Source organism: Equus quagga, chromosome 4, assembly GCF_021613505.1.
Source record: "Equus quagga isolate Etosha38 chromosome 4, UCLA_HA_Equagga_1.0, whole genome shotgun sequence".
Classification (NCBI taxonomy): Eukaryota; Metazoa; Chordata; class Mammalia; order Perissodactyla; family Equidae; genus Equus; species Equus quagga.
The window spans coordinates 131305524-131377612 of NC_060270.1; the positions used below are offsets into that span (position 1 = coordinate 131305524).

Below are 72089 nucleotides of genomic sequence, written 5' to 3' on the forward strand. Positions count from 1 at the left end.
AATTTTTATTCAAAACTTTTCCTGAACTAGTGAGCAGAATTGAAAACCCTCTTCTTTGTGCTCCACCCTACCTGGGACACACTTCTCTCATATCACTGACAACATCCAATCCCATTTACATGTTTCCATGATTATCTTCCTTAATAAACTTTAAGCTCCTTGAAGGCAAACATGGGATCTAGCACATTGTAGAAACCCAATACTTAATTGTTGAATGAATGAAAGAGAAAGAGAGGGAGGAATCGAGAGTAATGATGGATGGGTTAACCTTGGCCAAAAATAAAAGAACATACCTTCATCTCCAAACGGTGGGAAGCAGAGGAAGATAGGTAATGATGTAATAGGAAACCAAGAAAATGAAAAAAGAATCAAATATCTACTCTATGGAAAACTAAAATTTGTACAGGAAAGGAATATTGTATACAGATAAGATGAACTGCGAGCTGATCTGAGCAACTGCAGCTCTGTGCTTATCTCCAGGGTGCCTGGAACCATAATACTGACCATTGGCCAGGATTGGAATCAAATGTACTGCCTACGGATTTACAATGTGCAGTTTTAATTCTGAAACTTCCCTCATGGCACCGAATAGCAAGCTGTCTACATTGTTTATTGAAAATGTAGAGCGATGGTTTGCATCTGGTTTAACCAATTACATAGCCTTATTTTAGCTACTGACTGCTAGTTTATAAAAGATTCCTCAGGAAACTTGTGCTTAGCTGGCCTGGGACGAAGGTCTCTCACACATATCTTGGCGAGTTATAGTCCAAAGACAAAGCACATTCTATAAAATTGAGGAGGGGATCATGGGGGTCGTGCCCAAAAATCTAAGACCTCTCTGATGTTTACTTGTGCTTCCTTTCTCCTGATGTTCAAAAGACTTTACCTTTATCAAAGCCACATATGATTATACCCTGTGGAGTCCTCTCAGTTCTCCAGCCTTCTGTGATTGATGTACTTTGCGCATTGAGTAGAGTATGGCTAAGACTCCGGGGAAAAGAAAGATGAAGAAAGGGAGATGTGGACCTTTGATGATAGGCTGACTCCCGGGCCACTTCTGGTTTGAGATCACGCAAGTGCCGCCACCACCGATGCGAGGGAAAGCATATCAATAGAACTTGGAGGTGGTAAATACTGAGCCAAGGAAAATAGTTACATGGGTCAAAAAAGAAATTCAGGTAGAGCAGAAGTCAGCCAAGAATTCTGTAATTTTGGCTACTTTGGAAAAATGAAAGTAGCAGAAAGAACTGAAGGTTCAAAGTCCGCCAAATTATAATTGGCGATCCTAAAGAGGAGAGATAGCATGTCAAAAAAGAATCGAGGAGATATTTCTTTTGATCAGAATGTGGCTCAGTCTAAATGAGAATCACTAAAAAAGACTTTACAGGTTTCAAGGGAAGGAAATCAAAGACAAAGAAAATAGAGCAAGTTGTTTGTGGAGTGACAAAAACAGCTTCCCAGGAAGCCTCTCCTAAAACGGATTTTACGCATTCAGATCTGAAGAGCTATTTCCCTTGTATTAGGTACTGCTGAATGGAAGAGTATGCTTGGTCTTGCTCAGGATCTTCAATTAGTTGCAACTTTTACAGAAATGTGGTTAGAAGGTCAAATTCCCAATCTGTAGAGGTGCATAAAGGCAAGGTACATAAAACATACCTGCAGAGGGGAAATTAGATAATAAATGAAATAATCCTTCGGAAGCTTCTGAAATGTTGAAAATACCAGCAACTTTGGATTGGCCTTGTGACGATACTAAAGTATCCCCTAATTTTATGCCTTTGCCTCAAGTAATTATTGATGTTATGACTGAAGAGTTTCCAAATACTTGGGTTCCTTATGTTATTCTACTGAGAGATGAGCAGGATTACATAAAAGAAGTGGCCATTGACCTCTTGGCTCATTTCCCATAAGAAGGGTTGAGTGATGGAAAAGATTAGGATTATTCAGAACAAAGGAAAAAATAGGGATAAAATGGATGAAAAACTCTGAAGACATTGAGTGAAAGTGTTCATATGGCTAATCTAAAAAGGTACGGAAAAGAAGGAGATAGATGGAGTAGCTACTAAAATTTTAATGGGTCACTGTAAGAGATTATGTGGTCCAGCTGCTTTACCAACTCCTCCATTTATCGTAGCCTTGAAGAATTTAAAAATCTAATGATGACATAAAAGCAGAATCTATAATCTCTTCCAAAGCAGTGCTGTTTAAAACAGTGTGAGTTTAAAAAGAAGATTATTCTGAATAACAAGACAGTCAGGGGCTTTTGTTCAACATCCCAGCGAGAAAATCAAGGCCATCTGCATTGGTAGACAATAAGACCATCCATGGTGGTAAAGAAATTTTGTTCAAATTTTTAGACACTGGTGCACAAGATATAAGTACACCTGAACCTGCTAATGGAAAGGTAAAGGGCAATGCAATTAAGCTGGTGGGATAAGGTAAAATATTCAAAAATAAATGTATAGTTCAAAGTAAGAATTTATGAATGAAAGTTATGTAAGGTTGTTGCATCACTCCTACCAGAATGTATTACCAGAGTGGATATGATATATGGGGAATGAGGAACTCTTGCCTTATCCAAGCCATCGGGAACAAATATGTTATGAAAATCTACTCTTCATTCTCTTTTAATTGGACATGTTAGATGGGGGCCTTTAGAACAACCTAAACCCACTGAAGTGCTTAATATAAAACAATATAAGATACCTGGGAATGGGTGACAGAGAGAAAAGAGTATCAAAGCCTTTCGGGTTGGATTAAAGATATGGTAGAGGTAGGTGAATTAGTACCCACAAATCCCTTGCTTAATAGTCCAGTACATCATGTGAGAAAAGGTGTTGGATCCTGGAGGATACCTCTAGAGGGCCCAACAAAGAGGATCCTTCAACAGCAATAATCATTCCTGATATGGTGTTAACAAGTCAAGTTTTGCAACAAGCTAAGTGAGATTGGTATTCTGTGATTTATTTGACTAATCCTTCCTTTTAGATTCCTGTTTTGAAAGAAAGTCAAAATCAAATTTGCATTCATGTGAAACAGACTCCAACACACATTTACTGTGCTCCTATGGGGATATTAAATTATCCTACTTATTACCACAACCTGGTGAGAAGAGACGGTGATTTAATTCAATCAGAAAGTATTGTTACTCTCACATCAATAACATAATGTTGATATCTAAATCTAAAATTCAAGCTAAGCATGAATTCCAAATGTTGGTTAATTATATAACCACCAGGGAGCAGCCAATTAACACAGCTAAAATATAGAGTCCAGCATAAATGACAAAATTCCCAGTAATTACTTGGGCCAGAACTACTAGCAGCTTTCCTCAACAAGCCACAATGAGTTATTGTCTCTCTAGCTCCAAAATTAAAAAAAGAGGTATGAAGATTGCTTTGTTTCTGAAGAAATCACATGTCACATCTGTAAATTTTATTGGTTCCTATTTGTATAATAACAAGGAAAAAGCTGAATTTGAATAATGCTTTGAACAGCACCAGGCTCTCTTGAAGCTTCAGACGGCCATTGACCCATACAACCCACTCTAAATGGGTGCTCAAATGACATTAGAAATAGAAGCAGCTAGAAAACTCAAGTTAGCTAAAGCCTTTGGCAAAAGCCCATACTGCATCCAGCAGTTATGGACTTTGGACTACAACATTACCTAAGGCTGCCTCATAAGCAGCATGGTTCACAGATTGTAGCTGAAGGGTAGAGAGCCAAAACTTAATCTGGAAGTCAGCTGCATTGCAACTAGTTGATCATTTCATTTTGACTGAAGAAGGAAAATACAACTTTGCTCAATGGACAGAATTAAGAGGGGTATTCCTCAGAGAGCTAAATAATAAAAAATAGTATGGATTTATACTAATTTTTAGGAAGTAGCCAATAAATTGGCAATATGGCCCAGGAAGTGGGACTTAGATAACTAAAAGATAAGAGAAATCCCAGTGTGGGAGACTACATTATGAAAAACTTTATGGACTTCTAGAGAAAACAAATGAAAGTGGAGTAAGGTGATACCCATTTAAAAAACAAACAAACAAAAAACCTTCTGCACTCAGAAGGGTACTGGAACTAACAAGTAAATACCCTGTTTGCTCTTTGAAAGTACTTTCTTGGATGATGATGGATGTTAAGTAAACTTTTTGTGGTGATTATTTCGCAATATATACAAATACCAAATCACTATGTTGTACACCAGACTAATTTAATATTACACCTCAATTTAAAAAAAAAGAAAGAGGAAGTAGTTCCTTGGGTACACAAAATGAGTTGTCATGGAGACATTCAATCAATCAAAAAAAAATAGATGTATCCCACTTTGTGCTCAGAAAATCAAAAAATGATTAACAATCGTTCTGTTTATTAAAGAGAACATCAGAAAATACTAGCAATTCTGAGCTGCCCATTGAGAGGATCCAGGACAGTCCACAGCTGGCAAATGGATTATATTAACTCATTACCCATGACTCCAGGTATATACTGATCGGTTTTGGCCAGGATAGATATTCATTCTAGATTTAGATATAAGTACCAGGGGCCAGCCAGGTGGCGCAGCGGTTAAGTGCTCACATTCCACTTCAGCAGCCTGGGGTTCACTGGTTTGGATCCCGGGTGTGGACATGGCACCGCGTAGCAAGCCATGCTGTGCTAGGTGTCCCACATATAAAGTAGAGGAAGAGGGGCATGGATGTTAGCTCAGGGCCAGTCTTCCTCAGAAAAAAGAGGAGGATTGGCAGATGTTAGCTCAGGGCTAATCTTCCTCGAAAAAAAAAAAGATATACATACCAGGTAACTGAAGCAAATGTCTCTAATACTACTAGAGGTCTAGAGAAAAAGATTTTTTAAATATGATTGACCCTCCACTTATATATCACTGATGAAGAAACAAATTTATTGCAGGTACAGTACAATAATGGGCTAAGATGCATCATATACAATGGACTTGCATAACTTACCATCCACAAATTAGTGAACTGAATGGAAATCAGAATGTGCAATTAAAACATGTGCTTACTAGAGGGATAACATCACCAAGACAGCAGAATAAGAAGCCTTAGACCCTCCTTCCCTTGAGGGACACATTGATTCAACAATATGTAGACCAATTCCCTTTGTTAGAAATTCAAAGACCAATTGAGAGATTCCTGCACCCTAGACAAGCAGAAAACCAACCACAATGAAGCCAGTAGGTAAATTTGTGGAACCCTCTTGCCTCGCATAGCACCACATGATGAGGAGGAAGCCCCCAGCTCTCAGCTTCTCCCTGGAGAGAGAAGGAGAGGACTAGACTGTACATCCAATTTTCTGAGTTTTCTGGTGGCAGCCCAGGAGACTGATTTCTGTCTTTCCTGAATGTGCATGCTAACAGGAAAGAGTCTGATGCTGGAACCACTGAGAAGAAAACTAAAAGTTTGGACTAGTGCACCTTCATTGGTAACAGCCCCTCCCACTGGCTCAATGCAGAACAAGCAGATAAAAATGCTTGAATCTCAACTTCTTCCTGGGAAGGGAAAGAGTTGGAGTGTCCATCCAACGTTCCAGCTATTCAGGGGGCTGCCCAAGTGACTAACTTCTTCATCAGCTGTCTTGTAACACTGACAGTACCCAGCATACTCTACATGCCTGGGGGCCACTGAGAACAAAAGTGACAATTTGGACTAGTATACACTTGCTGCCAGAGCCTGTCCCCCTGGCTCAGCAGGACACAGTTGGGAAAACTCACAACTCCTAGCTTCTCTTTGTGGACAAAAGAGAAGATTGAAACATACATACAACATTCAGACTTTTGGGGGGCTTCCCAAGGGTCTGATTTCAGTCCTACCTGTCTCAGAGTATTGACTGGACCCAGTATATTATAGATGTCTGGGTGCTGTTGAGAATAACAACAACAAAAAGAATTGAGTGGCATGCTGCTGCTCCCACAGACCCATGGTACCGTAGACAGACACCAGAGATAGCAAGAGATTACAAACTCCAGAAAAAAAAAAAAACTGTCAGTCTCTCTGACTAGGAATTTATACACACAAGTCCAGAAGAGAAAAATACACAGAAAAGGTTTAAGAAGCACCTCTGAGTCTCTAGCCAGTTTGATTGATGAAGGTCTTCCCCTATACTATGCCACTCCATAAAGTTGGGAAAGTCGGCATATATTTCAAATAAGCAGATACCAACACAAAGTGTCAAAAAGCATGAAAAAACAGGGAAACATGGCCCAAATAAAGAAACAAAGCTCCAAATACCAATCACAAAGAAGCAGAGGTTTATGAATTATCTGACAAAGAATTAAAAATAACCATCGGAAAAATGTCAACAAGCTCAGGAAAATTATGCATGAACAAAAAGGGTATTCCAACAACGAGATAGGAAACATAAAAAATAAAATAAAACCCAGAAATGTTGAAGCTGAAGAATATGATAATTGAACTGAAAATTCACTAGAGGGATTCAACAGCAGACTTGATCAAACATAAGAAAGAATCAGCAAAGTCAAGTACCGGTCATTTGAAATTATTCAGTCAGAGGAGCAGAAATAAAAAAGAATGAAGAAAACTTACATGTGTTATGGGCTACCAACAATGGATAAATATACACATTAAAGGAGTCCCAGAAGGAGAAGAGAGAAAGGAACAGAAAGCGTATTTAAAGGAAAAATGGCTGAAAACTTCCCAAATCTGGGGAGAAAAATGGATATCAAGATTCAAAAAATCCAAGAGTTTAATGAATCCAAAGAAGTCCACACCAAGACATATTATAATCAAAGTGCCAAAATTCAAAGACAAAGAGAGAATTTTTAAAGCTGCAAGAGAAAAGACACTTGTCACATACAAGGGAACCTCCATTAGACTATCAGCAGATTTCTTAGGAGAGTTGGAAGATATATTGAAAATGCTGAAAGAAAAAAACTGCCAACCAAGAATACCATATCCAGCAAAACTATCTTACAAAAATGAGAGAGAAATGATGATTTTCCCAGATAAACAAAAGCTGAGGGAAAACATCACCACTAGACCCACCTGACAAGAAATGCTAAAGTGATCTTCTAAGTTGAAATGAAAGGACAATAAATAGCAAATAAAAGCATACAAAGGTAAAAAGCTCATTAACAAAGGTAAACATAGACAAATACAGGATACCATAATAAAGTAATAGTAGTGCATAAATCACTTTTAATTCTGCTATAGAACTTAAATATCCATCAACAGATCAATGGATGTGACGGTTAACTGTATGTGTCAACATGACTGGGCTAAGGAATGCCCAGATATCTGGTTAAATATTATATCTGGATGTGTCTCTGAGGTTGTTTCCTAAAGAGATTAGCACTTGAATTGGTGATCTAAGTAAAGCATATTGCCCTTGCCACTGTGAATGAGCATCATCCACTCCATTGAGAGACTAAATAGAACAAAAAGGCAGAGGAGGGTTGAATTCTCTCTCTTTGCTTGACTGCTTGAGCTAAGACATCAGTCTTCTCCTGCCCTTGGACTGGGACTTACACTATCAGAACTCCTGGTTCTCAGACCTTTGAATTCATACTGGAATTATATCACTGGCTTTCCTGGGTCTCCAGCTTGCAGACAGCAGATTGTGGGACTTCTCAGCCTCCATAATTGCATGAGTCAATTCCTTGCAATAGGTTTCTTTATATATATCCTATTGGGTCTGTTTCTGTGGAGAACCCTGACTGACACACTGGACAAAGAAAATGCCATATATACATAAAATGGAATATGATTTAGCCATAAAAAAGGAAATCATATCATATGCAACAACATGGATGAACCTTAGGAACATGATGCTAAGTGAAATAAGCCAGTCACAGAAATGAATACTGCATGATTCTATTTATATGAGGTATCTAGAGTGGTCAAAGTCACAGAAACAGAAAGCAAAATGGTGGCTGCCAGGGGCTGGGGTGGGAGGGGGAATGAGAAGTTGCTGTTCAATTGGTATAAAGTTTCAGTTATGTAGGATGAAAAAGTTCTAAAGATCTGCTGTATAAAATTGTGATTACAGTTAACAATACTGTACTGTACACTTAAAAATTTGTTAAAAAGGTAGAGCTCCTGTTATGTATGGTTTGTTTTTTTTTTTTACCACAATAAAAGAAAAACATGTACTTACTAAATTAAGGGGGATAGGACACTGAAGAAATGACTTACAAGATCAAATGAATGTTTTTTATATTTAATACACATGAAAGTGGAATCACTATAAGACAGATTGTTGAAATAATATCATTAGTTGATCGACAAGAAAGAGGAAATAAGGAAGACATTGGAACTTCTTTAAACATCTCACCTATTTCTAAACATTTTTCTTTTTCTTTGCTTGATCTTGTCGCGCCAGGACCAAAATTACATTTATGAGTTCTGAAGTAAGGATTAATACTAATCATCACATAATTACAGTATCTCTAAATATTACTGTCTGAATTTCTAAAGAAATGATGGTATAAGTTGTTCTTTCTCCTCATATATTTAAGCTGGGATTAACAATTGCTGCTTCTTTCCTACCTAGTGGACAAGACAGACTCATAAGTTTTTACTTATTCGACACTACTCCATACAACTAGGGATGGGTAAAGGGGAAAATACTGGCCAGACTCATATTGCTGGTCAGCTATATAAGTCAGTCCTCTTGCTGAACCTGATAATCCTACCCCAGGAGGGAAATCTGGTTGAAAATTAGTGATAAATGGAAATAAGAGGAAATGATTGCTGAAGGAAAGTAAGCCTATGAAAGGATAATAGGAAAAGGAAAAGCTAAATTTACTTTGGTACTTTATGAGTGGGTGAAAATAAAAGAATGATATTAACTTTCAACTGTATTAACAGGCTCTCATAAGAGTGAAGCTATTTTCCTGTATAAACCTCCTCCTTTGTTTGAAGCTAAAGGTCTATGATAGGTCTCAGTGGATTTAAGAAGCAAGCAATTTGAAGCCATCTATAGGATGCATCTCCACAATGCTTCTGACACCTTTCAGATGACCACTTGAAATTATCATTTTACAGAACACGTCTATTAAAGAGAACAGACCCCTTTTGAGAGGTAACATGCTGGAACTTTTGTCTCCTGAATGTAACCACCCCAGACTTTCAAACAAAGGTAGTGACATGCAGAATTTATTCTGGTGATGGGAGCAATAGGGGCGGTAACTAGATCCAGTTTTGAGAGACAATATTGCTATCTTGAGGGACATGTCAGCAGCAGTGTCTTCATGAATTCAGCTCAGTGGAATATGGATCAAATGGTTCTGAGATTCCGTGAGCTACATGGAATTCTTTAATAAAGTCCTTATTTGCTTAAATTGGTAGAGTTGTTTTTACCACTTGCAATTAAAAACTTTGAGTATCACCAAATTGCATATTTAAAAGTAGGGGGCTATTAAGTAATAAGCCATAACATGTGGAATTGGATGAATACAGCATATGGAGCAGAATTAGGTAGCACCATACCATCCAGTCAAGAACGCTGGTAAATCTTACTACTCAACAATGAAACATTTGATTCAACTATTTCCTGTACCTCAAGATGTGGGACTAAGGTTCAAACAATCCCAAAGGAGACTATAAAATTGGGAAAGTAGTAGGAAAATTCAGGATGTTAGGGTGCATTTGTTATTTCATATAGTTTTCGGTGAAGGCAGTAGGGCACAAGGAAGGGAGAGTGTGAGGGTCACTATTCTAGAAGTAGAAGGACAAGGACATACAGGTTTTCTAAGAGAGAAAATGTCTGCCTGTGCTACAAACTGAATCGACTGAGAGACCCATCATTTAGAGAATGGCAGAGCTGAATAACTGGAACAGAAGTAAAGAAGGGGACACTTAGCAGAAGAAAAAACTTAGAGGACTCTTAGTGTCCGCTGCACAAGGAGACAGAGGAAGCCTACGTAAGATTCAGAGCGGGGCCTCTCCAACCAAAGAAAGTGGCTCAATATCATAGGAAATGACTATTGGATATGCACCAATGAAGGCAAGATCTAGGCCATTTGCTACTTAATATCCCATGAAGAAAATCCAAATGATGAAATTTCTTAACTCTAAAACACTTCCATTTTACCACTTGACTTCTTTAAGAATCAAACTTATTTGCTCTTTGCCCAGGCTTTCACAAAATCTAATGGATGAAGAAAGCTGGCTAACCACTAAAATTAAAAGCTGAAGGAGGTACCCAGCACAGTCATGAGGAGCTCAGACAAGGGGCCAGACCCAGATTTCAAGCAATGTCTGTCCCTCCCTGGGACAGTTACTTGTCTCTCTAAGCTTCAGTCTCCTATTCTTTACATTACAGTCTATTTCTTGGAGTTTACAGGAGAATTAAATAAAAAGAATATAAACTTCAAAGCATATTCCCAGGCATATAGCAAGTACCAGATAACTATTATTATGGTTTCTTATTACAAAACATTTATATGGAACATGAATCCTAAATTAAGCCTAATGGATATGATCAAAACAGTCATTTGGAATTTTTAAAGATAAGTTTCTTAATTAAAAGGTTATATGGTCATAACTTTTCAGCTATGGCCATTAACAGAAAGCTCACAGTGACACTATGATAATTTAATATTAAGGTCTTCATTATATAAATAACAAAGATATGGACTTTAGATATATAAGAAGCAACAAAGATAATCAGGAATTTGTCACATAATAGGAAACACGCATGGGAAAATATCCTACTAAAGATGGCAAAATAAAACTGTATTCAGAATCTCTGCTCAAAATTTAACAAAGTTTATTGCTCATTTTAAAAAGGAGAAACTTTGCAAACACAACGCATCAGCAGCAACAAAAAACAGAGGAAACCTTTTGACATAGACTTTGGCTCTTTTGTAATTCAGTCTACTCCTAGCCCTGTTCCCAACACATTGACCCAAAATTGGTACCAGGAAAAGAAAGAAGGTGAATGAACAAAATCCTAAGAATCCTCGTTAACATAATCCCCATGCCCTTTCCTTACCTCCATTGGAAAAAAGGCAGGTTAAAGAGGTTTCACTCTGGAGAAAAGCTAAGCAAAGCCACCAAATGTGGAAGTTCCTCTCTATCACCACGTGTGCTCTGCAGAGCAAGATAAACGGTTAGAGATTCTCACTTTGGTATCTCCAGGTCAGGAGAAAAGGAAATGAGGAGGAAAAATGGCCATAATTACACAAGCACCAATAAACTTTGACTCATGGGAACTGAACGGAACAGAGAAAACAAACTTGCTGAGGATACGAGAAGTGAATGGATAAATAGTGACCCAATGGAATTCTATAAAACAGTGAAAAGAAAGAAACTCCAGCTGCATCCAACAACATAGAGGAATCTCATAAATACAATACTGAGCTAAAGAAGAAATTTTATTAGGAATACATACAGTTTAATTCCATATTTTCCAGAAGTGCAGAAATAGTTCATCATATATGCACATTAAAAAATTTTACTCTAAAGAATAAAAATATACATTTACTTGCTTCTATTTTGATGTAGGGTCATGGCTTTTTTTTTCAGTACAGTCACATGCTGAATAATGAAGGACCACATGTACCACGTTGGTCCCATAAGATCATAATAGAGCTGAAAAATTCCTATCACCTGGTGATGTCGTAGCCTTCATAACATCATAGCACAATGCATGATGCTCGTGTTTGTGGTGATGCTGGTGTAAACAAACTTACTGTGCTGCCGGTCATATAAAAGTATAGCACATAGAATCATGTACAGTACATAATACTTTATAATAAATGACTGTTATTGCTTTACGTAGTGACTATACTATACTTTTTATCATTATTTTAGAGTATATTCTTTCTACTTATAAAAAAAGTTTACTGTCAAACAGCGTGTTGTGTTACACTGGCAGCAGCCTCGTACATCTCATGTTTACCAATCTCTTGATTGCATCATTTTCTCTTGTGCTTGATTCAATCTTGTGTTGTTTATCATGGCCCCTCAGCATACGAAAGTCCACTGCTAATGTTGGCAGTAAGAGGCTACACAGCGTGATTGACCTGGAAATGAAATTAAAAGTGATGAAGGCCTACGAAGATGGAAAATCAGTGATGCTTATTGCTCTCCAGTCAGGCGTGCCCCATTCCACCATAGCTACAGTCTTGAAGAACAAGAACAAAATGATGGAAGCTGTTAAAGGATCTGCTTCATTGAAGGCAACGAGACTAACAAAATTCAAGAAGGGCCTACACCAGACATGGAGAAACTTCTAATGACCTGGATTGAAGACCAGACACAGAAGCATATCCCTCCAGCACCACAAAGATCACGGCCAAAGCAAAATGTTTATTTGCAATGTTGAAAGGAAAGGCTGGGCCTGACTACCATGTTGAATTTACTGCTGGCTCTGAGTAGTTTAAACCCTTCAGGAATCTTTATTCATTATGTAACATGAAAGTGAGTGGTGAGTCTGCAAGTGCTGTTGTGAAGGCAGCTGAAGACTTTTTGGAAACTCTAGATAAGCTGATTGAGGAGGAAAGTTACTTGCCCGAGCAAATATTCAATATGGATGAAACCTCCCTATTATGGAAATGGATGCTTGAAAGGACTCTCATCTGTAAGGAGTCAAAATCAATGCCAGGTTCCAAGGCTTTTAAGGACAAGGTAAGTCTTGTTTGGGGGCAATGTTGCAGGCTACCAGTTGAAACCCTTTGTGACCTGGCACATGAGAGCCCCAGGCATTCCAGCAGGTCAGTAAGCCACACTAGAAGTGAGCTCAGTGAGGATGTGAACGGAGGTGGGGAACCAGACCCTGGGGAGGATGAGACTACCCTGGAGGAGAAGGGCAAAAGACGTGGAGAAGAGAGGGTTGTGGCTAGACTAGAGGGTTGGCCAAAAGCCAAAAGAAGGAGTCTCAGGGGGCTTTGGGGATTTACCCCAAGGCAAGCTCTTTCCGATCCCGGAGGGAGGAGGGGCAGTCTGACTCACCTCTGGGGTCAGGGTGGTGTGAGAACCTGACGCAAGAGCCGGTCAGGGTTGGCAGCAAGGCCTCGCAGAACCTACTAGAACTGGGGGTTATTCGGGAAGACGGTGTCACACTGCTGGGAGGTTGATGTCCGGAGCCTGCAGGGCCTGGTCCCTCCCTCCCTGCAACTGGCCCTGGCGCTGGGCCCCCGCCTGGCTCTGCTGCAGGCCTGGGCTGCTGGGGGTGGGGGCAGCTCCTGTCCCAGCCCCGAGGCCAGGCTGGCCCTCACAGCACTGTCAGGGCCCCAGCTGCAGAGGTGCCAGAGGGGGCACGCGGGAAAGAGAAGTGGCCCAGCAGGAAACTCCTAGGCTGACTCTCCAACAGGACTGAGGGTTTGCCAGACCGCTGGAGGTAAAGGAAGCCCCAGCCCAGGGAACTTCAGAAGCAGAAAAGTGGAGGATTCGAATCACAGGTCACTGGGATGTGAAATGCTGAGGGCGGAGAGGGGCTGGCATTAGGTAGTGCAATGGCTCTGTCAGAGAGTGGACCACAAGATCACGAAGACATGATCTCCTGATGACTGGGGAAAAAATGTGTACATTCTAGCAAGCTTGAGACATCCCATTTCCTGACTGCAGTGTGGGCTCTTCCCTTGATGGTTGATGCTAAGTCTCCTAGTAACTGCCCCCAAATACCCTCCCTTCACACAAAATTCCAGAAACCTGAGTATGTACTTACTGCAAGCAGTAAGGTATTGCTCAGACGTTGGAAGCAAGCTGGAGAATGCCCAGGGATAAGACGGGGGCCTGGTCGTGCAGGGGCTCACACAGGAAGGCCAAGGGTCAGGACTTTATTCTGTGGACAATTGAAAATCACCCCAAATATTTTCATTTTAGAAATCTCACATTGAATAGTGGGATGGATAAGAAACCAGCCAGGAGGCCCTTTTTTATGCGATGTGGAAGATAATGAGAGCTTGAACTACAGCAGTGGGGAAGAGAGCCGTAGAGCCAGAAGACAGTAGGTGTCCAGAAGCAGGGGTTAATAAAAGGTCGTCTTGAGGGCTGATCAATGAGAACTCCACAGGGGCTTATTGAGTCAGGGACCGCGTCTCCTCTGTTCGCCACTGGATCATCAGAACACGGTTGAATCCCTGACTGCAAAAGGAAATAAAAATAATTCTCTTGTGTGTCATTATTTGGCTAGTAGGTCATCTTTTTTTATCATATAATTGCATTTTAATATCAGTATTGTAATTGCCTGTCCATTTGTCTGTCTTCTCCACTAAGGAAAAAGCTCCTTAAGGACAGTTTCTGTGTTCACTGTGTTCATTCTGTGTTCATTCGTAGCCCCTGGCACAGTGTCTAGAACATAGCAGATGCTCAATAAAGGCTTGTTAAATGAAAAAATAAATAAGTATATAAGCACACACAATACAGGAGGAATAAGAAGTCATGGGTGACTCAGCTCCTCTTCCAAGATGCCCTCCTGAATTGCTATGCCAGCAAAATGGAGAAGTACTGTTTGGAGAATAACGTATCTTTCAAGATCTTCTTTATTGTTTGTAAGGCTCCCAGACATCCTCCTTTTATCAGTGATCTTCATCCCAATTTCAAAGTAGCATTTCTCCCTCCAAACACCACCTCTTTGATACAACCAATGGATCAAGGAGTTCTAGCAGCTTATAACGCCTACTACCTGAGGAGAACCTTTGCCCGGGCTATTGCTGCAACTGAGAAGACACTATGGAGAAGACACTATGCAATTCTGGAAGGATTACAGCATCTATGACTGCATCAAGAACTTTGCTTGTGCTCGGGGTGATGTCACCAAGGAGCGTATGAATGGCATCTGGATGAAGATGCTCAAGCGGGTCATCCGTGACTTCAAAGGATTTGTCAAGGATGAGGAGGTTGCAAAAATTAAGAAGGCTGTGGTTGAGATGGCAAACAACTTTGACCTGAGTGTGGATGAGGATGACATTGAGGAGCTCCTAGAGGTGGTTCCTGAGGAATTAGCTGAAGAAGAGTTGTTAAAACTGGAACAGGAATGCATAGCCTGAACAAGAGGCAAGAGGAAAGGAAAGTGCAAGAGAAGAAAAAGAAGAACCCCCAAGAATATTTACACTGTAGGGTTTAGCAGAAGCTTTTGAAAACCTCAGCAAACTCCTTAAAAAGTTTGAAAATATGAACCCCAACACCAAAATGTTTTCATTAATAGAGAGGAGTGTTCGTGGTGTATTATTTGCTTACAGGCACATCTATGATGAAAACAAGAAGCAAACAAAGCAAACCACCATGTACATATTTCTGAAGAGTGACACCTCCTCAAGAAGACCCTCAGCAGGTCCTTCAGGCGGTATTCCAGAAAAAGAGATTGTAACCATAGAAGGTCACAGCTCCATGCGTGTTATTGCCCCTGAAGACCTTCCAGTGGGACAAGATGTGGAGGCGGAAGACAGTGATATTGATGATTCTGACCCTGTGCAGGCCTAGGCTAATGTGTGTGTTCGTGGCTTAGTTTTTAACAAAAAAAAAGTTTAAAAGTAAAAAAAATACTTAAAAATTTTAAAAACAGAAAAAAGCTTAAGAAAAAAGATATAAAGAAGAAAATATTTTTGCATGGCTATAAATGTGTTTGTGTTTTAAGCTAAGTGTTATTATAAAAGAGTCAAAAAAGTTTAAAAAAATTTAAATGTTTATAGATTTTAAAAGTTACAGTAAGCTAAAGTTAATTTATTATTGAAGAAAAATCTCTTTTTATAAATTTAGTGTAGCCTGAGTGTACGTGGATAAAGTCCACAGCAGTGTACAGCAAGGTCCTAGGCCTTCACAATCACTCACCACTCACTCACTGACCCACCCAAGCGACGTCCAGTGCTGCAAGCTCCATTCATGGTAAGTGCCCTCTACAGGTGTACCATTTTTTATTTTATGTCATATCTTTACTGTACCTTTTCTATTTTTAGATATATTTAGATCCACAAATACTAACCATTGTGTCACGGTTGCCTACAATCTTCAGTACGCTAGCATGCTGTACAGGTTTGTGTCCTAGGAGCAATGGGTTATACCAAGAGCCTAGGTGTATAGTAGGTTGTACAGCTAGGTTTGTGTAAGTGCACTCTATGATGTTCGCACAATGACAAAATCACCTAACGATGCATTTCTCAGAATGTTTCCCATCGTTCAGCCACATATGACTGTATGGGTCTACAGATTAGTTCTTCTTCAATATTTTCATCCCTGATAATTTCCAATGATGAGCAAAAACCTCGAAACAACTGTGAAGCAGACTGAGTGCAGAATCCTTTGATACATTTATGAATTTGTTTTCTTTCTTCTACTACTGTCTCAGTAACACCAGATTTGATAGCATTTTTTTTTTCAGGAATTTTCCTCTATCAAATTTTGAAAAAGCATACAAATTACTTTTTTCAAATTACTTTAAAAACATCTCTTTTCCTTATCACATAATCCCAAATGAAGTTTTTAAACGTTTAATCAAGTAACGCAATTATAACTTCCACAACTGGCAAAAACATGTTTGGGAACGACCACAACTTAATCTTGACAAGCGCACAAGCCTGTTAGTGAAAGCAGAAATATATGGGCGGACGAGAGAGAACCAGACTAGCCACAGGTCGTGGGCATCAGTCATTACGTTCTATGGATGATATATGGAGGATCAGTTAATCAGGAAGGTTATACGAGTGGAAGTCTCCTAAGTAAGTGACATAGAGTAAAATTTAGATTATCGAATGACAGTAAAAGCAGAGGAAAATGACAGAAAGATAAATGCAATTAGAAGAAAGATCATCACCTGGGGTGGGGGCAGTTGGGGGGGGGGGCGGTGAGGAACAGACAGTGATGATTCGGTAAAAGACATTTAGCTTTCCTGAAGTAGAGAACTCAAGTGAAGCAGGAAAAGTATTTAAATACATAACAAAAGAAAATTTTCTTTAAATAAAAGAAAACTTGAATCTGTAAATTGAAAGGCACTGCATATTCCAGAAAAAAAAAATATAGAATAATCAGCAGTGATCTTTTAAAAAAAAAAAAATTCTAAATTATACTGACTTTCCAAGACAAAAAAATATTCCTTGAGACCTATTGAGGTAAGGAAGAAAAACGAGTCACTTGAACCAGCCCTGATTGCCTAGTGGTTAAGGCTCTGTGCACTCTCTTTCAGTGGCCCAGGTTCAGTTCCCAGGCGTGAAACCACATCACTTGTCTGTCCGTAGCCGTGCTGTGGCAGCAGCTCATGTAGAAAAACCAGAAGGACGTACACATACTTCCACAACTTGCACAAATACATGCTGGGGCTTTGAGGGGAGAGGGAGAAGAAAAAAGGAGGAAGACTGGCAACAGATGTTAGCTTAGGGCTAATCTTCCCCCTGGAAAAGAAAAAATGAGTCAATTAAAAGAGTAAAGATTAAGCTGGCCTCAGAAAATTCCAAACAATGTGAAATGCCAAAAAATAATACAGCACCAATGTTTACAAATTTCTGAGGTAAATAAAATGGAAACCAAGAATTTTAGACCTAGCTAAGTTGTCCTCCTAGAATACAGACATTTCCAAATGTGAAAGAATTCAAGAAATGTAGGACTGAAGGTATATGAAATATAGAACTGAAATTAAACAAGTGATTGAATTACATTTCAAAAATATATAAATGATATAAAACTTGACAATACAATAACATAATCTTAATGTTTCTCATAATTTTTTTTAATTTAAAAGAGATCTTTTAGGAACTAATAATCCTGTGATGAAGAAGAAGATTTCCTATTCCTTTAGTTTGCTAGTTTCATTTTCTTCTATTAAATTCAAGTAAAATTCAAACTAATGCATTTTATTGTTAAACAGTATGTATCCCATTATTCATTTTTATAAAACTATTATTTCTGTCTAGGCTTCTTTCATTACAATGAACAGAAAGAAATATGAAATTATAATTACTTAATGTTAACTTAATTGTTATTTCTGGGTGGTGAAATTGGGATTTGTCTTCTGTACGGTTTGAACTTTTTGTATTGCCTTTCTAATATATTTTATAAATACAATAACATCATTATTCTAAAACAAATAAAAGTTAGAATACACAAGAAACTGTAGGTGCAATAAAGATAAAATTTGCCTAACCATCTTGACCTTTACTCTAAAAAGCCCTTCATTTTCATTATTACTCAACTGATCAAAATCCTACATCTGACTGCATAGCCAACACACCATTAATTTTTTTAATTAATAAAAAAAGCAGAATGCCATGCTAGCAGCCAATCCTGCAGAAGAATTTTAGAAAGAAATTTCCCTCATTAATTCCTTGTCAAGCAAAAGTACTAATTGCCTCTAGAAGAAAAACTGGTGGGAGAAGAAAGGAAATGATTTAAAAGGACTCAAGGCTTTGCTCTCTCACAAATCGTATAAATACTTATTACTCTGTATGTTACAGACTGAATGACCACAATGTGCTCTGTTTAGGGTTCTACTGTATTTCTCAGGTGGGTGCAGGTTTTTCTAGCATATCCAAGGTTGTAAGACACACTGGGTTCCTTCTGATTTCAAAGCATTATGTAAATATAATATATTAACCAGTGATCCTGTATTTGGAATGTTAAAAATAAAATTTGTTCTAAAAAACTAAATGGTCCATTTTATAAGTAAAAAGTAAGACCATTTTAAGTTATAAAAAAACTTCAAGATATCAACACTGTCAAAACAAAAGTTGCAGTAGTTTCAAGTTTGACAAAAGAATAAAGTTTTTTTATGGAAGGCCAATTATTTCTTGCCTTCCCCAAATGAAGAAGGATTTCTTTCTAACGATCTGTTTATTCTAACATTCAGCTATATTTAAATTTAAATTGTTTTATTTGTGAATATAATTGAACAATGGTAAATCCTTGAAATTAGTTACCTAGTACAATTGGATGACTTCCAATCAAAAAAAAAAACCTTTCAAAGGAAAAACACCTGTCCAGATCTAAGGTCTTTATAGGCACTTGTAAATCCAGTTAACACTCTACTTAACATTCTAACTATGACTTTAAACCCAGTTAAACTTCCAAATCTATGATAATGCATGATACTGTTTTCCACAAAATCCACATGAAGTTATTTCAACGCATGGAAAACAAAGACTTTAAATAATGTGATTTAATAATTGTTTTCTTATTTTTAAATCCTTCTCTCTTTTTTAAAATGAAATATGCAGTATAATATGCCTCTATCTTCTTTCTTTTCAAGTGGAACCATCTCTTCTGTTTTCTGTTTCCATCAGTATATAAACTTGTTGTTCCTCCTGAAAAGGAGAGAGAAAATGAGAAGGGCAAATCATTGCTGTTGTGTCAATATTTCTCTAATTCAAAGGTGCCAGGACTGTATATCAAGAAACAGCACCACTGAAATCCACTAGTTAGATCCGTGAACAACTGAAAGTGAACTAACCTGAATACATTGGTATTGTGGATTCGTATCTCTTTATTGTCTTAATGTTTGTTATCCATTTGGATAGTTAAGTTTTAAAAACAACTTTGAGTTAGTTCTTTCACGTCAAAGAATCAGTTATTTGTATTCTTGAACATTTAGATTGTTTTCAATTTTACTAATATAAGCAACAATTATTTCCTTAAAATACATTCCTAAGATTTAAAATATTCATTGTGTGCATATTTTTCAGACTTATGATATAGATAACCAAACTGTCCCCTAAAAAATAATACAGAACTCTGATTTCACTTAACCCTAGATAACACTAGATAGTTTATCATTTTTCATCTTTTTGGCAATGTATACTTAACCTTGCCTCTTCATTTGTGGTTGTAGTTTCCACGCTCTAATTTCTATTAACAAGAACTAAAACATAGATAGCTGTGGATAACCATAGAGTCAGCTCCTGTGCCCTGCCGTGTCAGACTGGAGTTATGAGTAAGAGAAGAAGTGAGAGGACGAGATTAGTCGCTGGGAAGTGCTTTAGTAGATCCAGATTGTAGGAGAGACAGGCAAGAACTACAAGACTGAGCATGGGTTCGATTTAGGGAAGTTTTAGGAAATTTGGGAAGAGGAAGAAGATGCCTTCTTGGTACCATAGATGAGAGTGAGAAAGAAATAAAGTCATTTCTTAAGTTTTATTGTGCGTTTTAAATGATCTACTCCCCCATCATTTTCATTTTCAAGAGATTTCAGTAAATATCTATGTTGTTTTTCAATTATTTTGAGACTGTTTGAATGCTGTTTCTTTGAATGTGCCTCCCAGCTATGACTGAGCGACTGGGCGATTCGGCTTTAGGAGTGTTACATTGATTGCCATAATTCATAAGTCTAAGATACAGTAATGTCAATTAGAATATGTCAAAAACATTGGTAATATTCTTTTTGTTATAGTCTTTAATAGTATATTTTGTTGTATTTAATACTTTATTATTTTTAATACTACTTTTATAATATAAAAAACAATATATTTTGGGTTTTGTCAAAATATGAACATTCTGACCTATCATAAATAATGCTTTTGTAACTGCATGTTCTATTTTTTCTCTGTATGAAATTACTGTATGAGTTTTTGTTTTTGTATTTTTAATCATGACGTATTTTATATTAAATTACTCATCGAGATATCTAAAAAGAAACTCACATTAATAAAGGTAAATGTTTCTACTGTGTTTAGATGGGATTTAATAGTTCCAAAGAAATAAAAAGAAATTAAAAAGAAAAGTGTACCATTAATTTGTTGTATCAGGTGTCCATCAAAAATGTATCTTTAATTAATTACAGGTGCTTCTTTAACTTTCAAATATCTATTACACACTTACAAGGTGTCAGACACTGTGCTAGGAACTGGAGCTAGAGCAATAATAAAGGCAGGCACAGTGTCTTCCTGAACACACTTGTTAGAGGGAAGAAGATGTTAATTAATCAAACAAATGAAAGATAAACTTGAATTTTTGACAAGTGCTACAAGTTGTGATAAGTCCTATGAAGATTTATGATAATAGTATTTGACCTGAAAATTTTTTCTTTTTTGTTTGATAAGAAACTACTTATGTTGTGGCCGGCCCCATGGAGCAGCAGTTAAGTGCACATGTTCCGCATCGGCGGCCCGGGGTTTGCCGGTTTGGATCCTGGGTGCAGACATGGCACCGCTTGGCAAGCCATGCTGTGGTAGGCGCCCCACATATAAAGTAGAGGAAGATGGGCATGGATGTTAGTTCAGGGACAGTCTTCCTCAGCAAAAAGAGGAGGATTGGCAGCAGATGTTAGCTCAGGGCTAATCTTCCTCAAAAAAAAAGAATTACTTATGTTAACTTTTTTTATCTGACACTAAGATCTAGCCACATTTTAAACATCTTTGTTTCCCATAATAACCATCTTTGAAATGACGTGGTCCACATTTTTTACACTTGAGAAACTTAATCTAAGTGCAATTGTAGCCTGGGGGAAGAGAAATATCTCCCCATTCTCCTCTTGGTTCTTATGGCTGGTTGAATAATTAAAATGGCATAAGGCAGGTTAACAGGAGAAAACTAAATTTAATACATGTGCACAAGGAATTCACATAAGCATGAAAAATTCCAAAGACAGGCAGGCAAAATGAGGTATATATGTCTTTCTGGACTAAGGAGAAAGAGGAGGAGGTCTGGGACTTCAAAGGGAAAGAAGGCGATTTATAGGAAGATGAAAAGAGTTAATGTTTGGTAAACAAATGTTTGTTGGACCATTTAGAGACAATGGGACCCAAGGAGGACTTTGATCAAATGGGCCTTTCTAGGTTCCTCCTTGTCATCCACACCTAGTTCATAATATACTAGAGTTATCTATGGCAATAGCTTCTTGATGGGATGCGCCTTCTATGTTAATTTATTTTAGGCAGTTAGGGGGAAGATCAAAGTTTCTTCCTGAGCCTTCTAAACCTTGATTGTTTCCAGCTCAAAATAATCCCTATGCTGGAACGGCACATCTTGGGGTGGCCTACCCTGAACCCCATCAGTAGCATGGAAGAGAATTTAGAAGGAGAGGCCAAATTACCTTCCCCAAGTTTTCACCAAAAATATTTGCGGGTAGGCTGAGCATTGTCAAAAGAGAAAAATTTACATTGGAAGGAGAATTCAATGAACTTTCTAGAACAAAACAATAGAACTGATATGTTTGAAAGAGAAGACATTCAAACGTTAAAAAAATAGACAACGTAAGGGAAAAATCTCATGACATAAAAACTATTGTATTTAAACTGTTGGGGAATTTAAAATCTATCAAGTGTTTATAAATTCACTAGTGTAAATATAATGTCATTTTTAAAGATATCATTTTACATTTAATTCTAGTTAATCAAATCTCAAAGAGATATAAAGAAATAAAATCATAAACGTGTCCTTTTAAACATTTTTTTCTCCAAAATCACTTGCTAACTTGCTAAAATAAATTAGATCTCCTTACCAATCAAAAACATTATAATTTATGTTCTTTTATCTTTTCCTGCTTATACTAGAATAAAAAAATTAGTCATTGAAAACATGACACTCAAAAGAAGGTAGATCAAGGAGTAAAGCTTGTTTCTCTTTCAAAGACCATTCCAGGTTTGCAGCCAGATACTCCACTCTCTTCTGTCATTCATGATCCAGGTAACTTTCACCTTATTTCTCTGACATCCCCTGGAGAATTTGCCTCATCTGCATTGTCAAAGCTGAGCATTGAGTACATCCGTGTTCAGCTCACAAGAAGGCAGATGTGGTTGTGTATCTCCAATGCTTTAAGACCTAGACCCAGAAGTAACACAGGTTACTTCTGTTCCCGTTCCATCAGCAAGAACATGGTCACATAAGCACAATGGAGGAAGAGGGGCTGGGAAGTATAGTCCTCAGCTGGTGGGCACACCTATCTATAACTTTATTTCCTACCAAAGAAAGTAAAAGTGGATTTTTGTTGCACATTTAGCAGTTCCCCCCATAGGTGCCTTGTACTGAATTTAATTATGCCTAAAATATTTCGGTATCATCAGATTTTTTTACTCATCATCTTGTTTTTGTCACTTGAAATATTCATTCTTTCTACAAATATTTATTGAGCAACTACTATATATTGGTACAGTAGTAGGAGTGTAGGATATAGAGAATTATATGACAGCATCCTAGATTTCCAGAAGTTTCCCATCTAGTTGAGATTAATATATACCGACTCCTGTGGCAGATGATTTAAACAAGTTTGTCATTAATAGTAGCAAAAACTCTTATAAAAAGTCTGCTCCCTCTTTATAAATATCAGGAAAACTTGAGGTTAAGCAACACAAATCTAAATGCCAGAATCCACACACTTACCTTTTCCAAAGCCAGTACTATTTGCTATATATAATGGAGGTGAGCTAACACAAAAAATCAAATTGTGAAACCAAACAGACACAAATTAGAACGCTTCTGCAGTATCAAACCTTACTGAATTTCAAAAATCCAAGCAGTAAAGAGACTCATACACAGCAGATTATGACAAATAGTTACACAGTTTACATGACAATTTTCAGGGGGCCATACATAAATCAGTAAGTGTGTTTACTACAAACAATCTTAGACAATTAGGTACATCCCAGTAAAACTTTCCACAGATAAGGACTTCCTGCTTGCTAGCAAATACCATGAATTCTTTTGCTGGAAGGTCTGTCATTAGCATATTTATAAGAAGATTAGTCCAGATCACCTCCCTTCTTTCTTTCTAAGAGTGACACAGACACACATCTCAACCCAACCCACCAAGAGAGTAGATTACAAGTTTACTGTGTTAGCCATTTAATTCCCACCTAGAGTTCTAGTTTCTTCCCTCCAAATTTCATATCTCTCTAGTTGTATTCACGGTTAAGTAAACTTAGCCGTAGAACTATAAACTTCTACACAGATATGAGTGTTTCCACAAACTGTTTTATTAAACAAAAATTATAAGCTTGCACAAGTATTTTATAAGCTAATTATCCATCTCACCATTTTTTAAATTATTTCTCAATGTAGGGACATATTGAAAGGGGGAGAGAAAGCCATTACATGATATTCTTCTCAGAGCAGAGCCAAAAGCTTGCAAACAAAACTCAAGTTCTCTCAAAATTCTACTACAGCAATGAGTCCAAGCAAAGCTACTCACAGCTGGGATTTGAAGAGACCCATGATAAGGAGGTGAAGAAAAGACTCATGAGAGAATGAAAATGGAAAAATAGAAAGGTATAGAAATTTTAAACCACTTTCTTTTAGTACATCTAGATTCAATCAGATGGGGTCTCCAGACTCTCATACAAATCACTTTTCCTCATTGGCCATCATGGAGAGTTTAAGAACCTACAGAGAATTTAGATGCTCTGAACTGAAAAGCATGAAGTCTACAGCTGCGTTACATCCAGCCTTGAGAGTCACTCCTGCTATATTCCAGAAAATTAATTTTCCACCTAGTGATTTTCTTTGATTTTCCATAATGGAACGTTTAAAAATCTACAGATCCAAGAATTTAAAGAGCTGTAGGCAGTGTTCAGTCAACTAGTTCTAACACAGCACAAGATACTCTGAAATTAAGGGCAGAGGAATGGAGGTTACTTGAAGCTGTGAGGATGAAGAAACCCTCTTAAGAAGAATATATAAAAGGAAGATGAGTAGGCTGAGAACTAAATCTTGATTAATGTTCACATTTAAAGGATGAGAAGAGTAAGAAAGTCTAATATATATTCACCTTTTTGAATGTGTGTGTGTATGTGTGTGATCAGCCAGGTAAATGTAGAGCTGAGATAGTAGAACAAAGAAAGGCTAGCATGTTCAATAGTGCCATGTTTCAGAGAAGTCAAGAGAGACATGAACTGAAGGCAAAAAGTTAAATGTGATGATTAGTTCATTGGTAACAACAGAGAGACATCATCAGAGTAATTGGAAAGAAAAACAAAGTTTCCAGAAGATAAGGAGCGAGAGTATGGTCAGAAATTATGGCAAAGTATGTCAATTGATCTTTTGAAGAATATTGCAATGAAAGGGCAGAGGTCATTTTGAATTTAACTTACTAACATTTTTATTGGCTTTAACATCTACCAAATGCTGTATCTAACTTGCCAAATCATTTTTTCCCTTTTTAACTATTTATTGAAAAACTAATTCTTCTAAAACATCTATGGAATTAAGAATGGCAATTTTCCAACAAGCTAGAACTTGTTGAAGTAGTCCCTTCACTACTGTTCTATTAAACCATGCTGGGCCTATTTTTAGTCTAATTAAATCATTTATTTATTGAAAGCACAGAGAGATTCCACAGATCCTTTAAGTTAAACTCACTGCAGTCAAGCTTTGACTAAGGGATTCAGGATCCTATTCCCCTTTAGAATTACTTTTTTTAAATGGCAAGTGACACCAAACCTCTTAATCTCAAGTTCAGGTGCCCAATGTACAATATGCCAATCACTGAGACACCAGTACTTGGAGATGGAGAAAGCTTTATTCAAACTGGCCAAAATGAGAAAGTGGGAGGATAGGTTCCCTCAAATCTGCCTTAATGAAAGAAGAAAGCAGGGGAACTTTATAGAGCTAAGGGGCTTGGGAGGAGGAGTTTCAGAGAAACAAAGGGAAAATTCATGTTTCTTTCACTCCAGATAAGCCCTTGGGAAATCAGACTTCTGGTGTCAATGGCAGTTGGGGGCTGGTTCTCTGGTGATCATAACTTCCTTAAAGGCATTCTTTTCCTTCTGCAAAGCAAGCTCATAAATCCTTGTGATCCTTGAGTAACCCCACAGGTTAAACAACAAAACAGCAAATTAACAAGATTAACTCATTTTCATGTGTGTCTGTGTTGAGAACAAGGTCGAAGGGTAATCATTTTCTTATTGAATATTTATAGTGACCCTCAGGCACCCAGCTGGGAGAGGAATGTAGTTACTTTAGCTGAGAATTTAAAACTCAAATTACTTGCACCTAATTCTTATTTCAATCTTATTGAGAAAACATGTATTTTATACTGAAGGACAAACAAAATCTAGATGAGGAAATGACAGAATTTAGGGTGTGCTGGATTTAAACATGGGAACTGTGAAGATCAAAGCAATGGACTGAGAAGATAGTTTGGAGGCAGTGGAAAGGAGAATTGGAAAGCTATGGATTCCTGGAGGAGATTGTCACTGCCCAAGCCAGAGAGGAGTGTAGTCTCAGTTAACGTTGTATGACAGTAGGAAAAAGAAATAATGAGGCAGAGCTGATAGTCATTATAAAGGAATAGCAGCAGAGTTCAGCAATAGATTGGATACAGAGACAAACTAATAGAGACAGGGTTATAGGATAGACATTCATGGTCTTTTGACATAATTTGGCTACCTGTGTGAAGAACCAACCCTACAACCAATCGTAGAACTTCAATCTGGTGCTTTAATTAAAATGTTATTTGAAAATCAATAATCAGTGAAGGAAATGAAGCATTCTGCTTCTACACCAATTCTACTCTTAGAGCATTTTCATGCTCCCACAGTTGATTTTCAACATTCTTGGGTCTTTTGCATATTACTGTATGTATATGTATATATGTCTATATAATATATACACAAAAATAAATATATATTTCTGTATATATACACGCATATATGTTACATATATGTGTATATATATGTATAAAATGCATATATATGTATATATGTATAAAATGTATATATATGTATATTTTGAGCTCCAAATATTACATATATATTTAATAGTAGTTTATAATAAATCTCTTTCACTAATGACAGTTCTTGTACCATGTGTGTATAAAAAGGTTAATGGTTTTCTTGATTTTCCAACTCCATTAACTGATCACAAATAAAGAATCACTCTAGTTGAAGAAGGCTACATGATATCTATCTAAGCAATATGATAGTCCAAATATCTCCCCTGACACTTACCTTTAGAAGCCATGTATTGAGATGGTGTTGTTGCAAGACAGAAGGAACCTGGATCCCTAAGTCATCAAGTGAAGAAGAACCCCCAACCCGAGGCACATTGGACTTGGCGTGAGCAATAAATAAACATTTGTTGTACTAAGTCAATGAAATTTCAGGATTCATTACCACAATGAAGTCTAACCCAATCAAACTAAATAAAAATGGACTGGGCTCTGGATATGCAAAAAGGAAATGGCCACTCTGAAAAGTCTCAACCATAGGACTGTCCTCATAAGGGCTTGGGGTCCAAATTTATGTTACCAGCATTGTTCAGAAAACTCCTAGCTGAGAAATTAACTTAAAGTTGTCCCTAGCTGCTAGCACTCCATAGGTATATAATCAAAATAGGACTAACAAGTTAAGTATTGATAAAACACCCCAAATATGTGCCCCCAAGTCAAAATTATACAATTACAGCATATGAGGAAACAAGCCACTATGAACAAAGGCCATCAGATAATAAATTTAGCACAATGACTTCAGATACTGGAATTATAAGACCTAGAATAACACGTAAATGTGTTTTAAATTTTTGAAAGAATGAAAGATTGAATCCCAAAACTCAGAAAATATCCTGTCTGAAACAAGCAGACAGATTTTAAACTAAAATAAATAATACAAAAATTGAAATAAAAATACCATGAATATGTAGAAATAGCAGGTTAAAGACATCTGAAAAGATTACTCATAAGTAAGAAAATAGATGTAAATAAATTATTCTGGAAGACCTAGGAAGAAAAAGAAATAAAAGGAAGATTAAGAAACATGGAGGATAGGGGCTGGCCCCGTGGCCGAGTGGTCAAGTTCGCATGCTCCGCTGCAGGCGGCCCAGTGTTTCGTTGGTTCGAATCCTGGGCGCGGACATGGCACTGCTCATCAGACCATGCTGAGGCAGCGTCTCACATGCCACAACTAGAAGGACCCACAACGAAGAATATACAGCTGTGTACCGGGGGGCTTTGGGGAGAAAAAGGAAAAAATAAAATCTTTAAAAAAAAAAAAAAAAGAAACATGGAGGATAGATTGAGGGTGAATATATTTTAATTGGAGTTCCAAAAGATAATGAATAGATGGGAAAGAAGCAAATTTGAAATAAACGATGGCTGAAAATTTCCCTGAATCGATGAAAAACATAAATCCTCAAATTCAGGAAACATGATATTTCTCAAACAGGATGAATAAAGGAAAATCAAACTTGGACAAATCATAGTGAAAATACACAACTTCAAAGACAAAAAGAAGATTTTAAAGCAACCAGAGAGAAGAGACAGATTCTCTGCAAAGGAGTGACAATTAGGCTGACTTTGTTCAGTTAGGTAAAGATTATAATATTTTGTGAATAATCACCTATAAACATAGGTGAAATGCAAGAATGGTTTGACACTAGAAAATTTATTAATGCATTTCACTACCTTAACAGATTGAAGAAAAATTAGTGGACCATCTCATAAGAGTATGTTAAAATGGAGCACTTTTCTGTTTTGCTGAAACCACAAAGGACAGGAATAAATAGCAAGTCCTGCATAACTGCACATTCTAAAGCAAGAGTCTGGTCCAACTGCAGAACGTTCAGAAGAAATGGTAGAAAACTAGTTCAGTGACGCTTGGCCCATCACATAATATGAGGATGTACACAGGGAAGTGAAAGTCTTGATCAACTGGTTGAACAAATTGGTAGAGAATATTCCTTTGCAAACAGTCGTTGGACTGCTGTGCACTTCTTCCTGACAACTGCCAAGGAAAGCAGGGAGAGGGTGCTTCAAGCCAACAGAGATGAAATACAAGGAAACTGCTTGATATACATGCACCTGGGGTTTGGAACTTACAGAGGATCAGTTTTTTAAACATGCCTGAAAAACATAAAGGTAAGAGGTTGTAGCTATGGACCCAAGGCAGCAGCGAATAGAGAGGTTAGCCTGAATGAGAGGTGGGTGGAACTTCCTGGAGAAGGAAACAAGCAGACAAAAGAACTCCTGAAAACATAGAAACTGAAAGGCAGAGTCTTAAATGTGAAACTGAAGTTGATACAACCTTTCACAAAGGAACTGGGGTTGAAGGTTCCCAGGAAAAAAGCCTCTGGATAGCTCAGAAATGCTTTCCAGAAAGAAAAACAGCAGCTTTGAATGTCTGCCAAGTCCCTAAGTTTCTACCACTGAAGCAGGAGAATACCAGCCACTTCGACCTGTTCTGTTTCCCCCCTCCCCTCCCCCTAGGCCTGACTCTGGAAGTCTACCATAGCTAGTGGGCAGAGGAGGAGGCAAAGTTCTGAGGAAAGAAGCTGACCATGATCCTTGTCCCACTTCAAGCTTCCAGGCCTAGGACAAAATCAAGCTGGGACATGGGAAAAGGATCTGGGCTGGGAAAGCTCAGATTTCAGATATCTGCCGCATGGACAATTTAGCTACTGAAATAAGACTATTTCTGGGCTTAGAAGAGATTGAAGACTAGCAGTGGCAGGAAACACCACATGATCTACATTACATTTGATCCAAGGTCAGGAAAAGAACTAGGGCACAAAACATATATGAAGTGAGGCTCTCTGCTCCTCCTCGTTCGACAGACAGCCGCTTCCCTTCAGCACTGCTAGCCGCGTGCCCGCGACGCGATGGTGAAGGTCGGAGTAAGCGGATTTGGCCGTATTGGGCGCCTGGTCACCAGGGCTGCTTTTAACTCTGGCAAAGTGGATATTGTCGCCATCAATGACCCCTTCCTTGACTCAACTACATTGTCTACATGTTTCAGTATGATTCCACCCATGGCAAGTTCCATGGCACAGTCAAGGCCGAGCACGGGAAGCTTGTCATCAACGGAAAGGCCATCACCATCTTCCAGGAGCGAGATCCCACCAACATCAAATGGGGCGATGCTGGTGCTGAATATGTTGTGGAGTCCACTGGTGTCTTCACTACCTTGGAGAAGGCTGGGGCTCACTTGAATGGTGGAGCCAAAAGGGTCATCATCTCTGCTCCTTCTGCTGATGCCCCAATGTTAGTGATGGGCGTGAACCACGAGAAGTATGACAATTCCCTGAAGATTGTCAGCAATGCCTCCTGCACCACCAATTGCTTGGCCCCCCTGGCCAAGGTCATCCATGACCACTTTGGCATCGTGGAGGGACTCATGACCACAGTGCATGCCATCACTGCCACCCAGAAGACCGTGGATGGCCCCTCTGGGAAGCTGTGGAACGATGGCCGAGGGGCTGCCCAGAACATCATCCCTGCTTCTACTGGTGCTGCCAAGGCTGTGGGCAAGGTCATCCCTGAGCTGAATGGGAAGCTCACTGGCATGGCCTTCCGTGTCCCCACCCCTAACGTGTCAGTCGTGGATCTGACCTGCTGCCTGGAGAAAGCTGCCAAATACGATGAGATCAAGAAGGTGGTGAAGCAGGCATCGGAGGGCCCCCTCAAGGGCATCCTGGGCTACACTGAGGACCAGGTTGTCTCCTGCGATTTTAACAGTGACACCCACTCTTCCACTTTCGATGCTGGGGCTGGCATTGCCCTCAACGACCACTTTGTCAAGCTCATTTCCTGGTATGACAATGAATTTGGCTACAGCAATAGGGTGGTGGACCTTATGGCCCACATGGCCTCCAAGGAGTAAGAGCCCCCTGGACCACCAATCACCCAGCAAGAGAAGGAGAAAGGCCCTCAGCTGCTGGGAATGCTTGCCCCAACTTGACCCCCTAACATATTGAGAGTCTCCTGACCTCCACAGTTTCCATCTCAGACCCCCTGAAGAAGGGGAGGGGCTTGGGGAGCCCTACCTTGTCATGTACCATCAATAAAGTACACTGTACCCAGCCAAAAAAAAAAAAAAAACATATATGAAGTGAGTGGGGAGAGATGAGACGAAAGCTGTCTTCTGTTCACATCCCATTAGTCCTGCTCTCTCTCTTCAATGGTTACAACCTCAATAGATGTAGACAAAGCTTTCTGTAGAATTAAACACCCATTCACACAAAGTAAATAAATAAATGTCTCAGTAAACTATGAAGAGAAGGACATTTCGTCAACCTGAAGAAAGACATCTCCCAATTACACAAAGAAAAACTCATAGTGAATGATAAACTTTAAAGATATTTCACTTAAAATCAGGGAGAAGAAAAGACTAGGGGGCCCACTGTCATTGATTATTTAGTATTATTGTGCAGGAGTTGTACTAGTACACCTGGTAAAAAAAAAAAAGTAAAATAATTTAAAAGTATAATGATTAAAAACGAAAAACAAAATTGTCATTATTTGAAGGTAATGATGGCTTCTACAGGAAATGTTAGAAAAATCTGCAAATTATTAAAATTAATGAGTTAAGCAAGTTTGTCAGATATAAGATAAATATACAAAAGTCAATTATATTCCTATTACCAGCAACAAACAGAAAATGTAATTTTAAAAAAAAACATTCACAATAGCAACAAAAAAGTAATAGAGTACCTAGAAAAAGTATATACATACATATATATATATATGTATATATATATATATATAACTTTTTTTTTGCTGAGGAAGATTCACCCTGAGCTAACATCTATGCCAATCTTCCTCCATCTTTTAGTATATGGGCTGCCAGTACAGCATGGCTGCTAACAGAGCAGTGTAGGTCCACACCTGGGAACCAAACCCAGGCTGCCAAAGCTGAGCATGCTGAACTTAACCACTAAGCCACCAGGGCTGCCCCCCCCCCAAGTTTTTTTTTTTTAAGTGCGTGGTCTTCATGGAGAAAATTATTAAAATATATTAAAAGACAACTAAGGGGCCAGCCTGGTGGCACAATTGTTAATTTTGCACATTTTGATTCAGCAGCCCAGGGTTCACCAGTTCGGATCCCAGGTGCGGACCTTTGCACTGCTTATCAAGCCATGCTGTGGCAGGCATCCCATACATAAAGTAGAGGAAGATGTTAGCTCAGGGCCAGTCTTCCTCAGCAAAAAGAGGAGGATTGGCAGCAGATATTATCTCACTGCTAATGTTTCTCAAAAAAAAAAGACAATTAAAAAAACCTAAATAAATAGAGATATATACCATATCCATGAAGAATAAGATCTGATATCAAAGGATGCCAACACTCCAAATTAACCCAGAGTTATCATGTAAACTCAATCAAAATTCCAAGATGGTTTTTCATCGAAATTACTAAACTAATTTGAAATTTTTATATGAAAAAAGGTCAAGAAGAGCCAAGTAAATTTTGAAGGAGTAAAAACAGGTGGTGATAGTAGCAGGGAGAATGGTAGGTTCTTGTCCTATAAAAAAAAATCAAGTCCTTTTATGAAGCTGTAACAGTTAAGATAATGTGTCATGGCAGTAGACAAATAGATCAATAGAACCCAGAAATAGGCTTAGTAATATATGAAAATTTTATGAATTTCAGAGGTGGCATTGCAGATTACTCATAAAAGAATAGATCATTCAATAAATGATAGATTATCTACATGGAAAAAAATAAGCTAAAATGAAAGGAAACAAAATAAAAAAATAAAAATGAATGTCTGCAAAATTTCAGGTAGATTAAGGGATAAAAGATAAAAAGCAAAAATTTTAAATGATTAGAAGAAAGTATAGGTGAATAATTTTATGATCTCAAGGAATTTTTAAAAAGACACAAAAAAAGAATAAATAATGAATATTGATTATTAAATTTGAATATATTCAAAATTTAAATGTTTGTTCATCAAAAGATTTCATTAGAAATGAAAAGAGACACCATAGACTGAGAGAAAATACTTGAAAAGAATTTTAAAATGGCATAAGATAATAAAATCTTTAAAAAAAAGAAATGGGGGCTGACCCCATGGCCAAGTGGTTAAGTTTGAACACTCCGCTGCCATAGCCCAGGGTTTCACAGGTTTGGATCCTGGGCATGGACATGGCACTGCTCATCAAGCCATGCTAAGCAGCATCCCACATGCCACAACTAGAAGGACCCACAACTAAAAATACACAACTGTGTACCAGGGGGCTTTGGGGAGAAAAAGGAAAAATAAAAAATAAAATCTTTAAAATGGCATAAGATTAGAGTCTATCATATATAAAGAATATTACCAAATCAATAAAAGACCAACCTATGAGAAGACATAATATACAAACAAATAATTCAAGAAACAAATCCAAATGGCCAATAAACATAGGAAACAAATGTTCAACCACAGGGAAATGCAACTTAAAGTCACAATAAAACACCATTTCACATTAAGAATTAAGAAACCTGACAATATCTAGTGGAACAGTGGGAACATTTGTGTACTGCTTTTTGGGAGTATAAACTGGTGCAATTACATTGGAAAGCAATTTTGCAATATTCTGTAAAGCTAAAAATGCACAGATTCTATGGATCAACAAATCCACTGCTTGGTAACTTCTCTGAGACTCTCTAGCACGTGTATAAAATGTTCAGACCAGCATTTGCACTCAACCATTGCAAAAATATTTAGAGCAGCATCTTTTTAAATAACCCATTCCAAGAAGAATAAATAAAGAAATCGTGACATGTCTACATGAAGGAATACCCTACAACAGTGAAAACTATTTCTCTAGACCCAAACATACACCGTAGACGAAGCTCAGAAACAAAATTCTGGCTGAAAGCTGTACATTCAAGATTGCTTACATTAATGATTCCACTTGAATTAGTCAAAATTAGGAGACAAGGAGAATTGTCCACAGCAACAACTTCATATCTAGTTAACTAAATAATTAAAAACAAAAAAGGGGGATCGGCCCCGTGGCCTAGAGGTTAAGTCACACGCTCCGCTTCAGTGGCCCAGGGTTTCGCTGGTTCAAATCCTGAGTGCGGACATGGCACGGCTCATCAGGCCATGTTAAGGTGGCTTCCCACCTCATGGGAACAGAAAACACAAACTTCAAAATAGAGATTACCTCTGATGGATGTAGAGAGAACCATGATGGGAAAGGGGCACACAGAGCTTTTCTGAACTTTTCAAGTTTTAGTTGCAAACTGGATGGTGCATTCCTAAGTATGGACTAGATTATTCTCTAGATATTCGGCATGTCTGAAATATTTCATTTAAAAAAACAGCGAAGGGATGCAGTCCTTTTATGGAAGGGAAGAAAACGAGAGAAGTAGACAAGCTTAAATCCAAAGTACTGTGAGACCGCCATCTAGTCTCAGGGTGAGGCTTTCGTTTACATGGTTAGTTCAAGATAAAAGTTCCTACATCGAGAGAGCCAATGGAATACAGATCCAGATCCAGTGAGCGTTTTGACCTAGTACCAAATGGCAGGTTTTCGAATCTCCTCCAGATTGACACTTGCTCCTGGGAAGAAGGGCAAATCGTCCATGAAGTCCCCATCTGCCCGTCTGAGGAACATCTGTGGTGATGTGAACCCTCCTAATTCAGGTGGCAGTCATGCACCTCCTGGTGAAATTATCCATCCTCAGTAATAACATCTGCTGGCAAGAGAAAGCCGTGAAAAGACGTTTGTTTCAGGTTTTTAAAAATGGAACCTTAAAACACATGTTGAAATTTTTTATTCAATGTCTGTAACTTTTATCTGACATTATACAGATTTATTTTGACAATCTATTTAGGAGTTGACAAGTCTGTTTTGCTTTCTTGTAAGTGTATTTTAAAGTTTTATGTTGAAGATATTTTGTATAAATCTCATAGTGATGCAAAAATTAACCTCAGGAAAACTCAATGCATCTTTGAAATGTGTTTACCTTGGAAAGGCTGCTTGGAACATGAGTACTAGTGAAGTTTCTTAGAATGCTTTTATTAGAAATCAATTCAGACTTTTGGAACAAAAATTGCTTGAGAAACTACATTCAATATATTCAATTCACTGGCCAAACTTTGGGAAAGAGACACCTCCTGGCATCCACCAATTACTGAGAAAGGGTAATTATATCTCCCAAATAGCTCAACTCGAACAACTTCTCTCCGTTCTCACTGCCAATAACTTACTAAAGTCTCACCCTCTTCTCTATCTTCAACAACTGCCTCAGCCTCACCACTGACCATGTCTGATACACAGTGGATTCTTTAAAATATCAGTCTGAATAAATGAATGAATGAATTTCGAATGTCTCAGACTTGCTAATGCCAACAGTGTTGAAGTACAGCGTCAAGACTGAGAGTGAGTAGAAACATAGGGGAAGAGAAGAAAGGAGCAGGAGGTATATGAAGTGGCGATGGAAATGTTCTCATGATATATTGTTCTCACAAAGCCTTCAATATGTTCATAGTGTAGAATCAGGAACAAGTTTTTAAAAATAGACCCCAAAGACAAGTTTTCTACAACTATTTTCAAATTACAAAAGTGACTGAGATGTCACAAATCGTAAGTGGAACTTTGAAGGAAAGTTATAAAAAAACATAAATAAGGGGCAGGCCAAGTGTTGTAGTGGTTGGGTTCACACACTCCACTTTGGTGGGCTGGGGTTCACGGGTTCGGATTCCGGGGACGGACTTACACACCACTCACACCACACACGCTGTGGCAGCGTCCCACATACAAAACAGAGGAAGATTGACACACATTTTAGCTCAGGGACAATCTTCTTCAAGCAAAAAGAGGAAGGTTGGCAACACATGTTAACTCAGGGCCAATCTTCCTCACCAAAAATTTATTTTATATATATATATAAAATATTATATATATACATATATAAATAAGCCCTTCAATTCATGATTCATGAAATCAAGGTTCCAGAGTTTTTAAAGGAAACTTTCTGACATTTTATTTCTGTTTATTTTGTTCATTCATTGTTAACTTTCCATTTGTATAACATCACATCAGTCACATAGCAGATATTTAATAAATGTTGCTGATTCAAATGTCACTTGCTAACATTTACACAGACACTGGCTCAGATGCTTTTATTCAAAAAATTATTTTGTCACCCTTCTCCATGATAACCACTTAAATATTTTTGTGGAAAAATTAACTTTTTATATTTATGGGTGTACTCTTCCTTTGACTAAACACGATCAGCAATCATGTTTTGGTTGTAAGTATTTAGTGGAATCCAGTGATTTAAGAACTCGGTAATTGGTGTAAGTAATTATTGTTCATCACCAGCAAATTTGTGGATAAAAATCTTTTCTGGTGTCATTGGATACTGGTTTTATATCTATCACTTCATCTCTAAACAAGACTAGAGATTATCTAATCATCACAAAACATAGAGTGAGATTAACACGTATTTATTTTTTTATTAAAATTATTTAGCTAAGGGAAATCTAGTGGGTTTTTGTTAGATTAAGACAGTATTTTGGTACACAACCAAATGAGTAACTACATATTATCAATTTTCTAAATAGTTCCAGGACAGAGTTTTTAGACTTGTAGGTATAGAACGCACTTAGCAAAAATGTATTGTCATCCTTCTTTTGACTTTCCCGTATCCTGAAAGTACTGATGCTAGTGGATCTTTCAATAGTGGAGAAGAGAACAGTAAAATCACAATCTCCAATATGAAATTACTGCTGGGTCCACTGTCAGACACTCACTTGAATCCTAGATCTGCCACGTAGTAGCTGTGAAAACCTGAGTAAAGCATTTAACTTCCCAAGGCTTCAGTTTCCTTTTCTCCACGAGAATAACAATATCTGGTCTACTTATCCCAGAGGAGTAGGTAAGATGATATACCTGAAGTCTGGGTAAAATGCAAAGCACTGTTGGAGTTTAATTAACATTTGATATCTTATGGAAAGAGCAAAAAAGGAATGGATTAAACAAACAAAGGAGAAAGGTACTTTGTACTGGACATCATTAGTACTTCCAAAATGGACCTCGCCACCTCCTAGCCCAATATTCAGCATATGTTCAATGAACATCTGTGTAACTAATTCGTTAATTAATTAAACAGAAGAAGCAAAAGTGATTATGTACTAGGAAGAAGGAAAAAACTAAGACCAGAACAACATTGGGAGAGAAGAAGTCACCTTTTGTGGCATATGCTTAGATTCCAGGAAACCCTTCCCTACTCTAACTGTATCAGTGATCATACAGGATAGCAGAGCATGGAAAATAGGAAAGTGTCTATCGTGAGATGCAGTGTGTGCCTCTACTCAGGGTGAGGATTTCAGGGCTGAGGCATTCCGGGTTCTTTAACAAGGGCAGAGAGGCCTGAGAGAGGTAGTGGGCACTCCTAGGCTGGCTGCCTGACTCACTGTCATTTTCCTCTTCTCAGGAAAGTGCATGTGACCCCCAGGGGTGGGTCTCTAACACATCTAATAAGGGACCCCATGTGTAGCCACAGAGAATTGACCAGGGGTGACCACCAGGCCCCAAGCTAACCCATCAAATTCTCTCTCCCAGGAATTTGTAGTTTTTACCAACAGTCGCAGACTCTAGGAGTCAGTGGAGCAAGAGCATATTAATACCACTGTATATAGGAAGGGTCCACAAATTCTGCTTCAGAGATCTCATTTCTCCCTGGCTGTTCAAATCACCTAGGATTCCATGAGACACGTCAGTACTGTCCTAATAACTTTCTCCTTATGCCTAAACTAAAGGAGTTTCCCCCAAAAAAGATTTTTTAAATACAATAATAGTTGTGTCACTCAATCTGCTACCTTCACTGAGCCAAGTTCAGCGGAGAGGTGCAATTGCTGCCAAACTGGCGATGCTGGGGAGAACCACAACTCCACGGAGAAGGGGTCCTGGAAGCGAGAGAGGAAGACTTTTGTTTGGTCCATTGATAACTTTGAGGAGAAAGAGGAATTAAAACCTAGGCTAGATGATGAGGGAAATAGTAGGCTTCAGTGTCATCACAGCAAATAAAAAAGGAAATTTCGTATTTGGGGGGAAATTTCTCATCTTTAATGAAGAAAGTAAGCCTATATTTAAAGAGAGGGAAAATGTAAATAAGCATTTAACAATGCATTTCCTTAGCCCGGGGACATCCGGTCCATAAAAATTCCTTGGATATCAAATGTGTGGACAAGAAGTAGACTACCGAAACTTCAAATTCCCTCCCAATTTATGTTTATAGAATTAGATAAATTTTTTCTCTCATGAGACTTTTAAACATGGAGGATAGCCTAAACCCAAAAGTGCTCTCATAGTAGTTCAGAATAACAACAACCCCCTGTTATAATTCTTTAAAGGCCTTATAATCATGAAATTACACACTAAAAATATACACTGAAGACCACAGAGAGACACACATGGCAAGCCAGCCATGTTTATTCATCATCAAATAATTTATACAGATTAATCCCATAATGGAAGTCAGGAAATTGAAAACCTTAGCTAAATTTAAGCACAGTCCTCCAGAGGCATGCATTATTAGAGGGAGAAATAACAGTTTTAAACAGTTTCTGAAAACAGGGTTAGTAGCTAATATCATTAATATTCTAAAGCAGTCCTCTGAGACTCAGCATAGACAAATCATTGATTTTTTCATTTATCTTTCTTGGGACTTGTGTAGTCGCTCCAAGGTGTCTTCATGTAATCCACTCATACCAGAGAATGTTTTCAAGGATATTCTAAATAATTAACCCTCTTACACTGGAGTTCAAGTGTCTTTCTGTGATAAAGCACTTGAAGACCTCAAAAGCATAATTATAAGCATACCCTTGAGAGTTGGGATATATCAAGTTCTCAAAATGAGGGTGGATATTAAAACTGATATAGCAGCAATTAGTTATCATGAATTTTCTCCATTCCTCAGCCTGCTGGATTGTGTCGGTGAAATAGAATTCTGCTAAAAGTCCACATAATTTCTGATCGCCACTCTCAATCCTCAGTCTTGAATTGATTATAGTACTTAACAGGCAAAGCCATCAAAACTGATTTGACTTCTCTCTTTCTTTTCTCCTGTTGAAGCAGTTATGTGTTAGCGTACAGTCACATCTAAAGTAGACTTCTTTCTTATAGATAAATAAGAAATTGTTTTTGGAGAGAAAATAATGCATCAATTAAAAACAATAGAAAGGAATCCTTGCAGAATAATGAATCACTTAATTAGGCAACTTGCAAATGTATGTAGGTTTAATAAGTCTTAAAAATGTGGTTTTAAATGTATGAAATAAGCAATTATAAGTACTTGACATTACACCAAATAGCAAACAGGTCCACAAAGGTGCCCCTCATAAAAAGTCATTCTGACTTCAATCTAACATGTACTTTCATCACCAGTATCTTAATACGTAGCTTCCAAAACGCAAAAGGAAAATTTTTCTATTCTTCTTATCAATAAATAAGTTCTTTTAGTAATTGGAATATGTTTCTAAAATCTCATTCTACTACATCATTAAAAATATCACTCCAATAAAGTCATGACTATCCTATGAGAAGGATAATTTTAATATCCTCCACCTCTAGCACCAGCGTATGACACACTGTGACAGATAAGTTTGTTAAATGATATATTGAGTCCAAAGATTTTAGGGAGAGATCCTTAATAAATAGTACACTCTTCTTGGTGTTTTTTAACCTATGTTTAAAATTTTTGACTCTAGCAAATTGATTGTCATACTCCCATTTATGATGAAAATGTGTGTGTGTGCGTATCTATGTGCGGTTCTTAGATATAGATCATTTAGCATTATAGAATGCGACCATTGTCCTCAAAGCCTTTCAATGGCTTCTCATAAACTGCTAAATTTCATCAAAAGTCTTTGCCATGCCTACAAAATCCTACAAGGTCTAGACCTCCACTGTTACTTTGACCTCATCTCCCGCCTCATGGCACCAATTATCCCTCTGCTGATCCTCTCTCTCAGTTCTGGCTTCCTAACGGTGCTCCAGAGCCTTTGCTCACTCTTTCCCCCTCTCTTCTTGGCATTTTTTGACCAAGACAGTCATAGGGCTTACTCTCTTACCTCCTTCAAATCCCCATTCCAATGTCATCATTTTCTCTAAAAATACCATTACACACACACCAATGCACACTCCTCTGGTATATTTTCCTTATCCTACCTTGCTTTGTTATTTAATTGTTCATTGTTTTTATAGCACTTATCACCCCTGACATGTTTGTATGCCTATTTTATGTCTTGTGTCTATAGAAACCATATTTTATTAGGGAGAAATTTTATTTTATTAATTGTTATATACCCATTGTCTAATACAGTGCCTGGCACTCAGGAGTTGTTGAATAATTATTTTTGGATGAATAAATGAATGAAATCAATTTTTTAAAATCAAATGAATATTGTTTTTCATGCTTGATGTTATGGCATTAAAATTTTCCTTTATTCTGTCTTAAAAGTCTTCAGTCCACCTATAATTATTTTTTTACCATAGTTTTTTTCTTTAAAACTCTAGTAAGGTAATAAATAAATATGAAAGTCTGGAAAACACCATAACCATGGCCATCCATAGTAAACTACTTTAAAGGTCAACACATAGATCAAAACAATAAGAAAAAAGAACAGTGGAAACCACTTCATAGACTATGGTTGCTCTTCCCAGTGACTTCTCCCCTCCAAAACCATAACAGAGAGGAAGGAAGGAAGGAAGGAAGGAAGGAAGGAAATTACATGAAATTTTAAACTAGGCATGTACTTTTAAGGTTAACATTTTTCTAATCCCTATTTGTGTCTGCTGTCTCTAGTTTGTACCATTCAATCTTAGATTCTTTGTGTAGAAGTATTCAAAAGGCAATGCAGTGAATATGCAGTCTTTTAGTGTGTGATCATTATAAATGAAGGCAGTAATGACTAGTTATGGAAACCCAACCACTCTGCAAAGACTGAACACAATAATCGATTCTTTTCCAGGAATGTAGTCTGATGAAAGAAACATTACTCTTCGACATGCACAAAATAGAATTTAATTTCTGATAGTTTTCTTAGTCATTTGGTCTTTACTCATTTGTTCCAGTACTTCCAATGGATGGTACACGTCGCTCACATGTGTGATAAGATGGAATCTAATTGAGGCTCATTCTCTAATCACATCCCTTGCAAACTGTACTTTATTTATGGTCTATTAAATAACAAAACTTTAGCATCTTATTGTATGTTATATAGTAAACCTTCAGCACTTTAGTTTAAGTTTATATTCTAATGGATATCTGAGAGTCTGTATTGGCTAATGGAATAAGGAGGGATTGGTGCAAGATGGTTTCACCAAAACTGCTGGTCAAAAACTAGACCTACTGTGTGGTATTTCGACAGCTGATGAGGCAAGACTGTGCATTAACAGGACAATATTGCCTGTAGTTAGAAGCAAGTCACCAAATATCCCACAATGGTTTATTATTTCCAGAAAATATGACCCATGATTTAATAGAGTAGTAAGTAAATAATGATTAGTTGTGATAAGGGCTAGAAAAGAGGGGGGACAAACAAGATGCTGAGAAAATAAGCAGAATGAGAATGGAAATTGAGGACCTATTTCAGATAGAATGGTGATGACCTCTCTGAAAAGTAATGTGTAAATTGAGTCCAGAAGGATTCAATGGAGTCAGTCATGATGGACGCACGAGGAAGAGTGGTCCAGGCAGAGAAAAATATGGACAAAGACCCCAAGCCTGGGAAGAACTCGGCATAAGCGAAGAAGGAAATGCAGCCCAGAATGTCAGGAGCACAGTGAGCAAGAGGGAGAGGGCTCAGGCAGGCCGGGATTTGTTATACAGTGCTCTTTAGGCTATGACAAGACATTTGGGCATGATTCTGAGTCCAGCAGAACACCACAATTGTTAGAAGCAGCAATCCGGCTGCTGCGTGTAGAACAGATTTGAAGGGACCAAGAGGAGATGCAGGCACTAGTCCCAGGGAGAGAGGGTTTGGGCCTGGATGAAGGGATGTTACCAAAGTTTAAGACAGATGGTCAGGTTGGAGACATATCTGAGACGGAGAATTGAAAGGCTGAATTGATAGATTGGATGTGAGGTATGAGGGAAAGGGAGAAATCAAGGACAGCACTTAGATTTCTGGTTTGTTTACTGAGAGGATGATGGGAGCACATTTCTCAAAGAAAAAAAAACTATTGGGGTAGGAGATGGGAAAGGGATGAGAATACAGTTAGTGGAAAAACTCAAGAGTCTTCATACTTGTTATATTTGAGAATTTGTGAAACCTGCAAGCGTGACTGTTGTAGGCAGCTTGATATGCCAATCAGTAGTTCAGAGGAGAGGCTAGGGCTGGGAGGCAAAATCTGTTTGGTCCTATCTCCAGACACACATTTCACACATTTGTGAGAGGGTAGGGAGGCTGTGTATTAAAAGGGTGGCACGTGTGGGTGATGCTTTCTGCAATTGGAGTGATATGCTGGCTACTCCAGCTGCTTCCTTCTGCCTCTCTCTAGTCAACAGAGCCAAAGCAGTAAAGGTGAAGCCCGCCCAAATTGGCAGAGACCTGAAACCATTCCAATCTCTCTCTTTCTCTGTCTCTCTCTCTCTCCCTCTGTCTCTCTCTCTCTTCCACATTTCTCTCTCCCTCTTCCCTATCCATCTGATTTCTTTCTATATATAGTTCAATAGTAAAGTCTGAAAATCAGTTGTGGGGAATTTGTAAGTGAGCAGGCTTTACTCACCTATAGCCTTTTTTGAAATGAAGCTGCTTTTGTTGAGGAAGAAAACATGGCCACAGATCAGCTTACTAGAGTTCTCTATGCTGTGGTTGAGGACCCAAGCCCAGCCAACAATAATGGGGCACTTTCATCCAAATGCCTTTTTTCCTTATGAATATACCCCCAAGGGAAAGACGACTGTTAGGGTAAATTTTAGATATCCTGGATATCTTATTGTCATCATTATTTCTGATAAAGCTCAATTTGTTCATTTAGTCTCACATTGTACCTGTCATATGGTTGCCTACTTTGCTAATTGACTTGCAGAATTTAATAAATAAGATGCTCACTATATATCATTTACTGTCCTTTTAGACTGTACCCTTAGTGAATATGAATACTCCGCTGATTCCATTTAACTTGGAACAGATCCGGGCACCTGCTTCTGGGCTGCAGCACATATCAGCTGTGGAGGTTTTTAAATGCTCAAGCAACTGAAGTGCATCTTTACTATTGAATGGCATCCCTCATCTGTAAAGCCACTTACAAACTTTACTGATCAAGCTGTACATTACTGAGTTGGAATTTAATCTACAGAGCCTTCTGCAAAATGAGCTGAGTCCTCTACTAATCATGGGCAATGGTAGAATTTATTTGGTTTGCAGTAATTTGCATTATTTGCTTATTATACCCCTTGGTTCCTGCTGCAGACTGCTGTGCAGCATTGCCGGAGCTGGGAAATCACTCTGCACATCATCCTCCTCCCAAGGGGAGAGCATTTTGGTTGCAGATGAAATGTCTCCTTAATGTAAGAATCTCACCATTCATGCATGCGTATATCCTCCCTCTCTGTCCACATGATGCCATAGAGTGAGTGCTGCCTAGACATCTCTTCATAAACCTCTAGGAAGTTAGGATGTTCCAAAACATTAAACCAAAAGCAAAGTTACTCCATTTAGCCACAGATTCTGTTTGACTCCCCTCAGCCTCAAACAGCAAACATTGTTTGTGTTCCATTCAAACCCCTAATGCTATTAAAATTGTTCCTGTGCTATATCCTACCACACTTACTCCAGAAACAGTGCAGCAGATTAAACAATACAATAATGTAGAATGCATTTAATCAATCCTAGATACCATTTTATGATTCCTACTCCAAAAAAAGGTTTTATTCCAACTGAAGTATACAGAATTGATGACTCAAAATTCCATAGAGATATTCAGGGCCCTGTCCTGTGGCTGAGTGGTTAAACTTCTGCATGTTCCACTTCAGTGGCCTGGGTTTGCAGGTTCAAATCCCAAGCTCAGACCTACTCCACTCACCAGCCATGCTGTGGAGTTGTCCCACACATAAAAAAAATAGAAGAGGATTGGTACAGACGTTAGCTCAGGGCAAATCTTCCTCAGCAAAAAAGAAAAAAGGATATTCAAGCACAAATTTTTATTCCTGATTAGCAAATCTAGATAAACTGTAACAGATACCTACAGTGAAATTGGAGCACTGTTTCAGGAAATAAACTGCGTTTCCGTAATACTGTGGCAAATTCATTATTTCATAGGGAGAAAGAATAAACCCTTCTAGAAAAGGATTGTAATCCTATCCATTAGTATCTGAACCAACATCTAGACTTGTCAGGTAAGATCAATATACTTGCTTCACGTTTGCATCACAGAATAGCAAGAGGGCTTTTGACTGGATAAGATAATACCCAGAGTTTAATCCTAGCATATCAGAAGATAAAGCACTCAATTGTTCAAGAGATTATAAAATTTATGATTTAGGACCTTGTAGACATTAACCATATAGACATTAGATAAGATAAGAGAATATGTACAATCTTGAGAACAAAAATATAAAACTGAGTCACTTATTTATGCTTGTTGAAGATTTTGCTCAAGAAAGGACATAAAAATGACAAAGGTTGCCTACAGTACGCAGACAAGAAAATATATAGCCCAGTAATAAAGTCAGGAAATATGTTCTATATTAACAGATGCACTCTTCAAACCATAAATTGTATGCAAGAAAGACTAAATAATTCCAACATGACAGAAGTCGTTAAAAATAAAATACATAAATCTTCACCTTCTTTTTTTCAACTAATCTCCACATTTGCACAGGGAATTTCAGACCCACCAATAATTGGCCCATTGATGGCTCTTTCCTATTCACATTCTCAATTTGTCTAAGAGAAATAAATGCTCTAGAAATCAAATGAAATTATAAAAACCATAGAATATCATGCTTGGATCCTTTAATATTTTGAGGTCTGTAGCATCTAACAGACTTCAGGCACATCTACTTCAAAAAACAGCTTTTGAAGATTTTCCTAAATATATCTTTCTTGTTGCCCTAATGCCATTTCAGTCCTGGGCAGATTTCTGTGTTCAAGACACCCCATTGGTTCCGAAAGCTGCTTCTCAGAGAGCCTTGTTAGGAGCATTCTGAGAATCTACTAGATGTCAAGAAGAAAGGTTTAATTTCAAGAATGTGATTCAAACTATTTCTATCCAATTGCTTTATAAAATAATTCATATGTTGTTGGGAATGAGCTATTTCAGAAAAATCCAAAACAATATTAGAAAAGATAGAGCAGTGTGTTTTTTTGTTTAGTTATTTTCTAGACTGTTAGTACAGTGTACACTCCAGTGGAGACATGCTCCCATAATCACCTGTCCTATGATGAGATTTTTGCTAAATACAATAAGGCAGAAGGACAGCTCAAACGGAACTGGGCAGGCGGAGGAGTAAAAGCTGAAACAAAGCCACTTCAAGTTTAAAGATGTTTAAAGATGTATGAACTTACGGCTAAACTCTTGCTGGGAAAGAACTGGCTTGTTTACCCTGAAGTAACTATAGTTCCCCCTGAAATACGAATAGCATGCCTATCCCTGGTCACCATGAGGGTCCTGTGTGGAACAAGCTGTGAGTGTTACTCCAGATTTTACCTTGAATGATCCCTAGATATTTTAATCTAAGCACTCACCCATAACTCTTTGGGAACCACCCAAGATGGTGGACAGCATTGAACTCAGGGCCTCCTCTTTGATTTCTATCCTATCCACAAACAAGAAAGAAGAAAATCAGAGTAGCCTGTGACAGTGCATGGGTTACACAGGCAAACTTATGTTGCTAAGACTGTGACAGGTAACTATTGATCAATTCAAACTGAAGGAGGGTTGTAAAATGGAGCCCTGTGTGGGAAAAAATAGATTGCCGGCTTGGGATGCTTTTGTGTAAGAAGGTTATCTCATCACCAAAAACAAAGCTGGTCTGCAGCTGTCTGTGAAGACAATGTGCCTGGGAGATCTGGCAACAGCCAATGGGATCAGCCAAGAAACTTGTGCATCCGTGCTGGAAAACCACCCGGCAGATGACAAACAACTAAAACTCTTGTGTGATAATGTACTAATAGTCATGTCAGCATTAGGTGAAGCCCTAATCTGCATGTCATCTGAGTCCCACAGCATGGCTCAGAAAAAGTGTTGAGAATGCAATAGCCCTTCTGTTTGAAAATACCTGACAAAGGGGAAGAAAGCAAGGGCGGACATTGCTTAAGTAACTCACAGGGTAGAGAAAAGATAAACAGATTCAAGATATGTGTGTGATGGACAATCAAGACAAAGGTAAACTCTCAGCTCTAATCCCCAGCCTTTACACATTTCATGGGAGAGAGGAAAGGGGCTGGTAAGAAAGGAACACAGGGAGGCTGCCTCCCGAACAAAATATCACTGTAGAGCCTGAGTTTGAGATGCACGCATATCAAATAGAGTTTCCAATCTCAACCTGCCTACAAGTTCCAAGTAATATAAAGCCAACTATCTATTGTCTCTTGGATCCTATACATTGACTCAAAGTCAATAATCTCACAAGTTCTGCCCTGTGATGCAATGGACAGTGGTTGAGCCCGCACCAGGCACTCTCTGTGAGTCTGCTTCCTAACAAAAGGAGTCCTGCCACAGCTCTCTAGTAAGGAGGTTCAGGGTCTCTAAAAATGGGTTACCGAAGTTAGCGAACTGTAGCTATGCAGATAGGATTGCCCATCTCAAGTTTTTTGACACTCTCTCTCTCCCAAAAGGGGGCAAGATGCCTGGTGCAACCAAAGTGTGTTCTAGAAAGTACGACTTCAACCATCCCAAGAGAAAGATGCCTGGTCCACAAGATTGTCTTTTCCGGGACCAGAGATGAGAGAAAAAAGGTAAGAGAGCGTTGATGCCATATCTTTTGTCATCCACTGCACTTTTCCCTTTTCTGTAGTATCTAGTGTTAAGAGTGCTTGATTTGACCAAATCATCTGGTGCAGCTAAGGAGTTTGTTTAAAGGCTGTGTCTAATCTTTTAATTATCTCAGAGTTCATATACAACATGAATGTGAAGGAAAGAGCAGGTTTTGAAGGATGAAGTGAAAAGGGAGTGCACCAGACCCAGTTTATGTACTTCTCCAGATTTCCTCAGCCCTGGTTCCTGACCAATGCCACTACGACTCCCCAGGAGGACCACCTGGCCCAACCAGATTTAGGTAAGCCTAAAAGGGAGCTTTCGATGTTCATAGGATAAAGGCTCATTGGACACCATCTCTGCCTTTATGGCCATGGCCAGATAGATCACTGTGTGTTCTGCCTGCTTGGCCACTTGGGTTCACCGCAGCAACTGCCTCCTGGTCTCCCAAATTCCTTATGGCACAACCTGAGGGTACCCCACCTCATGCCTCACAACAGTGCCCCCTGCCTCCTGTCCTTGGGATTCCTTTCCACCACTGGGGCTCAAATGGGAACCCACCTGCTGCCCACACATGTGCACAGGTCCACACACCTGAGCCGGTGAGGCTACGTGCTGCAGGGAGATGGGAGAGCCCGGGCGTTTTCCTGCGTTCTGTGGTTTGTGCTGTGAGTGCCGCTGCTGCTGTCAGGGAATCTGGCTTCTCCAGTGGCTGCCTGGAGGGAGTAGGTAACACAACCTAGAAGGGCTGGGGAGTTAAGAGCCCACTGTGTAAACTGATAAATGAGAGAGAGGAGATGAGAAGATCTAGAGAATAAGAGGATAAATTCTTCTCTTCTCCTCTCCCCAGTAGACAATTCTGAGATGCAGTTAGTTTCATACCTCTTCTTGGAAGATGTCTTGTGAAACAGCAACAACCGAAACTTGTTATGAACCTGAGATCAACTTGGTAACATCTCCACTTTCACATGCTCTCCCTCTTTCCCTGAGGCTCGAGCTCCCCTGGGATCACACCCCACTGAATAATGCTAGCACTAACTTTCATCTCAGGCACTCTTTTCTAGGGAACATGGGTTAATATTGGAAAGTAAAATAATGAGATTAATACGTGTTGACTATAAAGCTCCTGTATAACATCCAGGTGAAAAAGCCCAGCAAGTAAATAGATATGGGAACCTGCAGGGATATCTGGAGTGAAGATAATGCATTTTACAGTGGGAAATATGGTAGTATGCGTGATTTGATTCCTTTAACCCATTATTTTAAACTTGAAACTGATAAGTGTGATATTTCATCAAGTGTCTACTATTTGCTAGCTGTCGATCTTGCAATAAATGATGTTATAATAGGGAACCATTAAAAAAAATCATGTTGTAGGGGTTGGCCTGGTGGTGTGGTAGTTAAGTTCATGTACTCTCCTTCGATGGTGGGGTTCACAGGTTCGGATCCTGGATGCAGACCTAGCAACACTGGTCCAGCCACATTGTGGTGGGATCCCACATAAAATAGAGGAAGATTGCCACAGACGTTAGCTCAGTGACAATCTCCTCAAGCAAAAAGAAGAACATTGGTAGCAGATGTTAGCTCAGGGCCAATCTTCCTCACACACACACACACACAAAATCACATTGTATGGGAATTCTTCATCTGGGCCGATGAACTTGGATGAAAAAAGAAAAACTGACATCCTTATTTTCACTAACCCCTAACTGATATTTCAATTATGAGTGGAGAAAACAAGCCACAGTAATATTCACAGTATTTGTTATAGTGTCATCAAAAGAAATCACAGATATTTTCATATCACTTTATAGTTGTCACAGATAACTCATACAGCCATCACTACTTTTAAATTATGACAGCTATTAGACTTACTGGGAGACCGTAGTTAATATTATTAGTAACTATGTTAATTGCTATAATATCACAGTATGTTAATTGTTAGAACATCACAAAATGTTTCTAATATTTTAATAACTGTTTTTAAACATAGTTAGTTTCTTTTTAAATTGTAGGTATTTTTTAAAGACTAAGAAACATTATTCTGAAAAGAGGTCCATAAGCGTATTCGATTGCTAGGGCTGCCAGAAAGAGTACTGCTAACTGAGTGGTTTGAAGGACAGAAATGTATTGCCTCACAGTTCTGGAGACTAGAAATCCAAGACCAAGGCGTCAGCCAACTGTGTCATCAGAGGGCTCTGAAGGAAAATCTGGGCCCTGCCTCTCCCGGAGCTTCTTGTGGCTGCTGGCAATCTTTGGCATGTCTCGGCTTGTAGAAGCGTCACCCCAATCTCTGGCTGCACCTTCACTTGGTGTTCTCCGTGTGTATGTCTGTCACCAAATTTCCCCTTTTTAGAAGGACATCAGTCGTATTGGATTATCCACCCTAATGACATCATTTTAACTTGATTATCTTGGAAAGACGCTATCTCCAAACAAAGTCACATTCTGAGGCAATGGGTGTTAGGAATTCCATATATCTTTTTTGGGGGTACACAAATCAATCCATAATAATAGTCTACCAGAGTAGACCCAGTTATAAGAGAGGTTAAGAATGCTATTACGGAAGAATATTCAACATGAGAAAATATTTTCACATATTCAAAAGAGAAAAAATAAGATTAAAAACTGCAATTATTTTATAATATTGTTTTTCTTATGCATATATTTTGTTCATATATATACATATATATACATAAGAAAAAGGCTGTAAGACCATACATAAACAGTGTATTAGCAGTTCTCTTCCCGTGTTGAAATTGAAGGCATATAGGTAAAATTTATTTCTCTTTTGTACTCTTCTGAAACTTTCAAATGTTCTTTATCTTAGCATTTCAAGTGGTCTGTATCTCTAAAAAAATGTTACATAATAAAAATATCTTTAAAGATGATAAAGATAAAAGTATCTCCACTCTTTTGAACCTTAATTACACTCTAAAATTTTACATTTAATAGTCCCAACTTTAAAGGCTCTCTACCCTAAGTATTTGATAAATCTATAACTTTTCTCCTTGTAGTTTTCACTAAATATATATAAAAACGACTACCAATGTGCCTATAATTACCAATGAACCTTCTCATAAATAAAAGAAGACGTATATGATTCGCAATAAGATTGAATATATGAGTATTTATTTTATACACATATATTCAGAAGTAAATCTCAAGTAAGGTCAGTGAAGGAATTATATGCGGTGGAAAAAATGTGAAAGAGATGAGAAAACAGTGGTGGATGAGGCAAGTGCCTTCTGGATGTTTGAAGAACAGCACAAGGAAAGCAACTGACTGGGTTGTATGAATAGTTAACCAAGTCACCCATTCATTTTTTTTTTCCTTCAGAGACCTAACTACTGCATATACATAGTAAAAGTCAAAAACCAGTTCAGCTCAACCAGAAATAAGTAAAACATAAAACTTTAACAATTTACTTGAATAATAGATCTAATCCTCCTTGAAATTTTCCCCTTGAAAAACTTCAGAGCATTGCCATGATTCCCTACTTCTCTTTGGCTATAGTTATCTAACATCAGTGCACAAGGAAGGACATTAAGTGGCATATAAGATGTTATATCATGACAGAAAATGTTTTACCTATTTATTTTTTTGCCTTTTGATACCCAAAACTTTATTTTTCCCAAGCAATCAGAATAACAAATACAAAAACAAGATAATTGTTTTAGATGGAAGAATATCAGAGCTTAGAAAGGGATGCAAATGTGGAGATTGCACAAAGCAATAGGACAGAATCTACAAGAGCAGCACCAACATGGATTGTTTCTGATGCGGTCATGTGGCAAAGGCCTGGTCTTGGCACGTGGGCTGGAATTAACCTTTAAGGTGTTTGAAATGATCAGACATTCTGCTCTGCTCCTAGTCCTGCAGGCACAGAGACGGTCAAGTGCAAAGTTGATCTCTCGGGCTTTGTAGTCAGAATTTCTGGGATTAATACCAAGCTCTGACCTGAAGTACTTGCTTGACATTGGTTAAGTTATTTATCCTTCTTGTGCCTCAGTTTCTTCCTCCGTAAAACTGGCACAATAGTAGCTACCATTTGGAATTATCATACAGATTAGATTAGTAAACACATGTGAAACAGTTTTTTAAATCTCATGAAAATAATAAGCTCCTAAAGAACTTTAACTATAAATATTATTACTATTGATTCTTTAACTCCCATCACTTCCACATAGAAATTATTTTCACACTGGTTTTCACAATGGTTCAAGTAGCTTAGACCCATCAAGAAACCACTGGGAAATCAAAATGACAATGTCATGTGTCTACCACCACTCAAGGATTGAAACTCAATTCTTTCGCCCCTCTGCACTTGGTCAGTAGGAGGGCGCTCATTACCCATCTGCAGCACGCTGGTGTCCTCTGCTGATCCCTGTCTGTCTTTTGCTGACTCAGACCCATCTCTTGTCTTTTCTTGCTCTTTGTTCTCTCTCTCTCAAAAACATCAAGAGAAACAAGAAATCTGGTTTGTGGTTCCAGCTTCGGCTTCTGAAGGCTTGATTCGTGGTAGGAATAGAGGCAGCATGTTTTAACCCCCAATGACACTTCATTTCAGAAAGCCACTTGAAAGCATCTCGAGAAATCAATATCAGAAGTGGTCGCAGCTATTGTTATGCTATTGGGTCAGACGATGGGAGTTACCTATTTGAAGCAAGAAAGCTGAAACAACAATCAGCTGGTTAAAATCATAGATCACAAGAGAAAGCTCTGTGAAATGGAATTTAAACAGGAATATTCTATCATTTATCAAATCTATATTTTGGTTTATGGATTTTTAAGGCATTATAATACCGAAAGAAAATGTGAAATACCATCTGCACAGCCACTATTTTGGGAAACTCAATAATGCACTGTAGAAAAAATTGACACACTGTCACATAAGCAAAAGTAAATCAATCTGGATTTAAATAAGCAAAATAATGAGCCAAATTCAAGATTCAAATCCATTTAAAATGCATTTTTGTATTTTCCGAAAAGAGGAAAAACCAAACATGAAATATACACTTCTAGTGTCACTGGAATAAGATTACTTATAAGACATAGGATATTATAGGTTTTGCTCTTGTCATTCCTCCGTTTTTCCTGTCTACTCAGTCCCAGGCACAGTAGTGCTGTTAAGACACTGGCATGAGATCACAACTCTCATTGACTTTAATGGGACTTCTAAGGCAACAATAAAAACTCAGTAAGATCATACTGTACATGAAACCACTTTACAAGGATGAAATTAATAAAATCACAATATCGACATATGTTCAACACGCAGGTGGAGTTTGTTGACTGCGCTGTGTACGCATTCTGGCTTGGATGGGCTTACTCTAAAAATCCTTGGGAAAATTACATATACAAATACGGAAGACAATAAAGTGACCATATGAGCTGTAGACAATAAGGGCTCTCAGGACACTTTGAGCTTAAACATCCTCTGGCCTTGCCTGCTACAGATATTAGTTGGTCTCTTGCTGTTCTTTTTGTCTCACAAGCTAAGGGGTAAAATTCTCCGTTTTTGTACATTTATGAGCTACTTTTTTAGGAGCTCATAAAAGTTCAGATTGAACAGTAACTATCTAATTTTCTATCTTCATGTGTACCGACTATTACTAGAACTGGCAATAAAATTTTGCTGAAAGCAATGTTATGCATCATGTTCTAAGCTGGTTTGCTGGCATAGTGTCACACGTAATATTGTAAAACAGTTTGTTCTACTCAACCTCAACTGGAGCCACTGTGACAACATTTCACAGATGATGAGACTTAATTGCACAAAAATGTCATTCTTCAAATATCCTAGAAACAAAGGACAAAAATCTGGATTCAAAAAAGAAATCTCATCTTAACAAGGGCACCAGGAATCAGCCTCTGATCAGGCGATCAGATGAACTCTGAAACTTCCTGTATTTGATTTGAAGAAATTACAAATATAACTTTAAATTCTTAAATGAAACAAAAAGATAAAGCAGACAATTCTCTTAACTGGTTACTCCAATCTTTTAAATGTTATTTTATTTTAAAAACACATTAAATGTTTACTAAAATAATAAAAATCTAACTACAAATATGCAGAAATTACACAAGCCTTTAACAAAGTACAAAGGAATTTTTGCAGTGTGTTGACTCACGAAAAGAAATGAGTATATAAGCCTGCAAGAGTGAAATTTATTTTTAATGGTCCAGCTTCCAATACATAAGATGTAGCCTATTATACGGTGACATGCCAGTTATGCTTCATCAAACTGATTATATACCATTTCATGAGGTTGTAATCCACTGGGACTTAGGCAGTCCAGTGTAATCAGTTATAATAAGATGGATCATTACAGGTTGTGAAAATATCAAACCCTCCAAGCAATAGATCAAGATAAAGCTCTGTATGTTGAAGATCCCTGAGTCCTGGCAGGTAGCCTATTATTAGAGGGCTTTTATGGTTTGGTTGCAACCAATTTTTCTATAAAGAAGTCAGCACAATAAATATTTTCTTTAAGCCCTAGCCATGAAACAGCCATTATCTTGAATAAAAAAGCAATCACACATTTTCATTTTTCAGAACTCTTCTCACTTGCTAAATCACAAGTAGATGATTTCTCAATTTTCCTGGCTCAATATAGGTCTCCCAATTTTTCTGAAAACCAAATAGCCTGCACCCGCCCATCAGACACATATGCACAAAATCACACAAAGAAACAAAATTTGGAATGGAGAAGTGATGGACTATGGCTAGGATTGCATAGGGAATAAGTTATATACACAAAACTTCTCTCCAGTCTTGAAGGCATCTTTGACCAGCGGGGTCTGGAAATGAAAGAGCAACACCATGCCCTTCCCTCTCTGCTCCCCTACACGACAAAGCTGGTAGTTCAAGAATGAAGAAGAGGAAATAAACTCGGGACTGGAGAGAGACAGCTACCTTGCCCACATTCGCACTCCTTTCTCTTCCCTTTTCCACTGTAGCCATATGCAAACCACAAGAAAATTCCACCTTGAGAAAAAGATATAGATGGAGTAAACCATTTTAAAACAGTTCGCAATACACTAAATTTTGAAAATAGAAGATAAAGGAAACTCAGCCTCTATCCCCATCTCATGTTTGCCTGCAGCCTGCTTCCCCCTCTCTGTATCCAAAACACCTGCTCACTCTCTCTCTTCCTCCCTCTCTCCTCCTCCTCTCCTCCTCCTCTCTGCTCTTTTCTTCTTTCCTCTCCTCCCCTCCCTTCCCCTTCTCTCTTCTTCTCTCCTTCCCTCCTTTACTCCCTCCTGTCTTCCTTTTCTCCTGTCACCCTTTCTCTTCCCACCATCTACTATAGCCTTCACTCTAGGGCCTCCTCTTTCTCTCATTAGCATCATCTGTACTAATTGAATGGTGCAGATGATGAATGGTACTGATGAAACAAGAGAACATGGAGGGAATTCATGCTTCTGGAGACTAATAATAACTAACATTTATTGAGTGTTTCCTATGGCTAAGCCTGAGCAAGGAACCTTGCATTCTTTTTTTCTTTTTTTTCTGCTTTTTCTCCCCAAATCCCCCCAGTACATAGTTGTATATTATAGTTGTGGGTCCTTCTAGTTGTGGCACCTGGGACACCGCCTCAACGTGGCCTGACAAGCAGTGCCATGTCCACGCCCAGGATCCAAACCAGTGAAACCCTGGGCCACCGAAGCAGAGCGTGCGAACTTAACCACTCGGCCACGGGGCTGGCCCCTGCATTCTTTATATGATTTACTCTAATCCTCAAAATAATCTACAAAGGTGGATTCTATTATTTTCCCCACTTTTCAGATTAGGAAACCAAGGATAAGAAGTAAGCAATTTGCCAAAAGTCACAATCTATGTAAATGAAAATCAAATCTCAAGATTTTTGCCCATCACGTAAAAATAGATCAGAGAAATTTCACATTTTGAACAAATGATTAGAAGAGTCAGATTTAAAGTGTAGGCACTGGATCATATATAGAAGTCACTTTGGAGGATCTCAGGGAGACCCTTTAAAACAGGCTGAAATCTTCCAGAGAAATTGTAGCTGGGGTTAAAAATGTTGCCATAATTGCCATTCAGAAGGCATAAGCAAACAGTGATTAAAAATATGGCCTGAAAATCTGAAGACACACACGCACATGCATGCACAAACACATGATAGATAGATTTACAAGCATTGATTCACGATGAAGCTGCTTCTTATAGGGGCAACTCCCTAAAGTGTGCCTTAGGAGAAGGAAATTATGTATTTAATGATGGTTAATAACTCTCCAGAGGGCAGCCTAGGATATATAGCATAAAAAGGACCCACCCAAACGATTATTCTATCAATGATATGGGCTTCGGAGTTTTGACTACAAGGTGTTCCACAAACTCAAAGATTACCCTCTGGGCACCCCTTACCATTGCCAGAGGTTTGGCAACCCACAGAGCAATGCTAAAATTGTTCACTAGCAAGAGCCTGTCATAATCAATCATGCCAACTTAGTCATGAGAGAATAGAATGTGTTGTGGGTACCTAAGAGTTTACTCTACAGTTGGCAAGCAAATCCAAAAAGTCATGGAGGTTATCAGATGGAGACTACAGCCTTCAGAGCCTATTCAGTAACAACCACAGCAGAAAAATGGCTGCCCACTTATTACACAGTGTGTTGGAAAGAATGTAGTCTTTCCAACTAGACAGAAGGCAGATCACATATCACCTCGGCCAGCTTAGCCTTCCCCTCACTTCCTGCCAGCCTTAGTTTTTAATTATTTTAATTTTTAATAATAACAGCACTTTGTATGTTTTTTACAAAGATTTGATAACATGTATGTAAACAGTCTAGCTGAGATATGTAGACTTTTGATAAGTAACAACTGGTATTGTTTTTATTATCCTTTTAAATTGACTAGCAAGTGTTTATGTGTTAAATGAAACACTTTCATATCAACACAGCATCATTGATTGATATTCAAATTGCTCTCCCCTAAAACCCACCCCTACCCACCCCTAAAGTATCTATCCAGTTCATTGCCATGTTGTATCTACTGCGCATGTTTTTGTCATGAGACTGTCCCACTTCGCTGAAACAACTTCTTGACCTGGGACTAGAAGCAAAATGCAAAATCTACAACTTCGTTACTCTTTGTAGTTAAATGACCCTATTTTACCTTTGTTTTTATGTCTACAATTCTACATTCCATCCAACAATTTCTTCATAGATTATATCCTTGAGGAAAGGTGCACAAGACTGATTTATGAGTGGAAGAAGTTATTTAACAAGAGTGGCACTTTGCAGTGTTGAAAGATGTGACTGATGTCTGAATACATTATAAAGAAACAAAATTATGTTCACATTATGTGGGAAGACATTGCTGTCCTTATTTGCCTGTAGTACAAATCAGTGTCTGGATTAATTCATTCATATAATTATCTTTGCGGCTCTTTTACCTTTATTCATGGCTATAACTTTCTATTTAGGAAAGAATGCTTTACAAGAGAATGTAAGACATCTTTTGAGCTCTATAGTGGATACTCAGGGATGATACATGGGCCTGTGGACACTGGGAACCAGCGGAATGAGGCCAGGATGAAAAAGCAGATGCCTGAGCTATTTTACAGTATAAACAACACGAAGATTTCTAGACAATAGATCCTTGGTTGCCAAGCTGCTGAAGATGGTTATTTCATCTCTAGAACATAATTGGTCTGCTGGCATTACACCCACGTTACTTGAAGGAATGAAAATAAAATTATAAACTGCTGTGTAAAGCCTGAAATGGCCACCTTTAAGTTTAATCTTCCCTTAATGTTGTAGAGTTCATAAAATATGCATTAATTCCAGTTTTTAATAGCTTTTATCAACCCATCTTTCTTCTTCAAATGGTAGACAATGCCTAATAGAAGAGATTTCTCACACTGCACTTCCAAACCGTGATATATCTTGTAATTTTGCTGGGTTTTTTCCTTTTTAGTTTCTTAAGCAATATTTGTTAGATAAAGCATACAAAGCAATAAACAGCTTCTCCAATGTTGAAACTATCAGAGAAGCTAGAGTCGTTTTGAGAAACCAGTTCATTCATTATAAGCAGATTAGACTTTCACTGACATAATATTATTATTGTAATATTTTTAAAAGGTTTAAACCAACAAAAACTTTAGTTTTTGTAACAGTAGCTTCTAGTTTTCCTTTGTATCACATCATATATCTTTAATTCAAGGCAAAGTAATCTAGCTCTTAAAGCCTACATTTAAAAATACAACACACCCAGAAACATTGATGAGGATAATTACTGCATTTGTCAAACTGCTCATTTACCACGACCTGTCAAGATCCTGAATTTTTCAGCAGCAATGAAAGAATAACAAAGAACAAATAAATAAAATCAGTAGACCTGACTATAACCTCCTAAAAATTGGAAACAACGTAAATGCCCCCAAAATAGATGATAGGTTAAATAAACTATGGTGTATTCAGAAAAGAAACATAATTCAGTAATTAAAATCATAGCCCAGTAGAATAATTAGTAACAGGGCTAACGTTTTCAGTATACTGCTAAGTGAAAAATAGAATACAAAGAGTGTAATAGTATGATTTTATTAAAAGTATAAATGTCTATACATAAAATGCCTAGAAAGAGATAGAACAAAATAATTACATTTTTTTCTCTCTGTGATGGAATTCTGAGTGACTTACATTTTCTTCTATATAACTTTCAATGCTTTTCAAAATTTTCCATTGAATTTATACTACACATATGAATAAGAGAAAACACTAAAATTTTTTTATTTAATGAAGAAAACTTCATCAGGCACTTAGAAGTTGATAATAGTGACACCATGCAATCTGTATTAACTGCTAATGATGATAATAAATTATTAATCAATTAATTAATTCTAAACTAAATATCAAAGTGAAATTTTTATTCTATTTAATAAAAAGAAATAAAATTTTCCAACAATTATGTATTGAACAACTACTAAATGCATAGCTGTTACGTAATGTGCCATGGCATGTGAAAGAAGCAGAATTGGTGATGAGAGATGTCAGGGTGTAGACCGTCTAACTTACAGGGACCAGATTTCAGTACACTCAAGGAAAACATTAGATAGATGTACTAAGGAAGGAAAAGTAATGGAGGACGTATCATGGTAGGTCTGGGAGCATGAATGTGAAGTTAGACGTCAACGTCTGGCTGCTTTATCCATTAGGCACAGTTGGCACCATGCTGAGGCCCATAGTGTTGTAATTTCTTTTTAAAATGCAAAGAAGAAACTAACTTCAAGTTCAAAAAACTAACTTTATGCCAACACAATTGTAACATCTAATTTTAAATATTTTTTTTAAGGAGGAAGCAAAAATGCCTGAGTTCCGAGGGCATTATATTGTGACCCTTGTTCAATGACTTGCTAAAGAATGGTATTTAAGAAAACAATTCCAACAATTCTAGAGAACATAGATGGTAAAGTGCCTAAGCCAGTAAGACTGTACATGAATATGTTACAGCAAACTATGAATAAATGAGGAGCCAGAGGCAGAGAGCAGCTCTAAATGATGAGAACGGTAAAAGGAGCAGAGTGTCTTGGCATAGACAAGCGATTTGACAAGTCTTGTAACAGTAGATGTGGGGCTGATGACAACACAGTTATGTGGGTTCATGGCTGATCAAGCTACAGAGAGTTCTCTGTGGTTGTGCCACAGGCGCTGTCCTTCAAGCTCCCGTGTTCCACCTGGATGAAGAGATGCTTTTCGGATCTTCATGTTGCACAAAGCTGGGACAAATTACTACTATGCCGATTGATAGAATTAACTTAAAATTTTTTCAAAAGGTAAAAGACTGATAGTGAAATTAAACAACTATGAATCTAACATTCAATAATTAGCTGTGAAACTACACAATGAGGACATGTGGATTCAAAAGTTTATATGAAGGAGGGTGAGTGGCCAGATGACTCTAAGACCAAAATGAGTGTGTCACTCCTACCACAAAAAGCAAACAACCCATTGCAATCTCAGCCTGAGACTTGGAAATATAATCTCCAGGTCAAGGAAAATCACTGTGTTCAGTTCACATATATTATGAGGGAGAGGCTGATACTCTGTGATAAAGGCACAAGAGGTAGCCAGGTTGACAAATGGCCATAAACCACTATGTCACATGAAGAATTTGGGGATGTTTAGCCTGGAGAAGGGAAATGTATGTATCTATGTGTGTGTTAGGGGAAGTGGGGGGCATAACAGCTGACTGTAAATGCTTGATGATGAATTATACGTAAAACAAGGATTATACTTATTTTGAATAAGTATAAAAATAGTTAAGATCAAAGGTTAAACATTATAGAGGAAAAGATTTTCACCATAAATACGAGTGAAAGAATTTCTAACAACTAGAGTAGTCCAACAATAAAATAAAATTCTTGTAAAAGTAGTAAGTTATTTAGTATAAGAAATATTCAAGTGCAAATTGGACGATCATCTATCAACAATGCTATAGAAGTGATTCTCGTCATGGATATGTGGTTGAACAGGAGGATCTCCAACATTCTTTCAGAGAAGAATATTTTATTGAAGAGAGATAAATGCAAACGACCCAGTGAAGAGAAAAATGGCAAGGATCTGTAAGTGACTACGCTGGGGAAGGCAAAGGAGAGAAACAAGACTCACAGCCTGTTTGCTGTGTGCCACATAGCAGAGGCTAAATAGAAGGAATTCTAACTTGTGATTTCCCCATCACTCACCATGTCTGTGCTTATCCTTTGGAATCCCCCCAGCTCAGCCCTTTGCAGAGCTAAGCCCAATGCAGCCACACCAAGGAATCAACATAAGCTCTCTATTAATGAGTTCATGCCTCTGCCTTCACCTCTCTTCACCCATTTCTTTCAGGGACTGTCAGAAACACCAAGAGCACAGCCAGAGCACCATCAACAGATAAACTTCTTAAGCAATCAACTCTTCAAAGTCAAATTCTCTCAGTCCAAGACAAGGATAAGCAGAATATACTAAAAGAAATCTGTGAGAAGTATTACGGTGTATTATGGTGAATATTATTATGCAGTTCCCTTTATGATCATCAGAATAAATGTATATCGTCCAGGAAAAAATTATTTCCTAATATAGGAACAACTGGAGAAAACTATGGTTTTCATTGATATCACATTTAGGGAAATGTCGATTAAGTATAAATGATTATAGAACGAAGTTAAAAGACAATAAAACAAAATGAAAAGCAGCTTGAGACTTTTCAACCATGAAGTGTAAGCCCGAACGATCAGTTTTATTCATTCCTGTGCAGTTCATATTAGCATTTTATTATGCAAAGCTGTAAATTTGATTTTACAGTGAAAATAAAATTGGTTTCTTTAAACTTGTTTCCTCTCCTGTAAAATAAGGGGTTTGAGCAACATGATCTCTATAGCCCATTTTGATTCTAAAATTCCACAATTAATAGATGATATTTACTATTTACTATAGCCTCAAAAGTGGCTATATTTTTGAGAGATCTTGTTCACTACTCTCAAACCACTTTTAGACACTCATTAGCAAGCAAGAGTTGAAATAACGGAAGCTATTTCCCTACCACCATCAGTATGCGAGCCTTAAAGAAAAATGATAGGAGCAAATAGTCTCAATTATTAGAAGCATGGTTTTCATATCAATAAGTTGTGGGTGCAGAATAGAATGTTGATGAACCTAGAAGTGCTCTCTCATCCACTCCCATCACACAATGGACCTCATGAAATTAATTTCTGGTAGGAATCAAAAAGGAGCTTTTCAGTGTGATCTGCGTGACTTCCTGGCTGCCTTTCTGGGGTACCAGCAGCGTTGTCATGGACCCTCATGGTGATTAAGAAGTTGAAATGATAATTACTCTTGTTAAGTTTCACATTTCAATAGAATATCCTCCTAGAAATACAGGATTAAGAAATAAGACTTAAAATTGGATTCTGTGATTCAAAATTATGTGTCCCTTTTGACTGTTTTGGCACATTTAGCATACAAAGCACGCCTGTTCAGTTACATAAATTTTCTATACTAGCTGACGAAATGTTATGATGGAAATCCTAAAGGTGAAGTACATGATTGAACTTTTTGGTTCAAGGCCATATTTTATTGTTGTGAGCTCATGGAATGAAAGATAAGAGCACAGCCTGTGAAAACATCTAAAAATACCCCACAAGACACAAGATTTTCAAAGTAGAAAAAGACACAGTTAAAGATGGGGCAGAGATCCTTAACAGTCTTCCAAGCGCATCTGAACAATAATACTTCAAATGTCCCCAAGACAACCTCATTAACAGTGAGCAAAACATCCCCACCACGGCCTTTATCACGCTTCCATGATGATTCATGCACAGCATTTCCTGCAATAGATGAATAGGAGATTGAAGAGGGTAACTTTGGGCTAATTGGAAGATCACAATGTAGAGGATGTGTCCCAGAGTAGATGGCCAACAAATGTTAGTTCCCTGGGAAAGTACCATCTCTAAGCATTATCCTTGGATATTTATATGGGGGACACGTACTATTTGTGAAAACAGTATATTTCTCGTAAGCCAAAAATTCAAGCAAAATACTCTTCTGTAGTTTAAGTTCTAAGCTCGTCTGGCTCTGTGATACTTGATACACTCTAAATTTCTAAATCCCAATCTCGGCTTCCAAAGAACCCTAGAGAGTGATTGGAAGTAAAAACCCTCTCACTGTTAAGATGAACAGTAGCAAGCACATGCTGCAGAAAACAGGAATTATGTCTGATGTTTAAATCGCCACAAGAGCTGCCCCTCACCAAACAGTGGTTCTTAAACTTTAGTAAGCACAAGAACCACTCAGAAAACTTGTTAAAAATAGTGACAGCCCATGCTGATCCCCATTCCTTCAGTAGGGCCTGGAAATGTGCATTTTAGCCATCATTTAGGATCTGGAAGCGTGTTCATTCTCAGGCTATACTTGGAGAAACAATGTCCTAAAATATGTGGCTGCTTCTCAATGAACTTCATATATCAAAATGGGGAACGTGGTATCTTAGTGTCAGTGAGCTTGTCTAAACGGATTTCTAATGCAATGGCATGCTAGTTCTGCATTGGACAAATTTTCATAATTGAGTGGCTTGGGTGGAGACCTGATACAACTATTCTGAATGTGATTGATGCCACAGCTGATAAAGCTGAACTGTACTCACTAATGTGCTACGCTCTGGGAGGTTCTTTATGCTGGAGGCTGGGACTGTTGCCCAGACGCTGTGATTGTAATGAAGATAGGCATGGGTCTTTAATGTTTTCCACCCCCTATCCAAACGCTGAAAAATGGTTAGCATTGAGTATTTTCATATATAGCAAGAATAAGACAGAGTCAGAAATTTCCATTCCCATGTATCCTACTGACCATATTCTAATACAATTTCCTTTCTAATGGTCTATTAAAATGATTGATGTTGAATTAAACCTTTGTAATGGTGGCTGATCACGTGAAAGAGTGACAGTTGGCCAGGATGCCATTATTAACAGTCTGCATTCTGACTGACTTAACAACAACCCCATTCCATTCAGTGTTATGTGTGTACATTTACCCCAATTTGCATACCTAAAAAATGCTCTTTAATGAATAAACTGTCTCACGACAGCTGCTGTTTGATTACCTTTTTCTAAATCTTATTTGTAAATAAGGCTTAGCCATCCAGTAACCAAAAGGTTTTCATGCATTATTTTGCTGGATTTTTACTGATCCAAGTTATTTCTTTTTAACAGGAGAAACTTCTTTTAGAAAATCATTCATTCTGTTTATTTACTGTCCATGTCCTGGTCAGGCTTTTAAAACCGTGTCCTCCAGAATGGAGACAAAAGAAATTGAAAGAGCTAAATCGAATATGCCAAATTTTGCAGTGTAAAAACATCATTATATGCAAACCTGATGCATTCCATAACTTGAGTGGCGTTCCTTAGACCTACCAGCACACTGGCAAGCTCCAACCGATCTGGGCTATCAGAATGCCAAAACACCTGAATGCTGTGTCTAAAATTAGACTATTGAAATTCTCCCTGGATGTCACTTTCCTTTATTACAAACACATTTTTTCTCACCATCAAAGTTGCTTTAAATGAGTAAAGAGTGCCACCAAGAGGCAGCATATCATATTCCCGAATCAGTTCTGTTTTCCCTTTTTTTTTTGAAAAATATATACTTTGCCTTTGTTAATTGTGCTCACAGCTTTAAGAGAGACAGGCTTATTTGCATGATTTAAAACATGTGATTCAAGTGTCGAAGTCATGTTAAATGTGTCTTTTTCCGGATTGATGAGCAAATCTGCTATGATGAATTTTGAAACATGAAAATTCTACCTGCAGTTATTGGTATTTGTAATAAGTATTAATAAGACTCCAATTTCCACAGCTTGCTAGCTACATAGTGACTATTAGTATGGAAAGTTGCAGTTTCCAGAATAAAATTTTCTTATGCAAAATGGTATCATTTCTGCCCAGAAATTTCAAGTATATCAGATCAAGAACAAAGGGGCAGGATTTTTTTTAAGTAGCATGTAATCCTAGCAATGTTGACCTTCAACCCTAGCGCCACATTGAGGGGAAGTGAGGTATTCCCATTTGTCCGTCTTGCTTTTCTAATGATTACGAAATTTTATGAGAATAAAATCTATGGATATTCCCCATTTTAGTTATTTGTTCTGCCTATGTTAATTTATTCTCTCATTAAACAAACATGTACTGAACACTTACTGTGCCAAGAACAGTGCCAAGAAGAAAATGAGTAGGACAGTCTCTGTCCTGACGATTTTCATAACAAGCTGGGGCTCCTGCTTCTGATTGGCTCTGTTGGAAACTCCCAGCTCTCTAAATTGAGACAGTTTTATTTACAATAATACATTATATAATACTGTGTTGCATATTGAAAGTAGCTAGGAGAGTGGATCTTGAAAGTTCTCATCACAAGAAAGAAAAATTTTTTGTAACTATGTATGATGGACAGATGTTAACTGGACTTTCTGTGGTGACCATTTTGCAGTACATACAAGTATCAAATCATTATGTTGTACAAGTGAAACTAATATACTGTTATGTCAACTATACCTCCATAAAAAATTTTAATGCATTATATTTGTAAGCATTTTCTAAAGCTTTTAGAACGATTTTGCATTTATAATTTCACTTAGAGTCACAATGACTTTGACCATGTACAACAGCTATGATAACTGTTAATTATTATTCTTATGTATGGCTCAGGACGTGGTTTAATGATTTACCCAAAATGTCATAGGAAGGTTGTGGCAGGATTAAAATTAAAATGTCCTGACTTCCTAAACTGTGCCCTTTTGAGGAGGCCACCCCTCTTTATGATGAATACATTAAAATTAGCATGATATTTCAAGGAGGTCATCATCGTAGGAGGTTCTACAATAATTATAGTGATGCTGACACTGCTTAAAATATTTCTGGAACTCTTGTTTCAAATTTCCCTTACGGGAAACACAAAAAAATCAGTCTCATACACATTCAATTCAACATAGATTTATTCAGTACCTATCACTTGCATGGCACTCCACTGGATGATAGAGAGATATAAAGATGTTACAATTCGCAAGAAATTTACAATTTAGCACGCACAATGAAAAATGTAGTACTGGTGCTTTTTCTTCTTAATACTAATGGAATCTGTGGCCATTGTAGAGACATAACACATACTGTAAATTATTGAATCTAAGATGTTGTTTAACACACTATTTTATGTCTAATAAGAAAGAAAAACACTGCACTGACAATTAAAGTGTAACAAGTTACTCTCACATCATTCAAAATTTTTATTTTACATTTAGAGAAAGAGCTCTTTTAGTCTTATTTTGACATTGACTTTCTTTATTGTATCACTCTATCCTATACATATAAAAGGAAAATAGAAGAACAATGAATTGGTTAAGGCAATGACAACTATGTCACAACTGTTATCTGGTAGTTAGTAATTATAAAAGCTCAGCGATGATTATATACCCCAATTTAAGAGATGTTAAAATGGGGGGGTTGCATTTTAGAATCCCTGAAATCACTGAAGTGCACATTTCCTGCTCAGTTTCTAAAATGGTCATTACAGGACAGAGCCAGGAGGAATCATCAGGAAAAGATGGAACAAGGGTTTGACTCATTTTCCTTGGTCTGGTTCCTGTCAGTCACCACCACAGTGGTTAAGAGAATGAGTCGTAGAGTCAGAGAGCCCTGAGGTCAGCGACTGGCTCTTCTTCTTACAAGCTGTGACCTTGGGGCAGGTTAGTAAACCTTTCTGTGTTTCAGAACCCCCATCCATAAAAATGCTAACAATAATAACTACTGCTTAGGTATTAAATGAAATAATGTACCAAACACTTAGCACATAACCAACAGTACTGTTATATTTGAATACGGCTAAGATACGGGAAGTCTTCTAAATAAAATAATCATATTATACTATTAAGCCCAGGAATAGCTAAAACCCTGTCTCCTCCCTTCTCTAGGGATGGAACAGGCAGCATTGCCCTTTTAGCTGATCCTATTGAAGGCTGGGGATCCCACCTTGACCAAGGCAAGAAAAGAGTTCAGGCTCTGGCTTAAAGTCATTCTAGAGTAGCTACCAATTTGTCAAGAAGAAAAGATAAACCTGAAAGAGAAATTCAATTTCTGAATTCATCCCTTATCTTCAAATATTCAAATATTAAGACGACTATACAAAAAGAAGTTTATTCCTAATATGGTCATACAATCATAAGCACAGTATTTCAAAATAGGCTGAACTTAAACACTGTCAAACATACCAACTACCCGAGTCAGGAGAGGTACTAGCTGAAAAAAAATAAAACGATCTGAAAGCCTGCCTTTTCAGACAATGTGGCCACCAGAACCATGTTTGCTTATAACAGTGAACACAGCTCGGGAAACACAATTAAGGAAAAGCATTCCAGACTGCCTGCTTACGGCAAGCCTTTAGGTGACTGATGACTCAGCAGCAGCCTTGGCTTCCCCAAGACACTTCTGTGACAGGTGGAAGCATGTCAAGCCCATGAATCAGATATACCCCCCGGCTGGGACTTGTTCATGGAACCTAAAGACAAACTTCAGAGATGACTTGTATCTCTTGACCCTCCCTAAGGCTGATGAGTCCAGATATCCCAGTTTCTAGGTCACTTTCTCACTAGGAAAGGAAGCTTTAATTCGAGAATATTCCCCTACTTCAGAAGCCTAACCATCATCATTAACCCTTACTATGTATTATTCATTTTTTATTAAAAGAGATATATAACTGCAAACAGCCAACAATGCTTACTAAGGGAATAAAAACCTCAGTATTTCTAAAAATACATTTCTCAACTGGGACCACCTTCTAGTCATTTCCATTTAAAAAGAGAGGAGGGAAAAAAACTTAATCCCGTGGGCAAGAGTGACTAAAATGGACAAATAAACAAATATTTGGAAAGGTGTACAATATTTATTTCCATCTCACCAGAGAGAGCAGATTTGTCTGTTTCATTATTCATAAGTCACAATTTTAGTTTAGTTTTCCTGCTTGCTAAATATCAAGAATGTTCCAAGCCCCCAGGCAACAGACTTCAGTAAATGATGGCTGAATTTAATTCACTGCATTATGGAAAAATAAAAATTTTAAATCATAAAACATGTGAATAACAGTTTCCTTTTTGGGGGGAGCATTATAACTATAATTCCTTTGCTGTCAGGAACTCATCAGCCTTTGCATATTATGAATGCCTGTGTGGCAAATTAATCAACATGAATTTTAGGTTAATAAAAACTGTTTTACTTACGCTTCTGTTTCCAAAGGTGAGAATCTCTTCATCGGTGCTCTAGTGGGAACCTATATTTTATAATTAAGGTTAAAAATGATAAAGTAATTGTCAAGTTACTAGTGCTTGTAACACTAAAATCACAGATTTTTAAAATATAAAATTCAAAATCAGGTAATAATTGTTTGTTAGTCTCTTCCTCAAGTAGTATATTTTAAATGCCCTCTTAAACTTAGCCATAATAAGGAATACTATATGGAAAAGTTAAGCAGATTAAGCTATGACCGATTCACAGTCTTAAATAGAAACTTTCCATCTAAAATTATAAGTGAAGAACTAAAAAGTGTTTTATTAAGACTACCATTAGTCTATATCATACTGATCTGGTCGCATAACAAAAGAAAATTTTGCACATGAAATACTACATTCTACATTCTAGCCCTGAAGAGAATTTGGCCTCTGTAGTTCAGACAGCATAAGGAGATTCCAACTAGAAGAGAAACATCCCTCATGAATGCCACCCATAACAGCCTCATCACGTTTCGCAGAAAGTTTTAAAGCCTCTGAGGTGATGACGGAGGAAAAGCAGTGATGCAAAATATACGGAGGCCGATGAGGGTCAGGTCCTTCACATACACGTTTGGCTCTTCCCAGGGCATTTCTCCCGTCTCTGTTGTTCGTTTCAAGTTGGATATGATCTAATTATCTCTAGTAGGAGAAACCTTATCTAAAGATATCTTTCTCACTGGCTCTGACAGAGGCCTGAAATTCACAACTCCTAACTCCTTTAGGTCAAAATATAAATACAAACTATTTTACATCAGCCTTTAGCATTTAGTTTAAATTTTTGCTAAATTTACCAGTAACTTGATAGGACTATATTAGGATAGAGGTGAAGAAAACTTTGATGACAAAAGGAAGAGAAAGTCTGGAAAGATATGAAGAACTTTCAGAAATACTGTTGGAGAAAAATACTAGTGTCTGTGGAAGCAGGGAGCTGGGCGTGCATGGCCTTTGAGAAGACGGAAGACTGTAGTGGACAGAGAAGAAAGACTAAGAGAAGAAAAGGGGCTGGTCAAAATCAAAACTGGGTAGGGAGGCACTAAAGATCAATTATAGCTACTTCTCAAAGTTCCCTAAGATTGGCCTTAACCATTAGTAGAATAGATGCCAACCAGTTTTGATGACTGTAACTCTTTAAAACAAAAATCACTGTATCTTAGGCATATGGATAGATAGAATGTATTAGAATATTAGTTAAGGGAGCAGAATTAGTTCTTCCCTAAGTTTTTACACCTAAAATTAAATTTGCTTTTTTTCTTCCAAGTTAGATTCACCCTGAGCTAACATCTTCTGCCAATCCTTCTCTTTTTGCTTGAGGAAGATTAGCCCTGAGCTAACATCTGTGGCTATCTTCCTCTATTTTTTTGTATGTGGGACACTGCCACAGCATGGCCAGCGAGTGGAGTAGGTCTGCACCAGGATCCAAAGCACAAACCGGGCCACCAAAGCGGAGTGCACGGAACTTTAACCCCTTCGACATGGGGCCAGGTCCTGCTTATTGTTTGTTTTAGTATTAAAAGCTAGTTAAAGAATCAGAAAGGATAAGATTCCAAAGGACAAAATAACCAAAAGTTGAATCCTGATTGATTCAAGTAGACAAGGTAACCACACAAATAACTGACCACTGTCAATCATCTAGTGAAGACTAGAAAATGAGTTGTTTGTGACGATTTCCTCAGTCTCTCCTCTCAACCCTCCCTCAGGAGGCACCAGAACTGTCCACCAAGAGGGATTGCAAAGCCAATATGGAGGACTGAATAAAACACTCTTTACACTCAGTATTTGGAAAAGGTTGGGTTAAGATGTGGACAAGAAGGAGGAAAAAAATGAGGAGTTCTTGGTGATATACATGGAGAAACAAGGACAAAAACTCCTGTGTGAGGCAATAGTTTTAATTGCTTCCTAATGGCTGGACATTCATCTTCTTTGATCTGTGCTAAGGTCAGGCAGAGAACAAAACCAGTCTACATTAATTCTATCACCTTCTTTAATCCCTAATTGTCATCTAACCATAGGAAGCCATAACTGCCCAAAAAAGGGAGGAGAGAAAGCAGAAGATATATGGTTTTATTGTTTTGCATTTCATGTAATGTGTCCTAAAATAAACAACTAAACCTGAAATAGGGGGGAACAAAAGGAAAGCTAAAACTATCGTGTAAAATTAGACTAAGCAAAGATTGATTACAAATAATTTTAATTTGTTTATTCAAATACAAGTTCTTAAGACCAAAACTGAGCTCCTTTCTAATGTGAAGCTCTCTCCTCAGTTTCAGAGGGGAGGTGCTGTGTTCAGTGAAGGAGCGGGGGCTTCCTAAGTTCCACACAACTGTCTGTATAGTCTTTTGCCGTGAGGCTAGTTTTTAGAAGAGAATACTCTGGTAAAATGGATTTACTAGAGCTTCTTAAATTCTACTCCCACCAAAAATTTTTTTTAGTATGGAGCTGCAAGACTTCATTTGGCTTATATAAATAATCAATTCCAATTTATTCCTCAGTGACTTTGTAGGACTTGACCACTCTTCATCCACATTCTGAAATTTCAGGGAACAAAGTAAAAGTAACAACTGACAGCCCTAGATGGGGCTCATAAAATGGCGTTTCACACAGTTCTCTCTACCCCAAGCAGTCCGCAAAACAAATTTGTGTTGAGGAAAAGCAGTGTAATTGTTAGTGTTAAATATTGGGATCATCTTGTGACGAAAACATTATGATATGTGGGTAACATAGTAAGATATGACATTTCCTTGAAAAAATCATCTGAATTCTTCATTAAAGATTTTTTAAAAGACCTCTCTCTCTCTCTTTCTATGAATAAGTAACTTCTAAATGGAAAATAGCAATCTATTTTTGTGCTGGTAGTTTTTATCTTCTTTGAATCCTGGAAATAAAATGAGAGATCTGTTAAGCCATATAAAGTAGTAGGAAGTTATGACATTCATCCAATTTTTTATTTTTTTAAAAAAAGCTATATCAAAACTCCTAATATGCTTTCTACGTTTTTTCTGAGAAAAACAAAAGCAAATTGTGAAAGAATGGCCACTGGTCCTTCATGTCCTTGTTCCTTCAAAGAAAACCTCATAAAAAATAAGTCACTGTAGTTGTCTGCATCTTAAGTGCACAGAGCTGTCAGGCTCATTTTTTCTTCCATCCTCAGCCCAGCTTCTCTCACCACTGCCTTCATTTCTCTCTTCAACTTTATGAACGTTTTGGGAAAGACTTTCTCAGATTTTCCCAGATCTTTCCTGAGAAAACCTCTCGAGAAAAATTGTTGAACCTTTCATCTTGTTTCCAATTGCATTTAATCTGGTGTTTGTGAATTTGTTTTCTTCCATTTACTCAGTAATATTCCCATGCTGACCCTCCTTGGGCAGCTCAAGGTTAGCAGCTCTAAGCTATTAATCTCTAGAAAATTGGCTCACAGATGTGCAGCTTTCATGTAGGGTAAACAGAAGTTAGAACACCGTTCAATCTTTACGTCTTCCATTTCCCTTCTGGGTTGACTCTTTTGTGCTCTACAACTCGTCCTCTAGAAATGAGCTGAAAATACACCCGCAAGTGTGATATTCTCTCATATATTAGAAACACTAAGCCACGCTGCTTATTTCAAACTGCAGGAAGTTTCAAATACTGCTTTTCAGGCACTTTGAGTAGAAAACACAATTTTATAATAGTTTACCTCTCTTTTGTACACACTTTGAAATAATTAGTAAGGTCAAAATTCCTGAACCTGTTCTTAAGAATTTTAAGCCATCAACAGTGTTTGGTGTGATGGGACACCTTATAATGAAAGTTATTGATGTTTGAAAACTCTCCCCCCAACAATGCCGTTTGTTGTTGGCAAACAGCTCTTCTCTTAAGTAACGAACAGGACCTGTAGCTCCTTATTTCTGAGTTTTTTTGCATATTAGAAAATGAGGAAGAACTAATGGGACAATTTTTTAAATAAATAGAATTAACCAAGTCACTTAATTGCTTCATTTCACAGAATTCAACACTGGGAACAGAGGTCCTTTAAAAATTCCACTTGTGCCCTTCTTCAGTAGTTATTATCAAGGAGGAGAACTGAAGCTTTGAAACTTTAATTTGCCCTACTCTCCCCTCACTTTACACGTAGGAAAGTGGAATTACTCCTAGTATTTCACTGAAAGAGATGAAAGAGATGGAATTTTAACACCTTTCAGAGTTAGACTAGTCCAGTGAAAACTTTCAAGTCTTGATTCTCTACATCATGCTTGCACTACGGCATCTCTCTCTATGAAGTGGAGTTTGGTGTGAGGGTCGTCTTGTATCCTTTCCTTCGTCAAGTAACAAAGGAACATAAGGAGACAATTCTCCCATAAGGCCTTTCTACATCTCTGTTCTCATGAGTAGATTTCTAGAAAGCTCCAATGCAATATCAATTTTTTAAATCTTTTAACCTATGGAAAATGTTATTCATTCTCATTTTCAAATTTTTGAGAGAGATAAGTGCTTAAGGCAGTGGGGAACAAGGACAATTTCTCTAAACAGGAGACATTGTGCAGTAGACTTTGGTAGATTTTGTGCCCCGTCAAACACTTGCTCCTTCTTGTGCTAATACTGACTTATTTTTGCTTTGAGGGAGTCATTCCTGTACCCACTATTAATCCATGCAGCATATGTTTATGTGTCTGTGTGTATGTATATATATATATGAATATATACATAATAATTTTAATTTTACTGTGGTATTTTTGAGTTGAGGCTCCTGGTAGATTCATGGCTGAGGAAAAGAAGTCATTAGAAGTGGGGACTTTTCAAAAATTTATGACATTACAGCTGTTTAGACAAGAAAAAAGTGCATTAGAAAGAGAAACATGGAATGAAGGCTATGAGATTGCCTTGGAAAGTAGTCTAATTGAAAATATTTTTACAAGCTCTCAAACCAACCAATAAATGGCATATGCCCATTCCCAATCTCAATCTATAGACGTAAAACCTAACTATAACCTCACATCCCTTTAGGACAGCTACTATCAAAAAGACAGAAAGTAGCAAAGGCTGGCAAGGATGTGCAGAAATTGGAACCCTTGTGTACTGTTGGTGGAGATGTAAAACGGCTCAGCCACTACGGAAAATAGTCTAGCAGTTCTTCAAAAAACTAAAAATAGAATTATCATGTGATCCAGCAATCCCACTTCCAGATGTTTATTCAAAAAAGTTGAAAGGGGTCATGAAAAGATATTTGGACACTCATGTTCATAGCAGCATTATTCACAATAACCAAAAGGTGGAAGCAACCCAAATGTCCATCACTGGATGAATGTATAAACAAAAGATGGTATAATGCACACCACAGGATATTACTCAGCCTTAAAATGGAAGGAAATTCTGACATACACCACAACATGGATAAGCCTTGAAAGCATTATGCTAAGCAAGATAAGCCAGTCATAAAAAAACAAATATCATATGATTCCACTTAGATGAGGTATCAGAGCTATCAAATTTATAGAGCCAAAAGTAGAATGGTGGTTGCCAGGGGCTGGAGGGTAGTGGGGAATGGGGGAGTTGTTGTTTAATGGGTATAAAGTTTCAGTTTTATAAGATGAAAAGAGTTCTGGAGATTGGTTGCACGACAATGTAAATGTACTTAACACTACTGAGCTGTACACTTTTAAAAGATTAAGATAATAAATTTCATGGGTTTTGTTTTTGGTTTTCTGCTGAGGAAGATTCACCCTGAGCTAACATCTGTTGCCAATCTTCCTCTTCTTGCTTGAGGAACATTCAACTGAGCTAACATCTGTGCCAATCCTCCTCCACCTTGCATGTGGGTCGCCACCACTGCATG

General features: G+C 37.8%; 1 pseudogene; it reads left to right on the forward strand.

Annotated features, from left to right (window-relative positions):
* The first annotated feature begins 29377 nt into the window (after window positions 1–29377).
* On the forward strand, window positions 29378–30460 carry LOC124238241 (glyceraldehyde-3-phosphate dehydrogenase-like; annotated as a pseudogene).
* Window positions 30461–72089: the final 41629 nt, after the last annotated feature.